We start from the raw sequence: 72,089 nt of genomic DNA, 5'->3' as shown, positions 1-72,089 counted from the left end.
TCATGTGTATATCCTCTTCATAATCATATGAGGGATCAGATGCCATTTCTGCTAGTGGATGAACTATCTTAGTGTTGCCTTGATGAGAAGTAAGTGGTTGTGATGTTTTTTGACTTTTTCTACCAAGGGAAAAAGTGATATGAGGGACTGTGGGGGGAGAAAACAATGAGGGATTTAGGGACTGTTGGGATAGGGCTTAGTTAAGGGAATAGGGAATTAGGGAATGTTTTGGGAGTTTTTGGTATAGGACTAGGGTTTAGGAATTTTTATTTGGGATTTTGGGGAAATGGGAATTGGGGTAGGAATAGATGATGTTTTAGGAATGTGGAATTTAGGGAATAGGGAAATCAAGGGAAAAATGGAGTAAGGGAGTGGTGAGGGAATAGAAAGATGGACTTGGTAGCCAAAACAACAGTTTCAAACCCTAGGCAGCATTTTCCTTTGAGAGATTTCAAGAGATAACTTTTGATTTATTTTTAAACAATCACCATAAATTGCATTAAAAATTGTTCCACTAGCCATGATGAAGGCTCAACTTACTTGCACAAATGACGATCCACAAGTTTTGGGCGATTTGGAATGATTTTCTGAAGGTTTCGGGCTTGCTAGTTGTATGCGCCGCGCATCAAACCCAACGTGCCGTGCCAGTTATGTGCATTGCACCCGTGTAAATTTGCATTGGAAATCGCAGCCCAATGTGCCGCGCTAGTTATGTGTGCCGCACCAGTTGCCCAATGTGTCGCGCCTTTGTTTTTTGGAAAATTTCTTGCACTTTCTCTTACTCGCCTTCAAACACGACTTTGCTTTACCCAAGTTTGTTTTGAAATGCAAATGAGCTTTTCAAATTGGAGATATGACTTATATACAAGGAGTCTTTTAATTTTTTGGTTAGCAAAACCCACTTTTACAATGTTTTGAAAATGACTTTATTTTGAACTTTGTTTTGAACTTTTTCACCTTATTAGAGCTTGTGATGAACTGAATGACTTATGTTTTGCTTGTTTTGCAGGGGGTTGGAGATACTAAGGCTAGGAAAAGTGACCAGGGTTGTAGGTGAAGTAATTTACATATGAAGGGACAAAATTACATGAATTTGAACAATAAAATCTAAAGATACCCTGTTTTTCCTCAAAACGGAGTTTTGAGGAAGAACACATCTCAGAACACTTGATTTTGAAATTTATTGATGCTGGAACCTCCTCATGTGCCTGCTGGTTGTTATTGGACCTTTTGAAACCCTTTTTGACAAAACCCTAATGAAACCCTATACCTAAATGACAATGAAACCCTAGAAAAGTCTTTTGCAATCTTTAAGACAAAAAGGTGATATACACTTTTTGATGAAGAAACATGAGCCAACAGGTAAATGACATGAGGGAAACTATAGGAGAAGCCACTACTATTAGATGATCCATGCGCCTAATGGAATGCAGCTGACTGAGCGGGAGACCTAATATGCAATGCAACAAGAGGATTTGATCTCTGACGGAGGGATGAAGATACCGACATTAACAGAACTTGTAAAAGAAGTATTACCATAATCCCAAAAAGCCTAGTCGATTTGATTAGTGCTCAAGGAGACGTAGCCCAAGATATCAGGGTGAACTCCATATTATATTGTTGCCTCATGTGTTTGCTTATTTGCTGCATTGTATTTACTGTTATGTGTGTTTTACATCAGCATAAGCAAATGTACATAAGCACTTGAACAGTGTAAAAACAAATATAAGCATACACCTCTTTCAAGCACTTTTAATTCCACAATTATCAATCATAAGCATAGATCTGGGAATATATAAGCTTTGGAGTGGGAGAAGTTCTTGTAAGAATGACAAGAAGCCTTTAGTGCCCCATTTCATATCATCTTCGGAGCCTGTTTCTTGTTAGCATACAAACATGCAATTCAAATCTAAAAAGACCTGCTCTGATACCACTTGATCCAAGATCTTTTGCTTATAGATGTATTAAAGAATTACATGCATAAATTGTAGTTTGAACATAGAAATTTAATGTGCACATGAGAGAAGAGGAGAAACACATAAAGCATGAAAGAAGACAACAAAACTTGATAATGGAGTTCGTCCGACTTGGACTACGTCTTTGGGCCCTGCTCAATCAATGGGGAGACCTTCATTCATTAAGTGGTATGAGAAAGAAGAGTACAAGGATTAGTTACAAAAAGGAGTTTTATACCTCCATATTGAAAAATTACCAAAAAATTTAGAACCCCGTTGGATAAACTGACAGCTCCATTGCATTCATGGCGTCGAGAAATGCTGAAACCATATAAAATTTGTTAAAATCTAACAAAGTGAAAATCTGGCCCTCCTGCAAAAATTTGCCTCGAACTACGTGCGCTCCCTCCTCTGCCTAGGCACACTGGTGAACTAAGTTTAAATAATAAAAAGTTGGGGGACTTCACAAGAAATCCGTTGTGGCACAATTTCTTTGAGATACATTTGTTACGGAGGAGGTCGGGCGGTCAAACCTCGCCTTCTCCTTTTTTTACATAACGAATTTCTTTAAATAAAATAAAAGGTTGGGCTAGGCCCACCTTGGGCGGTCTACTCACCTTACCTACCTCCTCTCTAATTACACTATGTCTTCATTGGTGGTTGGAGGGTTAATGTTGGGTCTTCACCCCAAGGGTCAACCCACGTTTAATGCACTTTGTTTGCTTTTTAACGAGGTTGAGTCCTGCCCCAAGCGTCGGCCCACCCAAAACCTCCATGCTTTATTATGGTGGTTCCATGGGATGGGGAGAGGGGCCGAGGGTCATGGCCCACCCTCCATACATATATGTTGAAGTTTTAGGGTGGCGGGTTTGGTGGCTCGCCACCTTTTTTTTTATAATTGTTTTTTGTTAAATAAAACAACCTAGCCATTTTTTAAAATTCGGATTTTGATCGAAGGAGTTGTTTTAACCAGGCGACAATTTCATTCAGAATCTGGCCAGAGTTTTCTGGATTCCTTCCATTGGAAAAATTCCAAATTGTGTCTTCATTAATCCTGCCCAGTCAACAAAAGTCAACCCAACTTTGACTGCCTCTATCTTCCTCATCTGGACTCAGATTGGAGTGCCATTCACACCATTGTAATTAGGGTGATGAGCACTTCGATCTGATGTCACGTTAATCATCTTTCCTCCACTTTTATTTTTGAGCCTTTTCCATGCCACTAGTGTCTAAAGATCCACCTGGATCAATGCCTCAAGTTTTGGAAACCTTATGGTTGTTGGCCGGGCACTATCTCCACTAATGCATCTTTTGTATAAAAAATATGGATACCCATTAAATTGCTCATGGTATTGCTGCTCCTGCAAATACCAATTAATGATGATACATTTTAGCTTGCACTTCTTCACTACTGCTCCTGCTTCTGAGACTGTGCTCACATTATTTAAGCATCTCCACTTCTCCCGTTGAGATCATACTCATGCAATAGGGACTACTTTTCAACTAATACCAATTTCTCCAAAGAAAATTATACAAATGGAACAATGTACCAGGAAAAATATAATATTTATTTTCTCAAAAAGAAATGTTTATTTGCACACATTGTTACTCAACATATACCCAACACAACTAATTGACATAGTGATACCAATTGAGGGTTAAGGGACATGGAAGGCTTGCACCAATAGTGTTTCATGAACACAAGACTGATATGCATAATCAAACTTACAACTTTAATGAAATAAGGGTATTTCACCAAATATGAAAAAATTTCATTTGCTCAGCAATCTCCCTTTCTAAGGCCGCCCATTGTTGCCTGATACTACTTATCAAAGCAGCTCCCCCTGAACCAATGCTCCTTAATCTCCTACAACAACTTTCTTGTCTCTTGCGTGGGGAATGATCCTATGGACGTGACTTGACTGTGAGCTTCCTGTCATTCCACTACACCCCATCTTCTTCCCACAACATAAGATTATTTGGGTACTCCTCATGTCGACTACAGTCCTCCTTTTCAATGCCAATACATTCAAAATAAATAAATTTATTCTTGTAATAAACAAGAAAACACAACCATACCTTCATAATTAGATGCACCTTTCTGTTTATTCCTTTTGGATTCCTGCATCTAACTTATTCGACCTCCCTTGAGGCCATTATCTTCCTCCACTGAAGAGAAACAAAGGACCTACTCTCACTGAGCAGATCATCCTCCTTCTTCCTCTAGACCTTCAATGGTTGAGTCGTGACAGAATCTTTTCTCTCCAACTTCTTCTTTGCCCCTATTTGGGCTTCTTCTTGGCTGCACATGGGTAGAGGAAACTTTTATTTCACCTCCTCTTTATTCACCCAAACCCTTTTGATGCCTTTCTACCTTATAGAGAGGTCCATCACACAAGTAAGAGGATCATTCTTCTTATTTCTTCGTCCTCTTTTCATCTTGCCATTTTGACACAGAGCACTGAAGACAAGTTTTTATTTTTCAATTCCATTGTTTGTGCTTGTATTCAAAACTTGAGCTGCTACATTCACATGCATACGCTAAGGAACATGCCATTCCTTCTTATTTCTGTAGCCAACTCTCTTGTGCCCAAGATTGCCACAATTGTAGCATTCAACATGGCTCAAGAATGGGGCAGAGGACTTACTCTTTTTTATAACTCTTTTGTCAAAACTCTTCTTGTGGCCAACATGCCTTCTTGACCTATTATTGAATGTGATTTTTGTTGTGCTAATTTTAACTTTAGATTTAAAAAAAAACGCTTGTCAATTTCTTCATGTACATAGGTTTCCTGATGGTGTTTTTGAATGTAAACAAGTAAATTTTAACAAGTTTTATGTTAGAATCATGAGAAAAATAGCATGAATGACAAGTGATGAACAAAAGCAAGTAAATGTACATCAAACCATCAAGAAGAACACTTAACACAATGTTTTGATAATGGAGTTCACCCCTCCTAGGCTACATCTCCTTGGTCTAGCTTCCATGGATTGGGCCTCTATATTCTATAAAAATGGAAAAAAATATAGTTTACAATGCTCTACAACTCCTGAAACATGCTTCAATGGACTCAGATCAACCAAAAACCCCAAATATGACTCTGCAAGCTCTGCAATTGGACTACAGATGATCTAGGCTTAACCTCCTCTCCTCGTGGCCCTAAGCTTCCTTAAACTTCAACATGGAAAAATGATGTACAGAAGTGCCTCTATACCTCTACAACCTATTCCATTATGTTCAGAATGTCAAAATTAGATAGGAACACACTTTCCTTCTCCTCATTTGGTCGAATTTTGCTCCAGTTATGGTCAAAACTGTTTTCTCCTAGAAAACCTCCACTAAAACTGGAGAAATCTCCAGTTAACTCCACTAAACTAGAGTTCACGCCAAATTTGGAGTGTCCGCTAAATATTCCTTCGAATTAAACTAGAGATTAATGAGTGTTAAGTGGATTTTAATTAACTTTTAAACCTAGATTAGTGCAAATATGCATTCTGCTAGCCGTTAACCCCAACAGTCTTGGTGGAGGCAAACACATGCGACATTAATTGTCATGGTTAGCCGACAGTTAGCACAATACCTATGTGGTTTCCTTGACCGTTATCTTGTGGTTAACAAAATTGGTCACATATGATGGTTTCGAGCTTCACATTTATCGTTTATATAGTCACCAGATAGATAGTCGTAATTGTTACATGTTGGGTGGTGTTCACATGGTAGCGTTGGCCCTCCTAACCGCCAACTCCAAAATAGTTAAACAATAAATATACGCGGTGACTCATTATGGTTAATAACTTGTGGTGTGGTGTAGCAGTATGGCACTTGGACTATGCATAGGAGGTCACGGGGTTGAACCCCAACACCTCCATAAAAATTTTACCACTGCCCATAATTGGTCCTTTGGGAGGGATAGGGGGAGGCCTCTGGGCTTGCCACTTGTACCCTCCTCATTGGTCCAATTTCAACCAATGAAAAATTGCCACATCACCATACTTGAAAACCAATAAAACATGCCACTTGGAAAATCTTGATAGGCCATTGACCAAGCTTTACTTTATGCAGTCACCTACCACGTTAGCAATCCGTACTATTGACTATGCAGTGACTATACATTTTTTTAAAAATTTCTTCTGTTTGGCAAAGCAGTCAGCGGGCTCTATCTTCCTCATACGAACTTCATTTTCAATGAGATGAGTTGCGTTAGGATCATTTTGTTGAGATAGATGCAGTCGTTTAGGTTTCGAATGATTCCGAGCACTTTGATTTTTGAGCTAATTTTTGCCCCTAATCCAGATTCCGATCACTTCTCCTAGTATTTTTGTGCATTCTTGGGTTGCTGATACCCAAAACATCTTGTTTCCTTGCATGAAATATACAGTCTATGGATTTATATCCAAACTTATTGCAAGAAAACAAATATCCATGAAAATGATTTTGATGAAAGAGGTTACCTTTTCTTTGTAGGCTTTGTCTTTGAGTAGGAAGGACCTTTGCTAGATCTTCATGTGCCTTCTATGAAAAATTGCATTGCTATCAAGCACTCTTCCTTGCAACTACCTTGCCCTCTTTTGTTGCACTTCCTGCTGCTACTTCTTAGCCTTCTGTTGCATTACTGTCTGTTGCTTCGTAGCCTTCTACTACACTACCAACTGCTGCTTCATAGCCTTCTACTTCTACCTTTTCTTCTCTCGTTGTTGCTGCTTTCCATGCTGCTGCCTTTTCTTCTCTCGTTGCTACTACTTTCCATGCTGCTACTGATGTCCAAAAACCTTTCTTTCTTTGTTGTTGTTGGAATCTTGAACTCCCATTACATGGGAAGTTGAGCCTTAAACATTCACAATCTTGGAGCTTGGTTTTTCCTTGAAACCCACACCAATCTCGATGAGAGGGGATATTTTCTTACCAAGCATATCATCTAAGACTTTCTTTCTCCCTTCAAGCTTTTGATATTGAAACAACTCTATTTTTGAATTTTCTAAGTCATGTCTCAATGAGAATGCCCTAGTTTGTAGTCTCTCACAGTAAGCTTCCTTCTCACTCAGCTGATTGGTTAATATCCTAGTTAGTTTGCTAGCCTCTTCTTGTTGAGCATTTAGTTAAACCATTGTTTTTAGCAACTTCTCATTCTCAAGCCCATATATTTTTAGTTGCTCCTCTTGCTTTATATTTTCCTCTGATAGGTCCTTGATCTCTTTTAGAGCTGAGATCATCTTATTTCTAGAAAATATCTTTTCATCTAGTTCCTTTTCCTCACTACCATAGGTGCTAGCTTTTGAGCAGCATGGTCTCTCTTCTGAGACTTATTCCTCATCAACAAGAGTGTGATGAGAAACAACTTCTCCATGTTCTGGTTTGTTGCTAGAGTAGCAAGGATCCTCAACCTTTTCTTGAGTTACATGGATATCTCCACCATACGGATATTGCAGTCTGTCCAACACTTCCTTTGCTGACTCACAATGCCTTACTTTATCAACATGCAAATTGGATAGCCCCTTCATGATAATCTTTTGGGATTCTTCATTCTTCTCACTCTTTTCTCCATTCAGTAGAGAGAGCCACATATCAACATCCAAGGCCATTAAATAGGTTACCATTCTAACCTTCTAGATTTCATACCAAAGCTTATTGCCTGATCTATATAAAAATGGAACTTATTTTGTTGTTAGCTAAGTTCGATTATCCATTGTTTCCCTTTGATTTACCTTCTAGCGATTAAGTTATTCCCTGAAGGAACATGGATTTGATACCAATTGTTGGAAATAATGATAATGCTGGGGGGGGTGAATCTGTATTAAGGCTAATTTTAATTTTTTATCCAATTTAATTTTCTGATTCAAACTTGGAAACCATGCATATAATGAGCAGCAATATGAAATCAATAATCAAGCACACACCATGAGCATCATACATATGAGATAAAAGGTTTTACATGGAAACCATTTCGGGAAAAAACCACTAAATCTTGTTGTTGTTATTGATGTAAATAAGAGCAACTACTCTATTACATCAATCTGGAGCACCCACTCACAGGAAGCACCAACTCCCTTTGATTGTTTGCTAGCACTGACTAGCAGGAAGCACCAACTCCCTCTTTTTGTAGAAACTTGTCTAGCTTACCAGAAGCACCATGTGAGGCACCGACCTCACAGATTTTTTGCAAGCAGAAACTTGCAGCTCATTGGATTTTTGCAAGCCAACTTGCAGGAGGCACCAACCTCCAAGCCTGCTCAAGCACCCACTAGAGATGGAAGCACCAACTTTCTGTATGCAGGCACCAAACGACACTCAAGTAGGAGTCGTATGTTCACTGTAAATGGTAGCCACTCTGCTTGATATCAACTTTGTTCTTTTCTCACTCTGCTCACTCTACAACAAAACCCTGATATGCTCAATAGACGTCACTTATCGCAATCCATGCAACTTTTTTCTCTGCTCTCCATCAACATGCTCTCAACTCTCGACCTTTTTCTCTCCTCAACGCAAGCTCAACTCTCGACCTTCTTTCTTTGCATAGGTACCTTCAGCATTTCTTGTACCACAAGAACTTTCAACCTTTCTCACACAACATAGGAGACTTCAGCCTTACTCACACAACACATGTGACTTTGGCCTTGCTCACACAACAATGCACAAACAACTTTCACCTTACTCATAGAGCGCACAGGCAACTTCTGCCTTTACTCACAAAGACACAACTCTCAGGGTATCTTAACTCTCCATAAGAATTCTCGACCTTTCTATGCAGAACTAGCTCTCTCTCAGCCTTACACAACAGTGCACTCACTCAGAGCTTTTCCACTTAGCTCAATTGCAACTATGCTGCTTTCCCCCCAACTGCTCATCTGAGCTCTTAGGTTTTGTTTTTCTGCCACCCCTCGAGCGATGCTACCACCCTGTCCCATGTTCATACTGCATGAGTGTACCATGGCATGGCTCTTCCATTTTGCAGTTGTGTCTGACTTGGTCTCTGCCATTTCATTAACCATGAGAATGGGCACCTGATAGTTTCTCCATATTGAGAATGAATTCTCAGTCCACCTGCACACTCCAATTAGGCATAATCCTATCTATGAACAACATTGTTGTCGCTGAGGCTCTCCATTCTTATTCATGGTTTCACACGGCTTTGTTGTCCTTTGTCATGACTTCTCAACTATACTCAGGCATGGCCTTCCTTATCATTGTTGCTTCTCTTGTCAGTTTCTTGTCATAGTACGAAAACAGTGATCAACCTTTCAGTCCTTCATCGTCTGACTACATGGAGCTCCATGATGAAAAACTAATTCTCAAATGACCTCAAGGTAGACCTAATGCTCCTTTCCAAAGATCGTGGTCCTTGCTAACTTGACCCAATGATCTCTGACAGTTTCCATTACTCCTGAGACAAACTCGTCTACCTCTACATTCAATATCGCATCTGCTGACCCATACACCTTTACCTCTCTGTACTACGCTATCAGATAAATTTCACATCACAACTTCACAGTAGTGTAATGTTCCTATGGGGGTCAATATTCCTTTGCTACCCTCTACGTGCTTGGCTCTATGGATTTACATGACCAAGAGCCTACCCAATATCAGAAGCTCCCTCTATCAGAACTTTTTCAATAACCAACTATTCTGAAGTTCTGATATCCTAATCCTCCGATTGCTGAGCTCCTTTTGCTTAGTCCTTACAGTGCACTTCTCACGATAGGACCACTGCTTGTGACATGCCGCTTAGCATTAAGGTGTTAAGCCTTTAGACTCCTGCCAGTGGCCATTCTTGAAAGCCCTTCTATATCGAAACTTTTCAATACTCTAATTGTTATAGAGTTCCAATTTCTTCAACCTGCGATCGCCGACTTTTGATCTGATGATTCTCTACATGAAGCCTACAACTATCATGAGATTCCTCTTGGGCCAAGACTTCCAACATCTGTTACACCAAGCATCCAAGCTAGTCTGGTTGACATCAATGCTAACACTCCTGCCAAAAGTTAGGAAATTCTCCTAGCAATAGTCAGGCACTGCTCATGCCAACAATTAGGAAATTCCAACTGCCCAACACATCTTCCCAGCATGACTGTTGAAAGCAATTCCAACGCACTTGTAGATGCCTTGACTAGGCCACTGGCCATCCAGATAATTCCAACTATCCAACATATAACATCTCTCAATGTTTGGGCCATGCATGTGAATGAAATCTCCTAGGGATAATTTTGTCGGGTTATTTATCTTGATAATCCATCTCTCTTTCCAAGTGAAGTATAAATTATTTGAGGTCTCTTCCTCTTTCCCTAAAGGATAAGCAAAGTATTCCTTAAGGCCTCCTTGACCGAAATACAAGTTCCTTTTTCATTATTCTCCTAGACTCCATTCTCCCCAAGGGATTAAGGCATTGGTCCTCCAATAGGTGATCTCTCAAAGAATACTTTTCTTCACCTTTCTCTCTCTCTCTTTTAGGTCTAGCCAAGTTGGGTCACCTAGGGCATCATTTTACCAACAAAATAGCCCGAAAAAAAGTTTGATCTCCTATTCTCGACTGCGTTGGTGTGTCCTCAAGGCCTCCAATTTTGAAGCCATTTCGATGGTGGCAGCAAGTGTAGCTGATTTCTCTTGCTTGATAATTTATTTTTATGTATTTATACTTTACTTAATTAACTTCTTCTTTTTCCTTGTTATTATTAGTGTTCTATATCATCAATCAACTATCAAATCATAAAAAACAATGAGACAAAGGACACAAGATATAGGCAACTAGCTAGGGAAAAAACCTCTCCAATCTTAGAGGAAAACCCGCACAAATTATTCTTCTTATAAAATCTTCAATTGACAAATTACAAGACCTAGAACTTTGAACAATAACTCCTCAAAGACCAAGTTAAATTTACCTCTTTTACCAAGTCAAATAAGGATACTTCTTAATTATCTTCAATTTTTGCCCTAAAATACCTTGACTACAAATTCAACCTTCCTTAGTGAAATTTTGGCTTCTTCTAAACTCTTTGACCTCTATTACAGGTCTATAATTTTTGGTTTACAAGAATAATTCTATAATTCTGCACTTGTGGACATATGAGGACATATCAACAAGCCTTCTCTTCCTTGCTCAGGATTTCTCTTATTCCTTGTCACTTTGGAATACCAAAACTAACTCTTAACAACTTGTTTCAACCTTCTTAGAATGACTGTAATTTTTATCTTTGTTGCAGTAGAGAGTAGCCTTGAAAATCTCACACATATGGAATGTATATCCTAGAAGAAGTCCTTCTAACCTTCAATTTCCTTCTCCTTAGATATTTTATTCTCTGTTGAATATACCTGAGCTTCTTTCTTCGAGATCAAGATTGATTGATGTCTCCAAAAATGAGGTAGATCTATTACATATATGGGCTTCTAGACATAGATTATGGGACGACTTGTCACTGTCCCTAGGCCGACTTGTCATTTTATGAGGGTGACTTGAATTTTGCACACTTTACATGGTCTTGGAGGGTCTTTAACTCTATTTGACTCAGATAAAATTTTCCTTTACAATATGTAACATGCCCAAGAGGGGTCTTTCATGCACGACAATGACTCATAATCCCTAGAAGCTCTCAATGGGAGCTAAACTTATAAAATAAATTCCTCTTGAGCATGAAACCCATGCCTCAAGAACAACGATAATAAATTTTTTTTTTCTCATTACATTAAATACATAAAATCATAATTACATGTGTCATTATGAAGAACAAACCTAATTACATATTTCAACACTTCTTGCCCCATATAAGTGTTTTCCCATCAATTGTTTTGATACGAAATTGATGTTGGAAGATAATATCATTAAGTTGTTCAATGCATTTCTCCTCACCATGTGATCCTAGAATAAGCCTTCACATGTCAATAGTTTCTTCCAACACGTGAAAAATAGGGTTTGATGTGTATGATTTCTTAATACATTCAATTAATAATGGCTAGCTCCCAACATCATTCCTCCTTGATGTTATTGAAAAGAAACTTAACATCCGATCAATATGGTCACGAGTGTTCCCAACAAGAAGGAACCAACCTTTACCTTTTGAAAATTTCCCAATTCAACTATCATGTTTAGATTTCCAAAAACAATATGATTTTTGTTTTCACAATTAATGTTATCTAATTGTAGATACAAAACATTAGGAACATTACCAGACCAATGAGAAATCTTATCATGGATTATGGTTATGGTCAGATTTTCATCATTATGAATATTGGGAGTTGTGAAGTAAATCATTGGCCACACTTTCCCATTAAAGACCATATAACCAACCAAGTGAAGCTGAATAGAATTTTCCTCTTGTAAATTTTTTGGTTTGCAGATAAAATGTGGTAGAAGCGTTTTCTTTTGGTCCATATCATCAAATATCAAATCCAAATATCTAGTTGGATTATCATAACATTTCTTTTGATGCTTATACAACTTTTTCCTTTCACTTTTTTTTTCTGATTGTGATGCTCTTGAAGTTCTTTGACAATGGAATTTGCACATAACATAAAAGAAACCTATTAATAAATGAATTTTCATAGTTGATAACTATCCAATTTTTAAAAATAATGTTATGAATGCATACCTCTTTCTGTCCCTTAACATTTACCCATTTTTATTTAAGAGAAGCACACATACTGCAAACTCCCATCCTTGTCTTCTTAGGAATACAAATGTTGTTGAATTATTTCCTCCATATCCTCGTCAAATATGAATATGTAATAAAATTACCATGTCCTTCAACACCTTTTGCATATTCTTTGTATAAGTTGTATATTTCATATCTTGAGAAATTATGTGGAATATGTATTTTGTCTTTATTTAGCATACACTCTCCATGACTTGAAAATATGTATGGCATCCATGACATTGTAGTGTTTTCTAATGGCCTAATCTCTCGTCTATGTCATACGTTTTAATAAAATGTGGGATATTTTTCCAATCTTTCTTGGATTATTGACAGACAAAAAATACCAATAGAATGAAACATTTTGAAAACCTTTCTATAGAGAAATAAATTCACAATATGATAATCATAACTTGCCAATGTAGATTGCAACAACACCCCACTAAATATGAATTTGGCATGCTTTTATTCATTGGAAATTATATCTTCATTTTCTCAATGCAAACTTGAAATCCATATGTTTCAAGAAATCCTTTTGACAACATTCACTTGAAATCATATTACTGATAGAACTTTTCTCGTGATATATTCTGTCCTATACCTTGTATAACTAAAATATCTTGGATTGATATGAAAATGTCTAGTCCTACTCCTAGATACAATATTTGCTTGCAAAATCTCCATCATTTAATTATCCTCTCTATAAGAATTTTCATCATCATTAGGAGGAATATTATCCTCACTATGATCATTCTGAACTTAGTTAGGAAATTCATCACCATCATTGCTTGAAAACTATTCATTACCATGCCCACTTGCAAGAAATTCTTTACTATCATCATCTGTGCTTTTGAAATCCTCGCTTGGAGGAGATTCTTCACCATCTTTATCTGTGCTTTTGAAATCCTTGCTTAGAGGATGTTCTTCACCATCCTCATCTCTTCCATTGAAATCCTTACTCAGAGTGAATCCTTCACCATCATCGTTTGTGTTTTTTTAATCCTCACTAGGAGGAAATCCATCATCGTCATCGGTGCTTTTGAAATCTTCGCATGGAGGAAATTCTTCACCATCGTCATTTATTCCATTGAAATCCTCACTTGGAGGAAATCCTTCACCATCATCATTTGTGCTTTTGTAATCCTTGCTTAGAGGAAATCCATCATCATCATCATCCTCATCTGTGCTTTTTTAAATCCTGGCTCAGGGGAAATTCTTCACCATCCTCATTTCTTCCATTGAAATCCTCACTTAAAAGAAATCCTTCACCATCATCGTCTGTGCTTTTGAAATACTTGCTTGGAAGAAATTCTTCATCATCATCATCATCAATGATTTTGAAATCCTCACTCGGGGGAAATTCTTCACCATCTTCATTTATTTCATTGAAGTCCTTGCTCAAAGGTAATCCTTCACCATCATCAGCCGTGATTTTTAAATACTCCCTTGTAATAAATTCATCATCATCATTTTTGTCTTTGAAATCCTTATTTGGAGGAAATCCTTCACCATCCTCATTTGTGCCTTTGAAATCCTCGCTTGGAGGAAATCCATCATCATCATCGGTGCTTTTGAAATATTTTTTCGGAGGAAATTCTTCACCATCACCATCTATGCTTCCATAATCCTCGTTCAGAGGAAATACATCATCATCATAACTTCTTTTGAGATACTCACTTGGAGGAAATTCATCATCATTGTTTATGACTTTCAAATCGTTTCTTGGAGGAAATCATTTACCATCATCATCTGTGCTTCTAAAATCCTTGCTTGGATGAAATTAATCATTATCGCCTGTGCCGTTTAAATCATTGCTTGGAGGAAATCCTTTACCATCATCATCTGTGCTTTTGAAATCCTCGCTTGGAGGAAATTCATCATCATAGTTTGTGCCTTTCAAATCATTGCTTGGAGGAAATCCTTCACCATCCTCATCTGTGCTTTTGAAATCCTTGCTTGGAGGAAATTCATTATCACCATGAGCGCCTTTGAAATCTTGACTCGAAGAAAATGCGATATCCTCATTTGTGCCTCTAAAATGATCATGTGGAGGAAATTATTCATCCTCCCCTTTGTCGGTGGTGCTCTCATAATTCTTAGGATTAGGAATAAGTGGAAAACTTGACTCACTATTCATAGTGAAAGAATTCACGTTATATTCATCAATATTAATAGAGTTGTTACGTGAAGAAGATGATGCTACAAAAAGAGAAATGTCACTATCAGAAGAGTCCATGACCTTTCACATAAGATGTTGAATGATACAAATGCACTCTCTCCCAATGACAATTTATAACACAGGGAATGAAAATTTCCCTTCAAATCCCCCCACCCCAAAATTTCACTCGAAAAAATCACTACAAAGTTCTTCCCCAAAAATTTTGGTCGAATAATTTCCTTCCAAAATTTCTTTTGAAATATTTCCCTCCAAAATTTATTTGAAAACATTTTACTAAAATTTTGTCTTGAAAATTTTGACCCTCCTTTCTATTCAAATTTTCCACATTTTCCTTTAATGCTTTCTTTAAAAAATAAAATAAATCTTTTACTTAAATTATTGACCATTAACTAGGTAATTAAATTAATTTTTCTAATTCATATTTTATTTTCTATCTCACATTTAACAAAAGTTAATCTAAATCTATAATATTAGCTATATATTATTTTTTCTTAATTTTAATTTTAATTCCACATTCAAGAAACATTAAAGTAATCCCACAATCTTCACTATATAATAACTTTCATTGTTTCTATTTCTCTCATTACGTCAAATATTTTGGAGCATTCTTTAAAAAGCTTGGAGCGATATTGTGAAGGAGCTATATTGTAATCAGGAAGACATTCAATGAGATATTTTCATATTTCAAAGGTTAGTTTTCCTTCTATTTTGACCATTTAAAGAGAAATTTGGGGAAAATATGTTGTTTTATTGTTTTTATGCTGAAAATATATATATATATATATATATATATATATATATATATATTTTTTTTTTTTTTTCTTTCTTTTCGAAGATTTTTTTTTAATGTCTATTTTAGGAGAAAAACTACATTAATATGTCACATTTTTTATATTTTTTTTGGGAAAAATACCAAAAAAAACTCATATTTCTATGATTTTTAGGAGAAAGAAAAGAAAATTCATATTTTTTTAGGGTTTTGAAATGGAAAAACCAATTTTCAAATTCTTTTTTCTTATTATTTTTATATTCGTCTTGGGGGAAGTCCATTTTTTTAATTCAAAATTTCTAAAATCCTTGAAACATTATATTAAAATATTAAAAAAATAAGAAAAACCTCCAACTTGCGCCAACAAATCACCCCTCTATTGGCCACCCACGACCTTGGCACTGATTGGCATTTGGGGTTTCTTATTTATTTTTTATTTTTGTTATTTCAATTAAATTATAATTGAAATATTGAGAAAATCCAGAAGTGTTTTATAACGTATAACCTCAAAATTAAAAGAAACACACCCTATCCTATTCTCCTTATAGAAGTGGGTCTTTCCCCTGTCGAGAGCCTAGCTATGACTGGGCTTCTATTGTACAAGCACAAACTCAATAACATAGGAGACCATAGACTTCCTAAGCTAGCTTTAAATTACAACCAAAACCACCTAAGGCTCAAACAAGGTTGGTATAAAGACACCAAGGCCTGGTTAAACCATTGGGAGATCGAAGAGAATGTTGCATTGCAAAACATTAATAACATTAAAAATATTGTTACTTCTAAGTTCAAAGAAAAAATGTGGTGTGAGAAAGATTTAGCAGCTAAAAGAAAATTAATATATTATAAGGAGGTCATCAACCCCACCCTAAAAGATCAAAAGTATCTCTCTGTTTTAACTAGCTCAAAGAAGAAAATTAATATAGCCAAGATTAGAACGAACTCTCATGAGCTCCATAGTGAAACGGGTCGTTGGGAAGTTCCTAAAACACCACGGATGGAAAGGTTTTGCTATATCCGTGAGAATACGAACATCAAGGATGAAAATCACTTCCTCTTAGAGTGCCCCGCGTACAACCACATTAGATCTCAGTATCAAAATCTTTGTTGCAATACTGACCTTCCTAACCTTTTACGTTGTCAAAATTACAGTGAGCTTGGAAGGCTTCTCTCCAATCTTTTTGAGCATAGGAATAAAATCTTAAATCAAACTAAATAATTCATTTCTTTAGGTCCGATAGACCAAAGTTTGGTCTCAGTGGACGTTAACCATCATCATCATCATCATCAATATATTAATTTTTTTATTTTTTATTGTTTTGTTTAATATATATATATAGTTTTATAATTTTGTTATTTTAAATTTTATTTGTTAGTTTAAAAGTTTAATAACATTTTAATATTTGTATTTTTAATTTTGTTTATTTAATTTTTTAATTGTTTAAATTTATTTTTGTTAGTTTCTAATTTTTATTTACATTGAAGTTTGTTTTTTTATTTTTATTTTTATCATAGTTTTATGTTCTTGTATTATTATTATTATTCATGTTTTCTCGGATGTTATAATGTTTTCTTGTTAACTTTATTTAAAAAAATTACTAACATAATTAACTTTTTTTAAATTCATGGTGTAAAGAATTTTTGTTTATTTTTTAATATAACAATAGTAGAATTTCCTATGATAATAAAATATAAACTTATATATATTTATTTTTTTAATTAGGAAAATGGCATCAAAGAAGGTATTTGTGAATGTTTCTGGATCAAGGGTAGCAATTACAACATCTAAAGTTACAGTTCGACCCTCTATGAATATTGTTGAATGAAACCAAACCGAGACACATGACCTCTCAAATCCAATGAAGATTATTTCAAAATGGAAGATGACACGAGAAATACATAAAACAAAATTTACATAGTATGTTAAAGATAGAAAAAGCAACGAAGGTGTACAAATCTATCTATATTGTGGTCAAATTGAATATGGTGAAAATTATGAGGTGACAGGAAAAGTACGAGACATGTTTGGTGCCGAATATAAATATTGTTTATGTTCTTGTAAAACTTCCCAAGACACGTGAGAAGGTTAGATATCGTTTCTAAAATATCAAATATGACATGTCATAATATTCTACAGAGATGCGTGATGTAATCACAATCGACATTAGAAATAACATTGTAAGTTTTCTTATTTATATTTATGTGTTATGCATTATTATATGTATCATTATTTCTTTTATAAATTTTTTATCATTGACATATTATAATTTGTTTGATAGGATTTTTCTAAGAATCTTTCAATTATTTTGGAGAAAATTTATTATACAGAGCCAAATATTATGAATGTGATTAATAGTTTCCACAAAAATACAACATAAGAACGTAGGAAAGAAGCAAATAAAAATAGTTTCTGAAACTACAAGAGTACATCTAGGGGATCAGGAAAGGATGACTAAAATGCATCAATCTATTAAAGTTAGACATGTTACTTTTGAAGATGTGGAAGCTGAGGCTAAAGAATATGTTGCCATTAGTGAAAATGAGATCCAAGCTCCCATTGAAAAGGATAAAAGCTATAAAAGACAAAAAATAAAAATGCCTACATATGTCACTATTCTAGTTGATGATAAGAAAATTACTTTTTTGGAAGAAAATTTGTTCGTTGATAGGAGGAAGAAATCAAAAGTTGGACATTTAAAAAAAATAATGGGTACTAGTGAAGGTCATAGTAAAGCCCTAAAGGAATTAGGGAAATCATAACACTAGGGGCTGATTTAGAGAATGGAATTATTAAAACAAAACAAAATTCCATTCAAAATGAGTTGACAAAGAGAAACTTGGTTGATGGTAGCCATACATTTCAGCTTAATGTTAGCCAATTATATAAGCTAAATGAAGGACAATCTAAATATCAAATTAGAAAACCACACCACCTTCATGTTCATAACTTGAAAATATTTATTAGGTACAATCCATATGCACATGTGGTTGATTATGTCGTTCTTTTTTATCCAACTGAAGTTCCCAACAAAGAGACATTTGATAGGTCAAAATGTATTGAATACAAATATTATGTAATTGGGGGGAACTGTTGTAAGGGTCTTTATACCTATGTTGTCACCATACATTATGTATCATGTAATTTTTAGTAACCTTTGGTAAATGTGTAAGGTAATGTACATATGTGGTTGAGAGTGGGTAGAACCTCTCCAACCACATATCTCATGTACAAATATACTCAAAGACTAATACAAACTTGGATTGGAATTCCTTCCCAATAATGTGTTCTTGTTTTTGTATATATGTGTATGTTCTTGCTGTTATAATGTAGTATGTTATCTTGTTGTAAGTTATGGATTACAATAGTCAGTGTCATTGCATCTCTATTCAAATGGGTGACAACAATAGTGAATGGAGGTAGAATGAACCTACAGAGAAAAAGTGAAGATGATGAAATCAAATGAGAACTCTACAAGTATGGAAATGCTTCCAATTTGATTTTTTCCATAAATCTAAGAAAATATTTGTTGTTTTTCGTAAAAAAAAATTGATGCTGCTACAATTGGAATTGAAGATGTGTAATATTGAAGTCCAATATTTGCAAAAGAAGATTGAGATCAAGAAAATTTAAACCTGCGAAAAGGAAAACATTGACAAGGATTAAAATTTAAATAAAGTTGTTTGACAAGTGTTACTTGAGAAAATTCTCATGGAACGTCGATGTTGTGCAAGCCCATTTCAACTTTGACTCTGGACATTGGTAACTTGTAAAAATAGAAAGGACCTACTTGAAGAAAGTATGCACTAGATGACTTTCACTTTATGGATTTTTGCACTGCGAAAGGTGTGAGAAATGAGATGATTACATTTGTGGATGTTTGTCTGTAAACTTGCTCGACATAATATGCATCACTAAAACAAGAAGTCGCTAGCCAATTTAAAGATCATTGATATACCAATTGATCGTTTTTGAAATTTAGAAAAAACATATTTATTGACTAAGGATCGACTTCATGGCTTTTCTTCTTGATGTTCGACCTGACCAATGGATCTAATGAAGCCAATGCGAATGGGTCAATGAGTCTGTTTTTCCTATGGCTGACATTGTTCTCTTCAAAATTCTATTATTTGTCCAACCTTCAATAATCGACTTCTTAAAGACAACTATAATTGGAAATACTGTTTATATGGTATAACAGATGGTCAACTCTTTATCAGAGGAAAAGAAAGTGATCATTTGATCCATCACTGAAACTCTCCACACCCATTTTGTCTAAAATCTATTAAAAATTATTGGAGAAATGAGGGCTCCTGTAAGTCGACCAAGTCAACATTTTATGGTCCAATCAACTTGTTGGACAACCTGCTCCTCTTCTCTCTTTCGCCACGTATGGAGATGTCCCATTCCAATCTCTCAACTCAAATAAGATTAGACCACTTGGTTTGTCGTGAGTAACGAATACATGTCCTCGAGTCTTATTTATCACGGTGGTGCCAAGACCTGTCATCACAACCCAACCATTGATATGCATTTTTTTAGAACTTTTGGGTCATAATAATGGCGACAACCATCTCTTTGACAACACAGTGTTGGTTGTATTACAAGTTGTGAGAGATCAATAAGTATATTTTATTTTGACTTAAACGTACTTCACTTAATTAATCAACCAATATTTTTGAATATTAATATTATAAGAGAATTGTCTAGTTTCCATCGATGAAGGAATTCAATGAAGATATAATGTGATTGGTTGATATGAATCTTAATTTGTCGGACAACGAGTTGGGTTGACATGACTAGGGAAAAATAAAGTTTATTTTGGCTTAGTCGGTTGTTTTACTTTCATCCATTTAGTCGAGTATAAATATGTGAGTCAAAATTCCAATCGTATTTTTAACTCAAGTGAAGATAACTTTGATTTGGCCAACAATTATTATGATCAGAATGAATGATTGTTGGCGCTGACAAGTCATACAAGGGATTTTAAAGAAATTTTGGTATATTATTATTATCTAATTTTAAGGTCACGACCAAGTTAGACACCAAATTGGTGTATGAGACCCTCCCCAATCTAGACACCAAATTGGTGTATAAGACTCCCTTGTTTGTAGGACAAGGGACCCACCTTTGTGCAATGATTTGATTGCTAAGTCTACGGAGGCATACATACTCTAACCCCCTCTAGTTTTGAACCTATGACCTCTTAGGAGGAAACACATGCTCTTAACCATTAGGCCCACTTAAGTTGTATGGTTTCATCAATTTGTCTGCATATTAATAGAAGATCCAATAAAAAAATGCAACAAAATCTTGGATAATTAATATTATGGCTGCATCGACTTGTCCAATATTAATCTCTACCCCACTTGATCATTGAGTGGAACATTTAACTTCGACATCAATGAAAACTTTCTACAAATATCACATTAGAACTGCAACTAACTTGATCAAGCCGACTTTAAAGAACTAAATGAATTCATTGCTATGTGTTATCATTAATGGAGCTATCAAAACTTATATGACAAGTGATTTTTTCAGGAAAGAATCATTATAGGAGTTAGATGAAGAATATAATCAAATATGATTTCATTTCATGAAATGAAGTTAGTCTAGTGTTTGTCATCATCTAGTCATCCATATTTGTGTTAGAAAAATTCAGTGAGTCCAAGTTATATCCTTCATGTAATTTCTTAAATACAATCTCCATATATCATTAACAAACAACAATAACAAAATATGGCAACACCATAATATAACACAACATTATGCCATCCCCCGAGTATGAAGATTGCAGACTGGTTTTTGGATTGTGATAGAAGAAAAATAAAATGGTTCTTATGCAGCTAACTTGCTTATTTTATGATTGATGGAGGAATCCCAAGAATGACATTCACGCACTAGAATCATTTGTAGAGAGAGTGAAGAGGATGCCCTTGGACTGGAGAGGATCTAACTGATGGTTCCTGGTTGGAGTAATAGTCCATATGGATGAGAAGACTGCATTAAGAATGTGAACAATAGAGACCAGCAAGAAGCAACCATCAAACATGATGAAGTCACAATAAACCTTGTACACATGAATCTTCTTATCCAGCTGGTGACTAAATTACCTATGCAGACCAGTGCGCATGGTGGATGTATAGTAAGGATTCTTCTACACCAGGTAAAGATCCAATATTTTGTTACATCCTTGCTCAGGACAAGCAAGACAATGAAGGTAGGGGATATGTTGTAGGGGTTTTTAGACCTATGTTGTCGCCATACATTATGTATCATGTAATTTTTAGGTAACCTCATTAAATATGTAAGGTAAAGTAAATAGGTGGATGAGAGCAGGTACAACTGGGCCAACCACATATCTCATGTATAAATATACATTAAAGACTAATACAAAATCAGATTGGAATTCCTTCCTGACAATCTATTATTCTTTGTGTATACATGTGTGTGTTCTTGTTTTTATAACATAGTCTAGATTCTCTTGTTAAATTTATGGATTACAATAGGAACCATTCTGTAGAGGCTAGAAGACAATTGATGGAATAATATCCGAATAACTCTATTTTTGAAACAATGATATGTATCATTTATGTTGGTTTAACAAATATAGAGGAAAATTTATTGGCATGGTATCATAATATAGATAATGAGTATAGGATGTCTATGACTTTTATCCAAAGGGTCAGAGTTATTCATAGTGAATTGTGGGGATAAGGCAAATTCTATTATAAGATTTTGGTAGCAATGTTGTATGTAAATAAGTTATTAAATTGAGGAAAAAATCAATGCAAAAGGTGACAAAGTATGTTATGAGGCATTCAAAGGTATGGATAACACTTTCCAGTTAACCTTTATAATTGGGGAGATATGGGATTTGATTGATGATATTTTCAACATGTGGGAGAATATTGACATAAAAAAGTAGAAGGTGAAAAAGTCTAAACCCTTAATATATACTAGCAATAATACAAGTCCCGAAATCAAGAATCTTCCAGATGATATGACTATCACACCTTAGAGTGCAATGCAAAGAGTGAAGGATAACAAACTTATCAAATCCATATTATCTCGTATGAAGTCAGGTGAATTATCATTGGATGAAATATGTGAGGAATTTCAAAAGTTAGTTTGTTGAATTATTTTTTCTTATTTTTGGATTATAATTTTATTTTAAATATAACATATTGTTGTTGGTAGTATTTTTTATACATATCGCTATATTAACAATTTTTACTTTATTTATTCAATCATAAGGTTTATATGAAAATATAAGAACATATGGTTAAAATGTTGAATGAATAGAGTTGGGATGATGTTGTACACAACTACCCAAATTTAGGTTCTACAAAAACATTAAAATATTTTTACCTTGAATTCAAGAAGGTATGTTGATTTATGCATTCATTTTATTCACATGTAAGCTATTTTTATATTATTACTTATACATATATTTTTTTATTTCATTTAAGATGTCGAAGAAGGATGAAGATGCAATACCAAATAGTTTCAAAACCTTTATTGAAAAAATTAAGTTGGAAATACAGAGAAAGCAACATATTCAAAATGTTGAACTTTATTCTCATCTTAATCATTACATTTAGAATGGGCTTAACATTGTCCAATATCAAATAATACTATCTAATTGTGAATACAATGAAAATCTCATATGTAAAAGGGAATATTCTTTAGTTATTGCAAATATTCCTCATGGTTTCAATTTCCCAAACATTGGATATGATAGCAAGCCTTATAGTTATCAAATTTTTAATAAAGTAGTTACGGGTTTCAAGAAGTCACAACATCACCACTTTGGATATTTGTGACATTTCATTTAGACACACAATTTGGAATGATATTATCAAGCTTCAAGGGAAAAGAAAACTCAAGGATGCAACTTACATGATAAGACATTGAAATTGTATGTTTGATTAATGTTAAACTAATGTGGATCCATCTTAAGCCAGATCTATCAAACGGCGAGATGGATCAAATCTCTTGAGGTGCAAACCTTTGCTCAAGTTTTACACTTAAAAAAAAGGTTTGCACCTCGAGAGATTGGATCCCTCTCGATGCTTGATAGATCTAAGGTAATTATGGATCTAGGCTGGTATTATATAAATTTCACGTCTTTATATATAAAAGTATTCTCATTTTCAACTTTATTAAAACCTTAATTTAATCTATATGGGAACATTTTTAGCATTCGTGAGGATACAAGGTTTAGATAAATCTCAAAAGTAATTATTTTCCCTTTTAAATTCAATTAAAAAAATGTTATAAAATTAAATCAACATAAAATATTTTTTTTGTGAAATAAGTTATGGTTTTTGGGCACCTGATAAGCCATGGTATTGTAACAAAAAATATTTACACGTCAATAATATCCATGGTTAAGAATCTTGTCATATTCTTATAAAATATTTTGATTGTGAAATAAGTTATGAGTTTTGGGCATGTGGTATTGATAACTCATGGTATTGGCCCATGATATTATAACAAAGCCTATTCATAAGTATTAGTGGCAAAAGTGGGGTCAATATCTATGGTTAATAATCTTGTCATATTGTTGTAAAACAAAGGGGGTCAATATCTATGGTTAAGAATTTTGTCATATTGTTATAAAATATTTTGATTGTAAAATAAGTTATGTTTTTTGGGCATGTGGTATTGATAAGCCATGGTATTGTAACAAAGCCTATTTACAAGCTAATAATATCTCTGTTAAAGTGGGAGTGAAACTCCATCATTAAGAATATTTTCATACTGTTATAAAATATTTTGATTGTGAAATAGGTTATTTTTTTTGGGCATGTGGTGTTGATAAGCCATGGTATTAGCCCATGGTATTGTAACAAAGCATATTTGCCGGTAAATAATATCCATGATAAAGTGGAAGTGAATATCCATGGTTAAGAATATTTCATAGTGACATAAATAAAATATTTTGATTATGAAATAAGTGTTTTGTTTTGGGCATGTGGTATTGATAAGCCATGGTATTGACCCATGCTATTGTAAGATAGCCTATTTTTTACAAGTTAATAATATCCATGGTAAAGTGGGGATGAATATCCATAGTTAAGAATATTGTATTGCTATAAACTATTTTGGTTGTGAAATAAGTTATGGTTTTTGGGCATGTGGTATTGATAATCCATGGTATTGACCCATGGTATTGTAACAAAGTCTATTCAAAAGTTAAATAACAAAATCAAAATATAACAAATTGAATTTTATTATTTTTATTACTTTAATTTTTTATTATTAATTGAGCCAACATTTAAACACTGATAGTGATTGTAGATATCACTTTTAACTTCTTCTTTTTTTAATTTTTGGATTGGACCACATTTAAAATTGTTTACATACTTACATTACGCCTATACTTCTAACGTATACTGGGTTGTAGAGTGCCTCTCGATGCAAAAAAGTTATTTATGTACAAATTAATTGAATGTTTACTATTTCATGTTATAGGAAAATGTCAAATCTTATTGATTGCAGTGATTAACCAATTATAAGTGATTGTGAGTTCATTCATGTTGAATCTTAGACAAAATATGATAACTATAATCCTATTCTTTTGAATCTAGTAGATGGAAAGAGTTATAGCCAAGTATTGGTTCATTATGTTGTTGTAAGAAAACTAACATATGTGGATAGATATGCAAAAGGAGAAATAGTTAATATTTATCAAAAACCACAGACATTGATTAACTATATAATAGATTTATGTTCAAATGAAGGATATTGGGTTTTGGATTTGTTATAAGGTTCAGGTAAGTTTTATTATATAAAATTGAATTTCAATATTTTATTTTTTAATTTATGTGTTTATACTAATTTACTTAATTATTTCTTTTGTACTTGATGATTAGGTACAACACTATCATGTTGCCTACAAAAATGAAGAAATTGCATAACGATTGAAAAAGACTCGCTACAATGTAGTTTTATTCAGCAAAGAATTAATGTTATTTAATTTCTTTCAGATGCAATGCAAGAAGTTGGTTTGGGGAAAAAGAATTTTAATGAATCACGTGTGGTAGAAAAAAACAAAGGAACCTCAAACACCGTTAGATGGAATGATTGGAAAGGGATACTTTGGGAGATTTGTAGATATCGAAGATCTATTAGAAGAGGAAAATATCCAAATTGAAGCACAAAATAATATGGAAGAAAACAATAAGGACTTCCTAGAAGATGGTGAACATGGATTATATGATATTCTTTATTAAATTTAAGTTATGCTTGCAAATCAAGCCCAATTTTGAGAACTATTCATTAGTTACACTTGTAATGTTTTGACTTTGAGAAAGGGATACTTTGGGACATTTGTAGATATTGAAGATCTATTAGAAGAGGAAAATATCCAAATTGAAGCACAAAATAATATGGAAGGAAACCATAAGGACTTCCTAGAAGATGATGAACATGGATTATATGATATTCTTGATTAAATTTAAGTTATGCTTGCAAATCAAGCCCCATTTTGAGAACTATTCATTAGTTACACTTGTAATTTTTTGACTATGAGATTTTATAATAAGAATAAGTATTTCATTGTTGTTTTTATATATTTAACATTTGCATTATGTGATTTTCACTTTCAATTTTTATGTGAATCATTATTTTTTTGAAAAAAACTGTGAATATTATTATTTTTTGACATAAGATTAATAAAAATGTTATTTTTAATTATTATTTTTTTGTTATTTTTTTCCATAAAATCAATTTATTTGACATATCATTTTTAGGAAAAAATTTCAAAATGTGTTTTTTTTTAATCAAATGTTTAAAATTATTTCATTTTTAGTGAAAATTCTTTGATGTACATTGAAATATCAATTAACGATACACACACATACACACATATAGATATAGATATCCTAACTTTAAAATATTGGCTTTTTTTTTTAACTATGCAAAAAAAATCATTACAAAAAAAACTGAAAAGAAAAACAAAAAAACACAAACTTGAAATAAATCAAGCATCTCAGGGAAGAAGAAGAAGAAGATGATGATTACTTCAAAAATTGTTAAATTAAAAATAATTGTGCATACTTAATACATTAGAAAATTTAAGTGTAAAAAATAAGCCCCCGAAAAAAGGGGTTGATGTTGCATCAACACTTTTTGAAATCAACATGAAAAGCAGTAACATTTAAAAAAAATGTTCATTAAGAAAATTAAATTGTCAAAAATATGCTCCAAAAAAATGTGTATTATGAATCAACACTTTTCAAAATCGGATGATTTTTTGCTACCTCTAAAAAAGTGAGAACTCTGTCAAGTTCCCATTTGATTTCTTAATTGTGTCAGCTTCCTCCAAATTAGAAAACTTGGCCCTTAAACATTGCCGTAAATGGTCAATGTTGACGGAAATACACAAAGAACCAAACTCTAATAATTTAAACAATTTGGCCTTCTTGCTAGTGGCGAAATTTGGCCCAAAAATAAATTGTATTTGCTGAAGGATATGGAGGGATTTGACCGTATCTTGAAAGATAAATTCATCACCCTCTACACTGGAAATCTTAGCCACAATGTTCAACAAAATTGTGAAGAATTTGACCTTTCCACTTGGCTTACAAATTTATGTGAAAGAACAAGATAGTGTAGTATCCCAACTAAGCGAATGGTACAAGAGTCTTCAACTCGACCTCTTAGAAAATTATTGCATTCATTTTGTACAAAATTAGCTCCTTGATTGCTGATAAATTCAACCTTGCTAAGAGTTAGTTGAAGCTTTAGAAACTTGGTTTGTAGAATAGAAACTCAATCCTTTGGAGGAATTAGATCGACCACTTGGAGAAATGAGGGATCCTGGAACAATTTAGCCTTAGATCTAGAGAGGAATTCAATTCTCTTCAAGTGCACACAACCTCTATGTAAGAAATATAATTTTTTCCCTCCTGCAAATAACATGTTGAATAGTGTTTTAATTGATGTCAATGTCAGTTCTTGAACACTCTTAACATATTTCATGATTACGTTAGTGGAAACCTTCAATGGACAAGTAGCCCTAGAAGGATGGATGGAAACCCTATTAGCCCCTTATTTGTTGAGGTCTTTGAGGATTACGATCAATGAATTTGATCTCAATCTCATCGTCAATGTATGATCCTTGTCATTCCGATTCTAGTGTTATGTGGCACATCACGAAAGTCCTCATGGTTTGAGAGAGATGCTCAATAAAAGATAACAACCCCATATTGTGTAAATTTATAAAGGAAAGTGATGTGGAAACATTCTATTTGTCAAATTATGGAAGGAGTTAAAATTTATTTTTATGGTTCAATGGTCCAATCTTGGAAGGCAAATTAAATTTGTTTCCTTGGTCCAAAATTGTGGAGGGTATATTAAATTTCGTCCAAAATTCTCCTTAGTCCAAAATTGTGGAGGGAATATTAAATTTCATCCAAAATTCTCCTTGGTCCAAAACCATTTGGTAAAATCAAAACTTTTTGGCCATTGGTCCAAAATTAAATAAAAATTTGAAATATTATCTTTGGACCAGCTTGTGCTCAAATTTTAAGGACAATTCCAAAAAGGTTGTGATTTAATTTAATTTAAATATCTTGATGTCAGGTAGGGTCTATCCCATGTTTGACTAGGTATTCTTCTCATGATGTATGGTAGATTGACCTCAAACGTTTCTCTCCAAAACTATATAATGGTATATGTGAGCTCACTGTGAATATGTAATTTTGAACAAACATTTCTTCAGCAACAAATATCTCGACCTTTTGCAAAACACTCTATCTTGGGAGGTAAAAGTTTTAGTTTGTGGGGTTATGATCTAAACATCCAAGAAAAAGATTCTTTGAAACAAATTCGGGCCTATGGAGAAAGGTATTATCTCAAGATTGGTTTGAGATATATATGTTTATTTGTGATTTCTGTTGTGTATTTTTTTGGATCACAGTTCATTCGTTTAAGGTTAATTTGAAGCTCTATCTAGCTACATTTTATTTGGTTACACCGGGGTATTGTGGCCATTTGGTTAGCTTATGGTGTTATGGTTTAGCATTCTGATAGGGAAGGTTCCAACAGGTCTTTTGAAAAATATCTATCAGATGCTCATGGATACCTTAGTCTCATTACATGCAGATCTTAGAGGATTATTTTCAAACAAACCTGAAGGGTATCAAAGTTCCTCATTTGATTACATTTATGTCTCTTTTTATGATCACATCTGCGAAGAAGATTTGAAATTTGCGTATAGGTTTTGGTACATTTGTTTTGGGATATTCCCTGGGCCTTTTTGTGACTATTTTACTGCCCTTGAATTATGTTTGGATGAGGATAAAACCCCGTGACAGACTAGAGGATTCCTAAAAGTCATAATTGAACTAAAATAATTGAAAGGAGTACAAAAATTTGAAGTGATTGTGATCGAGTCTAAAGATTTACGTACAACCTGTTTTGGCTATTTGGTCCTTGTGTATATTTTCAATGAAAGAGACATGAGGAATCATAAATGACTCACTCGTACCAAAGTAATTGAAGGGAACACACCAATTATGAAATGATATAGATCATATACTTTGTTCAACAATCATGACTCGTGCATCACACCTTTACGTTTTTGGATAAGTTATTATGGTTGTGTTGTTTGATCGTTTAAGAAAATAAGATATCATTTCTACTGACGACTTTTTTCCAATATGAATAAACAACAAAAGCCAATAAAAATTTGATTTTATTTATTTTTATTGAAGCACAGGGGGATCCAGTTTGAAAATTGTGAAATGTGGTCCACTGGTGTGAGTTGAAGGTTGGAGAATTCAGGGCAAGTGGAATCTCTCTGATCAAGGTGGCATGGTTGTGTAAGGAAAGTGATTGGAGTCTCCTTTAGGTCAGATCCTAAGAAAATTTCAAGGCAACAAGGTGGTGCTAGGGCAAGACAGAGCTTGCATAAAGTGTTGGATCATACCTGAGGTTGGCGCCTGTAAACCAGGGTGTTGGAATGTCCTTCCTGTTGAAGCGGGTAAACTAGGGCATTGAAGCATCCTTTCAGTTATAGCTAATAAATTATGGGGTTGGAGCCTAATTCTAGTTGTAGCTGGAAAATATTGAAAGTTGGAGCTTTCCATTGATATAATCTTGAAAAGACATATATTAAGAAGCATTTGGTGGTTTTTCTCTCGAAAGGGTTTCCACCTAAAAAATTGTTGTCTATTGTTTTGATATTTTACATTGTTCAATGGTGTTCATTTATGTATTGTTGTGATGCTAATAATAATTAATACTCTGAAAAGTAAATTAGCTAATTGAAGAGAAACATTGATTCACCCCCTTCTTAGTATTTCCAACAATTAGGATCAAAGAAGGTTCCTTCATTTGTGGGTTAACAATTGGAAGGCAGATCTTAGGTGAATTAGGATGGGAAATTCAAGAAAGAAAGCCACCATGCATTTAAAGGAATCAAATGAAGTATCTGATATTGAAGTAGTTTTAGAACATATTACAGACGATGAAGAAAAATAGGTTGGTCCAACTCCTCTATTCAATGAATTGAGTTTTGTATTTTGGAAAGATAAAATGCAAGACTACTTGCAATATCAAGGATGTTATGTATGCCACTCTATTGTCTATGGGGACATGTCTAAGAATGAATCTAAAAGGCACAATAAGAAAGCCATGGATGTTATTCTTAGTGTTTAACTAAATTTAGTAAAAGCCAAAGTTGATCAATGCTCATCAACCAAAATTATTTGGAAGAAGCTTCATGAACTCTACTCAGAGAAGCATGCAAGTCAAGATGATGATGAAGACCATTCTTAGGTCAAAGATTTTGATAATGAAGAAGATGAAGGAGTGGAATATTTGGAAGAAAAATTGCTCAACACCTTATGTGACCTCAACATAGCAAGAAAGCAAAATAAGGCATTTGAAGAAGTTTCTCTTCTAAAAATCCAACTACATGAATCAGGAAAAAAGAAGAGAAAGACCTGGCAAGAAAATCAGAGGAATCTGATTAGAGGTACATAATTGAAGTTAATTAAAATCAAAAGGAATTTGATGCAGTTGTTGTAGAAATAGATAGGCTCATAAAATAAACTTAAAGGTATAAGGAACAAGTAGAAGATCTTAACCGTAGTAATACAAAAGGTCACTCTTCTAAACCTACAAGTAGAGGAGGTAGAAGAAATAAGAAAAGTATTTAAAAGTCGGTTTCAAGAAGATATTGATCAAAAGCAAAAAGAAATTCGCGCTTCCCTAACTGCAATATACAAGCTAAGGAAGGAGAAATTGTTGGATGAAAAAAGGAAGAATAATGATATAGCTAAATTGAAGATAAAAGAAATGGAATAGGTGAAGCTCCATGCAATGAAGGCATAAGATCCAAGTTCACAGAGAACAATATTCATAATAGGATCTCTTAGAAGGCAATTCAATATGAAGGACCAAAAAATATTAAAAATGTTGCAGCTCCAAGAAAAAATGTTGAATAAATTAAGGACAACGATCAACAAAAATTTGTACCTCCTCCAAGAAAGAATGAATAAAGAATATCGTCCACACAAGATACCTCATCTAGATATACTAGTTTTTTTCATGGTTATGTTGGAAATACTAAGAGGGGGTTGAATCAATATTTCCCTTATTTTTCACAATTGGTTAGTTTATCCTTTAAAACATTTGGAGCATTAAAAAACATCACATCAAATGATAATTTCATAATAATTACGTCTCAAAAAGTGCTCTTTTTATGTATGGTTTACATACATATTTACTAGATAAACTGGAAGGAAGTACAAGACTCCCCAAGGGGTTTTACAAACAACTATGGAAGGAAACAAATGCCCCATGAATGAGTTTGGGCTCCCATAATAGGGACAATGACCCAACAACAACAAGATACTACCTCTGCTGCTACACTTGACCGCCACTCTTATTGTTGTTGTACTACCATTGTCCACCACTTTTGTCCACTGCTACTACTACTGCCACTACTCCAATTGTCCACTATTGTTGTTGTTGTTATCCATTGTTGCCATTGGTGCCAATGCTATCACTTATGTTGATACCAAACCTAACTCTACCAAGTAGCATCATCACAGAAACTTCAATGTTTGCTTCCATCTCTGTCATCTCAATACTAAGGTTACTGCCATGCCAAGATCACTGTCATACATCAGTGGTTGTTGTCATCAAGAATTTTCTTTACTGTCATCAATATTATTGTTGTCATCAAAGTCACTACTGTCTAATAAGGTCACTGTCATGTAACAAGGTCATTTTCACTATTAATCATGTTAATCATTGTCAAGAACTTGCTGCTCCACTTCACTATGAATTATGTGCCTCGCTATTATGAAACTTGCTGCTCACTTCTTCAAATTACTTCTTGCCCACCTCAGCCACAATCTATGCACATCTAAAATGGTCCAATACGTTCATGGTATTCAAAACACTATCACATAGCTCAAAGTCTCGCTCACTATCATATGGATGTTTTCTAGTGACTTCCAGATTGAAGATCTCTATTATGTCAAGGAAATTGTGATATGCCTCACCATTATATAGATCCCTGCTATAGAACAGGGTTACTATCATATCATATTCAATCCATGCCATACATCAATTTTACATCATAGTCACTTCCATACAAATGGTTACTGCCATACAAGGTTTCTACCATATCAAGGATTACAAACATATCAATATTCTTTGTCCTATGCATACAAGATCATTATTTAATCAAGGTCACTGTCATATATCAGGTCTTTGTTATATATATATAAATATAGGATAAAATGACATGCACCTTGGTATCATTATCACTATATACATATCACAACCACTCATTATGCAAACATTACTGACATTTAACACTACTGTAAGCATAGGTCTTTTTGTCATTATCACTATATACATATCACAACCACTCATTATGCAAACATTACTGACATTTAACACTACTGTAAGCATAGGTATTTTTGTCTTAATTAAGAGTTATATATTTATTGTAGGAGAGAACCAATTTGTAGAATGATCAAAATAAAAAAATGGTAATACATCGTAGTCTCTAGTGCTTGACCCTAATTCACTACTCAAAGTCTCAAAGTAACTATCATGTACTAAGACCATGTCAAGGGCATTGTCATATATTCAGAGAATTGTCATGTGGGCAAGGAATCAAAACCATCATACACAAGTGTGTTACTATCATACACTGAGGGTCACTACAATATTGAGGACATAAATTGCTATTTAAGTTACTGTTAACATGATTATTGTCTTTCATCAAGGTTATTGTCATAGTCAAATTCATTTCCATATCAAATTCATTGCCCCTGTCATTCTAAACATCGTAGAAATAATTTAAAAGGTCAATGTAATCCACTAAAATACGATTTCCATAGATAACTAGTGTGATTAATTAAGAAAACTAAAAAGCGTCCATTAGTATATAATGCAAGCCACCATATAAATATTATAGAGGTACTATGTGTGAGTTGTTTAAGATATTTTTAGCCTCGATTGGTGTGATCCCGCAAAGTAACGAGGCACAATAATTTTATAATGAACCATAAGGAACTTTGAGCCACTAATGCGAGTATCAATTCTCAAGAATTAATACAAACCATGTGAATAGTCAAAATAATATTCAGATAAATATTTCAAGCCAAAGAGAAGGATCAATGCAGACTTTGACATGTATTACAAGCCATCGAGTATAAGTATGAATCACAGAACAAGAGTGTGATCTATAGAACATTTCAAGTGATTCCAAATGCATACAAAAGAGATTGCAAGACCACTAAATTCCTTCAACACTTCAATGCAATGTAATTTTACCTGTGATACACACATGGAAATATTTAGTGAATTTCTCAAGGTTTGTAAAATGAATTCCAACGAAATTCTCAGCCCAAGAAAATGAAGAAATTTGAGAGTCCACGAAGGATGGTCAAAAATATAATAAGGTTGTAGATATTTTATGAAGAAGGGCAATAGGAACTACAACAAATCTGAAGACTTATGTTCATAACAATATTGTAGGCCAATATTTATTCCCTCATTAATGCCATAGGTGCCCTACTGAATTTTTAAGATAGTTGTCATGCCCACCATCTCATCATCAACGTGCCATAGGTCTGAGAATTTTTTCATGAATCTACGAATTAGGATTCCTACACCAGATCAGAGAATACCACATACAACTACATAAGCACTAGGAAAGAATTATTTAATTCAATGCAAATTTCTTGAATCTTTGCAAAGGGACAACAAGATTAGGAAGCTTAAAACACAAGGTTGATATGCATAGTTTAAAGCTCAAGGTTCACCTGTAAACATTGAACAATATCCCAACCCATTTGATAGCCCACACTTGCTCAGAATAATATGTAATGTGACAAGTCTTTTCAGTGTAGATCATACCATAGACAAGGAGAGAGTTGACCATAAAGAAAAAAGATATCCTTTGCAATGAAGAACACCAACCTTACTTACTCCATCTCTGGTGCAAAAACCACACAGTTTTAAGTCAAGGAGATGAGAAGAATATCGAAACCCTTATCCAAATAGAGAACCAAAACCCTTCAACAATGTTCTAACTTTGGGTTTTCTTTTGACCAATTTGTTCTTCGCAGGGTCTTAACAAAATTTCAAAGGCTTTAACATTTGATTGACATTTTATTTACTCTCAAGGAGGGTCAATGAATTCCATTAAATAGTTTTTGGAGGGCCAACAAAGGTGCCTTCTAGAGAGATATGTTGTAGTAGCTACAACCACCCTCCAATATTTTGGCTCGCATGCAAATTTTGGAGCCTACTTTGGATCCTGTGATTGATCATCCTTGGTCATTTGTTGGTAAACTGATGATTTCAAGCTCCCCTCATTGATCCTAAAGAGTTATCCACATTCTCATCTTTTTGTAGCACATGTCATTTTCAGGCATAGCGGTTGTTGTCTGTCATGCAAAGGGAATGTTGTCTTGCTTCAAGGGAATTGTGTGCATATGAGTGGTTGTCATCACATAGACATGTTTCACACTCACCTCATGCACTCACATCATGAAGGTTTTTGCATCAAGAAAAGTATGTATTACGTATTCTGGATGGTCTACGTGTCCGTGTACGATCACAGTCGAGTCCTATTAATGTTTTCATATGTTTCACTGATCTCACACTTAGCCATTTTCCCAAGAAAGCTAGCCTCATCGAGCTTCTCAGAACTATGCACATTGTTTTTTCAACCATCAAGCTTCCTCCCTTACCTGTTGAAACCCCGCAGTGTGCAGAGGCCCCAGCTAACACTTCTCTCCGAAAATTCACAAAGCAGTCTAGTAGCACTGCACTCAGAAAGTGTGTAGAGGTGTCCTATCAGGACCCCTGTCCCACATCAGTGACTTGAGCCTCCAAACTACACAGTGTTTTCCAAGTTGTATTTTCAACCTTGCATGAAAAAATTACGTAGACGGACCTGCCAGGGCCTCATCCTGGAAGCAGCCAGTGTTCGCTGAAATTGTGCAGACCTACCTATCAATGGCTACACGAAAAGGTGGCATGCTGAAATCGCATCCAAGGAGTTGAGGAGAAGGACCAACGAATTTAGTAATGGAAAACATTAGGACAACATGCAAACTCAGTCGGATGCATGATCATCTTGAGGGTAAGTATGGTAAGTACAAAACATCTTTCGAAGTACACCTCTTAATTTATTTTGCAGGACTCTTGTCATTATCATATCATCCTATCCTCAGTAGCATGCATGTGCACAAACATAAAAAGTCACTTTATGTGTTGCTTCTACATGTCGTGCCTCTTTTTCACTTGTTCGACCAACTATCATCTTGTGCTTGTTGGTTGCTATGTCATGCTTGCGACCATGTTCTGGTCATGCACAAGGTCTTCGCTTCATGTGTACATGTTGTGTTTTCTATGAAAGCATTTGTTTCACTTACACACGAAGTTGTATGCACTATCCTTCAAGCATTGCCACGGTCGTCCAATGATCAATCACAAGTGTCACACTTGTCGACTCACACCATTGGTCAGTCATGTTGATCATGCATGTCTGGATGGTTTGAGTCATCTCGTCTTCAAGTCATGTAAGTGTGTATTTGAAAGTTCACGTATGCACATTTTCACTCGTTCACACACCTAGTCATTTTGCTGAAGTTCTGACGACTGGATTCCCTTTTGATAGCCAGACCTTCACCCCACCATCGACTTGATCAACTGTCACTAGAACAATGCAGAAGCACCAATAAATCCATTTCAATTTTCGTTGCTGGCAGACTGATCACTCAACCTTCCTGCTAGTCAACTAGAGAGTTTGACCCAACAATCACCCCAGGACTGACTCCCCTCAAAAATTACACAAAGGCTACAGACCTTGCCTACTCCGATGAATGAGAAAATTGTGTAGACAAGACAGACAGACATCGAGTGCCCATCCCTGCCTCCCTTAGAAAATTATGTAGTTTTTTCCATCCATCCCACCAGTCATCTGACTGGCTGCTCACTTGAAAAATTACGTAGATTTCATGAGCAAGCCCTCTACTGCCCAACAATATGCTCAACTTAGAAACTGCACAAAGGTGATCAGCAGGATAAGCTTCAAGCATCAACGTAGTTTTTCCTACCAATAGCTCCTAGTAGCCAACTGCCACTTCCCTCCAGGAATTGTGCAGTTTTTGCTACCAAGCTCCCAGCAGCCAATTGCCAGTTCCCTCCAGGAATTGCATAGTTTTTGCTGCCAAGGTCCCAACAGTTAACTACTGGTTCCCTCTAGGAATTGTGCAATTGGGATACCAGGCTCCCGCTGTCCGTTCCTTCCAAAAATTGCACAGATTTTGTTTGCCAAGCCTTCCCGTAGCCCAGACTTCTCCTCCCAAAAATTACATAGTTTTGTCCTTTAGCTGAGCCAGATACTGCGGATAGTCACTATCAATCCGGATTTCCTGTCACCATCTCCCAGTGACTTCTGCGTATTTTTCACTAATGTTGCCTCAAGCCTTCATCTAGGCTCGAAGCTCACAGCCTTGTCTTCTCTCCTGGTCACCTGCATCTGAAAAAATCATGCGTTGTGGTAGACTAGGAGTTTTATGGATTTGATGTCATCCCGTCATCAGTGATTGCAGATACAAGTACACAAACAAATATGGCGCGACGAGGTATGGGATGAACAAAGGGAGTACATGCAGAAGGACATGTGATTTTAGGGGCGAATGTTCTCCCTTTGGCGAAATTAAGGGGTTTTAAATTTTTAGTGGGCGAATATTTTGTATCATAGTACATTTTTACAAATCACCTCAAATAGCCCACCTTATTTTAAGGGAGAGGGTAAAAAAGGTAAATTTAGCCCTTGAAATTAGGAGTTACAACCTTCCATTCGCCCATTTTCAAGAATATGTTTTATTTAAGTGAATCCATTCGCCCATTTTCAAGAATAGGTTTTATTTAAGTGAATCCTATGGGCCAAAGGCCCAAATACCATATTTATAAAATAGGTATGGTAAATTAATAAAAATATAAATAAATGAGAGGTATGGTAAATAAATAAAGCATTTTTTATATTTACTCCATAAGTCACCTTATATACATGCAAGGGTGTAAACAAATAAAAATATAAGTAAAGTGGAGGTATGGTAAATAAATAAAATGTCTTTTTATACTTACTCAAAAGGTATGGTAAATAAATAAAAATATAAATAAACTAGACGCATGGTAAATAAATAAAACCTCTTTTTATATTTAGTCCATAACCCTCATTCTATTTATGAAGGCTCAAGAAAGAGGTTTTATTTAAGTGAATCCTATGGGCCAAATACCATATTTGTAAAAGAGATATGGTAAATTAATAAAAATATAAATAAGTGAGAGGTATGGTAAACAAATAAAACATTTTTTTATATTTACTCCATAAGTCACCTTATATTTATACTATGGGACAAATACCAAGGACTAGATTGTTATTAATACCATGAAAAAAACATTATTAACCCTAATATTAGTATTAATAAAAATAAAAATGGCACATGGTATTGACCAATGGTATTCACCAAAATGGCACATGGTATTGACCCATGGTATTCACCAAAATGGCACATGGTATTGACCCATGGTATTCACCAAAATGGCACATGGTATTGACCCATGGTATTCACTTGGAATGTAGCCTATTTAAATGGGGGAATTAAACCAGAATAGATCCATCTTTACTCTGGATCTACTAACCCCTGAGAGGTATCAAATATCGTGATATGCTACTAGCATAGAGTGAAAAAATATTTGATCCGGTCAAGAGTAAAAATGGATTTGCAGGGTGGTTACGAGGTCCCTAGAAGTGGAGTAAACAGATTGCAATTTGGGTAATTTTTCTAATTGCAAATAGGAACATACTTGTGTATTGGCAGGGTGGTTATGAGGTCCCTAGAAGTGATGAATTTGAATTTTTCTTGGTTTTATATATAGTATTAGGTGTTTTCTCATGCTTTCTGTGAATGGCACGGGTGAATTTTATCCTACACCCACTAGGTTATCGATATGTAATTTCGGTAATTTTGATTTCAAAAGATATTTTAAAGAAATGCAATGATTTCATTTGTGTATTCAATAAACACAAAATTTTATAATTGAGTAAAATATTTGCCATGCCTGGTGAGAGATTCGCCAAAAAATTATATATACATATCATATTATTGATAAAATCGCCTTCCATTTTTCCTATATACCATGGAGATTCGCCCATTTATTATACATGTAAATTTGGGGGGGTTCTTAAAATTTTCCCTGGAATAAACAATACATACAAATGATACAAATGATACAAACGATGTGATTACGAATAGATGATCATGCAAAGATGTGTTCGTGGACAGATAGACAAGCGAACATGTGAGGATGTGTTCGCACATAGACGAGCGGAAGGAAGAACATGAAATTTTCACAAACGGACAAACCTGTCAAGCATGCCAACATACAAGTAAGGAGCAATTAGTGAATGTAACATCAAGTGAACGCAACGACCATCGAAGATTCCATGCACTTTGCCATGCAAAGGTGAAGTTGTGACACACCATGAAGAAATCCATCACCCAACAACACTGCAACTCGACATGCATACCAGAAACAGCACAAATGTACAACCACTATCATGTCGAGTCTTGTCATGAGTCATGTCATCCACATCTCTACGGTGGGCCATATTCTCAATCAATTTAATGTAACGTGGAAGTCTAAGAGACCCACTTGTCATATGAAGAGTCATGTGAAGTTGAAAGTTCATGGAAGTCAAACAGCCATGAGGGAAGTTGAACAACCACAAGGGTCAGTTTCACCCTTGGCTATAAATACCCCCTCATTTGTACATGCAAAGGACTTTTCACCTTGACTCCTCCCACATAACTTTGAGAGTCTGTAATCTTTTATTTGAGGAGTAAGTAGTGGCTCCAACACCCCACCCATGGGGTTAGTGATGTATGGTGTAACGATGTGTCTTGGAACTTTCGCTTAATTCGGAAGCCTGCTAACAGGCTAGCACGTTTTCACACATGTGTCGTAATTTTTGTAAGGCTAATCTTGAACACTTGTAATGCATGTTGCTTTAACCTGTGTTTAACACTTGAACTCATTCAATTGTTGTAATACATATATATTAATGAAAATGTGTCGTATGAGATGTTAACCTTGTCTGCCTATGTTGGTTACCTCCCTAGACATCAAACATACCTTTCACATAAACTTGCTATAATGACCATTGCACTCGTGTAGACTCCTCTGATGTGTGTTGTACGTGTTATCTTTCCTTGTGTGTTGTGACTTTTGCATCCGTGTGAACTGCTCCTCTAGAAGTTGTGCACGTCATGTTGTGTTGTGTGTTCCTAGTAGAGTTGGGACTTCCTCCCATCAGACTTGGGACTGACTCCCACCCTCTCCCTCTATGGTGAAAGAACCATTGACACAAGTAACACTAGTAATCACCAGGCACATGAACCTCACTACTCGAAGACAAAGTAGACCACTCTCCTATGTTGACAAGCAAGAGTTGAGGAAAACATTTAAGATAATGGCAACTGAGACATCGTACCAGATGGGACTCATACACCAAACTATGTGAGGTCTAGTTCAGATTTCATACTAGGGAGATCCCCTGATGTTGGCAGGTCTAGAACCATCAACATTTTGGTGCTAGAAGGAGGGCCAGATGACAATCTGAGCCTGTACATGTGGGTTGAATCTCTTACCCAATGAATCATACACAATTTATTCTACCAGGGTGTTTCTCTCATTTCTCCCTTAATCAGCTATCAATTCCCGATGAGCTTCTCGATCACTTATCCTTGTTAAAGCTTGACAGTGAGGACAAAATGTCTGTAACCGAGCACATTTATGATTTTCTTCATTTCTGCAAATCTCATGAAATTGATAGTGATCAGCATGTTTGCGTAGTCTTCTTCCTCACTGTTGAAGGTCATGCTAATCACTGGTGTCATACCCTACGACCTGCTTCTTTCCATACCCTTCTCACTTTCCTCAAGGAGCTCCATCAAGCCTTCGATGAGTGTGACCACCAAGATGTTTATGAATGAATATATCGTTTAAGAATGAAGCTTGGTGAATCAGTTGACTTTGCTACCCACTTCCTTCACCTATGTCATGAAATTCTTGAATGGTTTGTGGACCTTGACTTCAAGAGCTAAGAGATGAAACACTTGGTTCATGTCTCTTGAAATGGTGAACCTCCCGATTTTCCTTCTTCCTCGAATCTTGCAGATCACGAGACACCTCATGTCTCGAAGAGGGTGCCCCATCACAATAGCCACAAATCTAATAAATCTACACAATGGGTACCCCCTCGCAATGGTTCCAAAGTTGAGAAATCTGTATAGCATGTTCCCAACCCATCTTCTCAGCTATCTCCCACCCCAATGGAAGAAATTCCAGAATGGTTCAGACAGCCTATGGCGAAAACTCATCCCTCCATTAAGCGAGAGGAAATCATTGTTCATAACCCAAGTCTTGAATCTAATTTTCATCTCTGCCATCCTCCATCATCTACAAGCCATGACTCCTTGCACCATGACTCACTTGAGCAATCTGCTTCACAAGCTAGTTGCACGCACTCTCTTGATTCTCAAGCTGTTGGCTCAAGTTACAGTCATATGCAAGGCAATCTCATCATACAAATGGAGGAGCAGGACGGTGAAGACATAATCAATTCCTCTCAAAGCATTGTGCTTCCATTCTTGATCGATTGTCGATTCGTGAATCTCGTTGAAACATCATGCACAATCAATTATTTTGATCAACCTCCAATCTTGGGCTGTCATCACTCCCACGCTTCCGTATGTTGTGATGAATGCCCAAGCATATCATATGATCTATTGTCATCTCATGTACACTCTAACTCAGATCTAGAATGCGCACTGGTCAAATCATACATCCATATCGAAGCTTCCTCTACACCTCACTTTCCCGTGCGTCCTATCATTCACAACGCATCAACATGCCTCAGAGATATTCCATGTTCTCTTGCTTCTTCATCTTATGATTTATCTCCTTGATTGACACAAGGAAATGAGGTTGTCCATGATGAAAATAGCCTCAACACACAGAACTCTTCCCACACGTCATCATCTTGTGTGTTGCATGAAGACAACTCGTCAAGTCATCTTGATAAAAAATTTGATGAAGCCTGTGATAGAGATGGTTATCATCCTAAAAGAAGTTTTGAAATCAGTAACAACAACCATCCTCAAGCCATGCATGATCTGGTTCATATCTCAAAATGCAATTTTTCAATTCTGGAAAGTTTCGGAACCTACGAGGGAGTTGAGGCACTTCAACGTCCATTTATGGTTATGTTAGGACCTCGCGACTCTGGTAAGCCCACCAAACTAAATCAGATCTCGTTTCTCATGCACAATCCATCTATCTGCATGGTTGCACTTGACGTGGATCCTCATGTAAAGAATATTTACTATTCTATGTGTGATATTTCAAAATTTCAAATTTTCACTAATGATCGAATCCACGAGTCTGTTACAGCATGTTCATCTTCATGCACCTCTCTTACATCCAATTCAGGTTGGGTGTGTCTGTCCCTCATTCAATCATGAGAAAACGAAGTTGATCATCTCAAAGACTATCTTTATCCAGAATCATACTTATCGGATGTTCTCTCTTGTAATTAGCTCCTTGGTATTTGTGCAAATTTCGCACGTCATATCTACCCACTCATCACATCATCAATCTCCCTATGTGATGACGAGTGCACAACCTACCGCGTGAATCAAGTTACTCTCATTTCACCACACCCCGAATAGTTTCACACATTCACAGTGCTGGCATCCTTTCTACATTTTTGTGATGACCATGATGCCTGCACACTTTTTCACTAGTTGTAGGTGGGTGTTTTATAATGTCTACTGGACAGAGAACTTCGTTACCTCATTCAAAGGGTTCGCACGATTGTTCAAAAATTTTCTTTGTTCATGTCAAACTGGGAATATGGCATCTCGACTGATTGGTCTGATTTTTATTCTACCTTGGGTGGTTGTCATGTAGTTTATCATTTTCCTAGCATCACATCCAATGACAGTCGCTTCGCACACTATGATCTTCATAGTGAAACATCTTTATTCTTAGACTTTTTTCAAGCAAGTGAGGCACTTTGGCCTACGCTGATGGCTATAGTAGGCCCTCACTGTCTTGACATGATCGACAAGAATGACTAGATCTATCCATCCGTATTAGATTCCCATCATGATCCCCTCTCTCAAATTAGGAATCCATATTCTCAAATATCACAAATCTTTCAAAACAACCATCATGAATTTCATGATCCAATCGTTGAATGGCTAGAACAATCTTACTTGGAAAGTCATTTTGTAGGTAACAAAATTCAGTCCTTCCTCGCAGTCACTAAGAAACTTGGTGCGGAACAACACACACTGGCAAGAGGTCTCTGAGGTTTGTTGAAAAATGGTGGTCAAGGAAGAGGTAAGAATGTGCGTTGGGTGGTTGTGATACATTCTTCCACCCACAGGCGAGACATTCTCTCTCATGTGAAAGTTTGTCAAGTTTTTGCATTTTTTGTTGCACACTACTTTTTATCTATTTTAATTGTTTGTATCTTTGTGATTTCAGGTCGAGTACACCTACGGTGGCTTCACTAGAAATTTCATTTCACGTAACCCTGACCATTTAGTGTAGGAGTAGGAGTATTTTTTTCTTTCTCACTTGTCTTTGCTTTCTAGTTTGTATGTTTGTTTGCTTGATGACTTGGTTTAGTTTGTTTGCTTGTTTGCTTTGCTTGCTTTTGTTGCGTTGGCTTTGCTTACTATTTTTGTTTTGTTTTGTTTTTTTTTTATTGATACCTTGTTATTTTTGTTTTCCAGAAATAAGTGCTACCATCTACTGAGTTTTGGCTTTTGAATGAGTATGTGGCTGAAATCTAAGAGATGTGTGACACTGCAACACTTGGCCAGTCTTGCATCCATCTTCTCTGTGCTTGGTTGTAACCTTTGACTGATGAAGTCTTGACGGAAAATACAAGCCATCTGCAAGGGGGACTTTGATCCAACCATGAACTTGTGTCTACACTGGGAAACCCCATCCCTGTACTCAGCCTTTTTTTTTTTGTGTTCAAGCTCATCTAGCTAGTAGAAATGAAGAAGGGGAAAATCTAAATGAGAAAACCTATGTCAAAGGTATTACATGCTTCTCTGAAGGAACAACCTCTTATGCTCTCAATAAGTCAGGATCCCTCTTCTGCCCTGAAAACAAATAAGTGCCAATGCACAGTCCTCTTAAAAAAATACAAAGGTGAAAGAAGAGAAAGGCTTCCTGTGCAGAGAGGTGAAGCATGCAAATCCACCGGGCTACTGACCAGGCTCATTGGCAGTGGAGAAATGCATGTGTTCCTACATGACTTCACTAGGAAACTGTCCAAACATGCTAACAACGGAGCAACACCAGAGATGAAAACTTATACTCTGAAAATTTTCAACTCGCGAGCTAAACTACCCTTCCCGATTTTGAAACACTGTGATCAAGCTGAACTTTTGTTGTGTTTGAATGAGTTGGAAAAAGGTGAACCATGTCTGTCAATGGGGTAAGTGGGAAAGCCAAAGTAACTCACACAATGATTCAATACTCCTTGAAAGACCAAGGCCATGTGCTATTAATGAACCAAAATAGAGAAGCTAGAGTTCTACCAGTGTGTCACTAAGTGTTGTAGCGGCTACAACCACCCTCCAAAATTTTGGCTCGCGTGCAAATTTCAAAGCCTACTTTGGATCCTGCGATTGATTATCCATGGTCGTTTGTTGGTAAGTTGATGATTTTAAGCTCCCCTCCTTGATCCTAATGAGTTGTCAGCGTTGCCATCTTTTTGTAGGACATGTCATTTTTGGGCATAACGGTTGTTGTCTGTCATGCAAATGGAATGTTGTCTTGCTTCAAGGGAATTTCGTGCATATGAGTGGTTGTCATCACATAGACATGTTTCACACTCACCTTGTGCACTCACATCACGAAGGTTGTTGCATTAAGCAAAGTATGTATTATGTATTTTGGATGGTCTACGTGTCCGTGTGTGATCACAGTTGAGTCCTATCAATGTTTGCATATGTTTCATAGACCTCACACTTAGCCATTTTACCAAGAAACCTAGCCTCATCCAGCTTCTCGGAACTATGCGCTTTTTTTTTGCAACCGTCAAGCTTCCTCCCTTACTTGCTGAAAGCCTGAAGTGTGATGAGGCTCATCATTGGGTAAATATATTGACCTTAGTACACCTCCAAGCTTACTAAATTCAACTCTTCTCATAATTCCTTACATGTTTTAATTATATTTTGTTTAATGAGATGAATAAAAGTAAGATGTTATATCTAGTGGTTTAATGTGCATTGATTGCAGGTTTTTGGGAGAAAATTATGGAAATTATGGCTAATTAAGGTGCAGGAACTCGAATGAGACAAGAAGGAGAGATTATAGGAGATGGATCTTCCTCATTAAATCCTCACTCATTCAAATATCCTCCAATCAAATCACACTAGCTCGGAGTTGTAGGCAGCCGAGTCATGAAGATCATGGGCAGCTGAGCCAGTAATAGTTAAAGGACCAGTTCATATTGAGATTGGGAACAAAGCCTCCCTAGATTTAAGGAAGTTGTTGGAAACTTCAGTTGTATAAATAAGGAGGCATAGAGCCTCATTAGGATTCATATTTTTTCTGCAAGACAACTAAGCACTTTTGAGTTGAAGGATTGTGGCAAAACACTGTTATGTATTATTTTTTGATATGCTAATGAAATTGAGCCTTTCCTTGATCCAGCACTGAGTTGGCTCAGAGGGCTGAAGCTCTTGGGTTACGGCCCAAACCTAGCAGCAGAGGTTCCTCTTACTATACTTGTATGCTTAAGTTATTTCATAGATTACTTGTTGAAACAATTTTGGCATTGTTTCATTGCAAGTATTAGTGAATTTGATTAGTTTGCTTCCATTTGTGCATAGATTTAGTAGTAGATTTAAAGAGATAAAGGAATACCAAAAATGATGATAACAGGTGGTTCTTGCCTCACTCCTCCCTTCAGGGACCATGGTTTGAAGGAAAAACTCTCATTCAGCCCCAAAAAGACAGAATTCTGATTTCTTATGAAACTTAGGGTTTTCTGCTAATTAGGCTAGCATCTTTAGTTTTCAAGGATAGTTTGTAGTTGTTATTTCTGTTATCCCTAGCTTTGTATTAGATTTCATGATGTTTCACAATAGGCTGCAAAGCATTTCCATACATGAAGTAGGCAAATGTATAATGAAATTCTATTTTCTTATGTTGTTGGAGATCTTTCTTGTTTTGACATGATTTATGGGTAAATGCCAGTGATGTGTGTATTGTAGGAGTTTCAAGAGTGCAGGAAGATCTCATTTCAGAAACCTTATCCTAGCCTTATCCATCCATACTCACCAAAATCCACTAAGTCCATAAACTGAGTTATCATTTCAAAAGACCAACTTGCCATGCTTGTTGAGCAAATCCAACCATCCTAGAAACTTTGGTTTGAGTTCTAAGGAAGTCCTAGCCACTTCCTTGCCTTATTCCTTCCATCACTCACCTTCCCTAAGCCCTATACCACTACCTAAATCACTCCTTATGCTTTTGGCCTGATCCTGTAGGAATACAGGGGATCCTATAGGTGCATTAGGACATCCTATAGACATCATGTAGGACGACCTGTAGTGGCATGTTTTGAGGCCGATTTGTGAAAAATGCATCAAGAAAGATAGGAGAAGACCCCTGCTTGCCTCTCAAGCCTTCTGACCCTTCACAACCACCTCTCTCCACACCTAACCCACCTGCCATACAATCAAGAAGAATTAGCATTCATGTTTTCACAAAAAGGAAAAAATAAAAAGGTTTTTGTGTTTGTTCATATGCACAACAGTAAAGTGTTTTTATTAGATCAAATTGCATACTTAGGATAGTTAGGGTTCCACATGTGTTAGTTTATAATTCTTCTAAGGCAAGATATCTTAACAGATAGCTAGATGAGTGGTGTGTTTTAAGCATTTCTTTCAATCTTTCATTACTGCAGTAGATAACACTTCAATTCTCTCAATTAGGGAAAGATTCCCCTTTCTCCATTGGTAATCAAACTTATTCTAAATCAATAGAAGGTTGGTTTGAGAAACCCTATTGGTCTATTGCCAACTCGGTAGTGAAAAAGAGTGGATCCATTGCATCTATTTGTGTATACAACACTGTCACCTCCAATTTTGTATGAACCCTGGGTTGATAAAGTAAAGTTGGTAGCCCTAGGAGTTGCAACATTCTTGCTGCAATACTAGTTCTCATCACTTTTTGGCGCCATTGCTGGGGAGGTGTCTGAGTAGATGGGATTTCTACTTTCTTTCTTCCATTTCTTATCGCTTTCTTTCCGCTATTAGCTTCATTTTTGCAAAAGTAGTTGTAAGTTGGTTTGCTTCCCTTTCCATTCTACAAGTGAGTTCATTCAACAGTTAGCTTCAATTCAGTTTGTCATTTCAATTCTGCAATTAGTCTTAAATCTTGAAAAAAAAAAACACTTCTTTCATGCCTCATAGGAATAGGTATAACTTAGGAAAATTTATACCAAATACCCCCACCACTTCAAACATCGCACCTTCCCTCTTCTTCAGTGGCTATGGATTGGAGGACTCAAGCGAACAACCAGAGATTTTTGAAGAGCCTATAAGGGAAGAAGAAGAAGAAACCATTCCAACTAACCTAATGGCTACAAATAGAAATGATAGAGGAGATAGAGAAATAATTGAGGGTATTTTTACCATCATAGAAAGCAATGGGAATGCCAAGATGAAAAACATAAGTCCCTTTGCTCTTCCTCACTTCCATGGCCTGACCTCAGAAGATACAGATACTTTCCTTTTTGAGTTCGTTGTCATATGCAGAACTTATGATTACACCATTGATGATCAAAAGTTGAAAATATTCCCATCCACTCTCAAGGATGCAACTCTACACTGGTTCATGGGTTTACCTGGGGATAGTATCACCACCTGGGCTCAGATGTAGCAAGCTTTCAACAAAAAGTATAGGGACTACTGCATGTGCAAAGAGTATAAAGAGGAAATTTTTAGAATGACCTTGGGGCATGATGAGTCCTTAGAGGATTATGAGGAAAGATTCCAACTTAGCTACAAAAGGGCCAGGTGCACACTTGATCCTGAGTCATTTAAGCTAGTCCTACTCAAGGGGGTCAGGGAAGATCTTCTGGATACCCTAAACCTGCTATCAGGAGGGGACATCTACCAGCTACCCTATGAGGATATCAAGACCATCTTTAAGAACCATTCTAGGGTCACTAGGAAAAAGGGTAGGGGTATTCAAACAGTGGCTAACTCATCCTCATCCAACAGATCTATAAAAGGTGAAATTGGGAACATGTTGGAAGATTTTAAGAGTGAAATGTTGCAAACCCTTGCCCTACAGATGGACACTATGCACATCAAGAGGAAGCAGGAGGAAGCAGAGAGAGCATTAGCCATCTTTTGCCCTAGATGCACAAGGAGGCACCCTAGGAATGAATGTCCATTAAACTTGATAGAAATTTTATCGGTCTGTGAAGAAAACCACTCCACAAACAAGTTCCCTTCTCTACCTGGACTAAAATTTGTGTATCAGGGAACTAAAGGGGTGACTAAACAACTCTGCTACATAAATCAAAGAAGGCCTCATGGGTCTCGACTGTACTAGCAGGGCATGCAAGGGCCATCCTATGCATATTACAACCCTAAACAAAACACATCCATTCCCTCTTGGCCTCCCCCTACTCATCCCTCATGGTCTACATCTTCTCCTTGGTCTTTTTCACCTCAGTACCATTCCCAGGCAACCAACCCTCCATTTTAGCCATATACTCATCCACAGCCTTAGCGGAATGCACCACCCTACGGGTGGAGGCCCCCATACAACAATGCTCCAACTTTATTTCCTTCACTCCCTACTCAACCACAAATTTTACACCCTGGTCCACATAAACAACCTCAGATTCCCAACCAAATCTGAACCCGAATAACAGATATTCACAACAGGTCTATAGTTGAGAGACATCTTACCCTGCTTATGCCGTGGAAATTTAGGAAATCAACCTGAGGTCTGAGAGAGTAATCCCGGATAAACAACCTCCATCTCCACCTGGGGAGAGTGAGGAGGAAAGAGAGGAAAGTATGCCTAGATTGAATCCACCACCCTTTACTGAAAGGTTAACCCATCCAGTCTAGCCTACCCCAGAAGAGAATGAACTTCTGGGTGAATTGAAAAATCTATGTGTCAAAATTCCACTTCTCCAAGCCATTAAGGATGTACCTATTTACAAAAAACTGATTAAAGAGAAGTGTTTCAAACATCCAAGGAGGTGAAAAAGAGACACCCCTACCATTAATGTCATTGGAAAACTGTCTAACTTAATGTTGGGGCAGGGAATTTGCCCAAAGTATTTAGACCTTGGAAGCTCTGTAGTAGATGTGCACATCAATGACACCATTCTCCCACATACCTTGATTTATATTAGGGTTTCCATTAATGTAATGAATAAGGACACCATGCTTAAGCTGAATCTCTAGGGTTCATTAAGAAAGCCCACGATAGCCTTGTAGCTTGCGGACCGATCCACAGTAGCTCTAAGGGGATTGTTGAGGATGTGATGATCTCCATTGACTCCTAGGAGTATCTTGTAGACTTCTTATTTCTCCAACCTAAAGCTAATTTTAATGGTTATCCTCTCATACTTGGGAGGCCTTGGTTAGCCACTACCAATGCCTACGTCAACTACAAGACTAGAAACATGACTATAAAAAATGGGTATCTATCCAAGTAGTTTCTCTTGTACCCTCCTACTCAGCCATTTTTAGAACATGATTTACATTTATGGCCAGAATAGGAGGAAGAAGATGAATTCTACTCCGCCAAATTATATACCCTAGAAACTACCATGGGAGGAGGACAACCAGATGAAGGTGATTTGATTGAACACATCCTCCAAAATCCAACTCCCAACACCTTGTCTCTAGAGGAAGTAGTGAAGGAAACGAGGAGAAACCATCAGATTGACCTATGCTTAGTTGAGTCAAACCCTACTTGTGTTAAGACAATAGAATTCAGCCCTGAAAGAACTCTGAAAATCAACCCCTCTTTATGTACACCAAGAAGAAGAGTTATGTAACATGCTAAGGGAGAATTCAGATGCCTCTTCTTGGAATTACAAATAGATGAAGGGAGTGCACCCCTCGGTGTGTAGTCACCACATTTATATCAAAGAAGGTTCCAAACAAATCTGAAAACCCCAAAGGAGAATGAATCTGGATCTCAAGGATATAGTCAAAGAAGAACTGCAAAAGCTGCTGGATGCAGGATTCATTTACCCTATCTCGGACAGCGAGTGGGTGTCTCCTTTGGTGCTGGTCCCAAAGAAAAATGGGAAGTGGAGGATTTGTATTGATTACATAAAGTTAAACAAAGCGATGAAGAAGGACCATTTCCCTCTACCTTTCATTGACCAAGTGTTAGATGGCCTGACAGGGAAAAAGTTTTTCTCTTTCTTAGATTGGTTCAGCGGGTACAATCAAATCCAGATTAGCCTAGAGGACCAAGATAAAACCACCTTCACCTGTCCTTGGGGTATTTTCTCTTATAGGGTCCTTCCTGTTGGTCTATGCAATTCCCCTGCCAGTTTCCAAAGGGCAGTCCTGAGTATCTTCGCCGAGCTAGTCCAGGATGTAGTAGAAATTTATATGGATGACTTTACACCCTATGGTTGTGATTTCCAAGAGACTCTCTCTAACTTGGGTAAGGTTTTGAAAAAATGCATTGAAATTAACTTATCCCTTAGTCCTGAAAAATATGAGTTCTCAATTACTACAGGGACCATTCTAGGTCACTTAATATCTTAGGAAGGACTGCAAGTAGACCCAAATAAGATAGCCATCATCAAAAGGGTCCCGAATCCACAAAAACAGAGGAATTCCAGAAGTTTTTTTTAGTATTATCTGGATATTATAGGAGATTTATAAAATATTTCAGCAAATTAGCTTCTCATTTATTTGGGTTATTGGCCAAATACTTCAAATTTTTATGGTCAGAAAGTTGTCAAGAAGCCTTGGACACCCTAAAGGACAAGTTGACTACTGCACCTCTTCTCCGAGGCCCAAATTGGGCTCTTCCTTTCCACATACATGTCGATACCTCTCACAAATCCAAAGGAGCAGCTCTAGGCTAGATAGATGACAAGCTACATTATGCCATTTACTTCATCAGTAAGAATCTATCAAAAGCTGAGGAGAACTACATAGTGATTGAAAAAGAGCTCCTGGTTACTATGCATTCATTGAATTAATTTAGGCATTACATTACTGGTTACCAAACATTTGTACATATTAACCATCCTACAATTAAGTACTTGATTAATAAACCTGATGCAAATTCCCATATTATTAGATGGTTACTTTTATTGCAACAGTTTGATTTAACTATTATTGATAAGCCTAGAAAGGAGAATGTTGTTGCATATTTTTTATCCATATTTACTTTGCCTGTAGGGGAGGAAGGAATGGTTGATGATCAGTTACTAGATGAACACTTATTCGCCATTTTAGTTCTCTCTCCATGGTTTGTTGACATAGAAAATTACTTGGTGTCTGCACAGTTTCCACCAAATTTGTCCTCCAAGGAAAATAGAAAGATCGTAAGGAAGAGCACCCCATTCACTTGGATTGGGGGAAATCTATTTAGGCTAGGCCCGGATCAAATTTTGAGAATATGTGTCAGGGAGGAGGAAGTCTTTGACATCCTTCTGACCTGTCATGATGGGCCTTGTGGAGGTCACTTTGCAGCCAAAAGAACAACATTCAAGGTACTACAAGATGGTTATTACTGGCCCACTATTCACCAATATGTGAGGAGGTATATCAGTCAGTGTGATCGGTGCCAAAGGATGGAGAAACCTACCCCAAGGGATGAAATGCCTCTGCAACCTCATGTGACATTCGAGCCATTTGACAAGTGGGGCATGGATTTCATTGGGCCCATTGACCCTCCATCCAGATAGAAGCAATACATCATTGTGTGCATTGACTATTTAACAAAGTGGGCTGAAGCCAAGGCCATCAAAGCAATGACAAAAGAAAAGGTGGTTGAATTATTAAGGGAAAATGTGTTTTATAAGTTTGGGTAGCCTAGAGAATTGTTCACTGATCAAGGTAATCAATTTACATCTCACATGATTGAGTATTTGTTAAGCCAACACAAGATCAAGCACAAAACATCCACTCCTTACCTCCCACAGGATAATGGGAAAGTGGAGGTAACCAAAAGAGCATTGGAAGGCATTCTGACCAATGTGATTAGCAGCAGTAGAAAGGATTGGGTAGCTAGATTAGTTGAGGCCACTTGGGCCTACAATACCACCTAGAAGACCACCATTTGGTTCACTCCTTATGAGTTGGTCTATGGGAAGAAATATTTCTCCAGATGAATGAGTTAGATGAGTTTAAGATGTAGGCTCTCCTACACATAGAGGTGACACAAGTTCAAATGAAAATTTGGCATGACAAGAATATAAGGGACAAACAGTTTCAAGAAGGTGATTGGGATTTGTTGTATGATTCCCGGTACAAGGATTTTAAAGGTAAGTTAAAGACTAGATGGTTAGGGCCTTATGTCAAAGAAAAATGTCATGATAATGGTGTTGTATAGATAAGAACCATTGATGCAGAGGCTATCCCTTTACTTGTCAATGGGTATACATTAAAGATCGACAAGAAGCCCTTGTCAAAGTAAGAATTCATCAATAGCATCAGTAAGACATTGATGGTGGTGGACCAAGTCTCAGCTTCTACCCCACCAAGTCCTTGAAAAAAAATAACTTTGGGTGAAAACCTCTTTTGAGGCGCCCAGGGCAGGCAACTAGGATGAAAACCTCCTTGGATGTAGACTAGTTGTTTTACAAAAGAAAAAAACAATATATCTATACATATATATATATATATATATATATATATATATATACATACATACATACAAAAAATTGGAAATTTTGTTTTGTAGGTCAGAAAGAGGAGGATAAGCACAACATGAGAAGGACAAAAGAACCCACAAGAGCCATGTTTCAATCCACCCATCTCATATCTTTCTTTTTTCATCTATTGTTCCACTTATGAACCCCTCCAACTCATCTTACACAAGCTCTGGGTTTTCTACAGGATTCCCTGTAAACCTATAGGAGTTTCGTGTAGGAATTAGAGTGGCCTCTAAAATCCCAAGAAATGTAGTCTGAGAGCAAGGGGATGACAAGCATGTGTTTGGTAAAAAAAACATTTCACTCCACAATATCATTGCCATTCCATTCATCACCATGTCACCCCTGCATCCATCAATGAAATCAATTAAAAAAATGCAGATTACAAAAATAAAAAAATACAAACAAAAGAGAGAGAGAGAGGAGGGAAAGAGGAACAATACCTAGAGACAACATCTCTCACCTACCATTCCCTACCACCCTTCTCCACTCATTTCAACATCCCTCATGCTTCAAAGTTGAGAAAAAGTATGAAATTTTAGGGGAGAGGCAGCTACAGGACATCCTGTAGGTTTCCTATAGGAAATCCTGTAGCAACCTATCCCATAAAGGAAACCTCACAATTTGCAGCCATCTTCAGCATCAGGATTCCAAGGATGAGGAAGCTCCTCCAGAGCTCAGCAGCAACAACAAGATCACCAGCATCACTCTCCAGCACCTGCACATAAAAATAAACAAGCATCAAAGGAGGAAAATACACATAAGAATATGCATCAAAAACATAGCAAAGAAGCATCATTCTCTAGCATGCATCATCATCAAAGCATATTACCCACATGTATGTCATCTCACTCATGCTCTCTCACTCGTATGATATGATCAAAACTGTAGGATTATGTGAGAGTTGATTTTATAAGTAAAGGTGGCCAGTTAAGTTGGCAACCTTCAGCCAGTCAACAAGAAGAAAACAGTTAGACCACTCAACACGTGGAAAAAAGTCAAATCAGAAGAAAAAGGGAATAAAGCCAAAAATTGTTAAGTTGCGGAGGAAAGGAGTGGGAGATGATTATGAGGTGAGGTGGAATGATGGACTGATAGTGGGACCAACGTTTAAAAGGAGGTTCTCGTACTTAGACAGCCAACGCACCACCCCACACGATCAGCCATATATGGAAATAAAACACTGATTCCCATACAAAGAGAGCATTAGCAATTTTGAGAATTCATCGAACAAAGAGGTTGCTCTCGACCTTCCTAAAGTAGCACCTATAGGAGACAATCAACATCTACAATGTAGGAGACCTACAGGAAACCTAAAGGATACACAAAAATCAATTTACAAGACTACTAGTAATCACTAAGGGAGGTGAAATCAAAGTTTATCCTCACCTGAATGTAACAAAGCGAGGTAGGAGTTATACCTTCCATGTTTTCCATTTGAAAGAAAAAAAAATCCTCAATTTTATTAAGTAAATTGTAGTATAGGAGATTTGTATTGCATGTCACTAAAAATTAACACTCATACCTCCCTCACCTACCATAATTCTTAAATTTTATCCACACAAGCATCCACAATTACTAGGGAAATATGACAGGAGGTTTCAACAAGAGAGAATCCACAAAAACAACAAGGATCCACTAGCATCCTCATGTAGTGGAAATTTTCACAAGGCACCAATGGATGGGGTTCTTTGAGCGGATGAGAGGATACTATGATGATGTGGCCATAGAATTTTCCCTCTCACTCATACCCCTCAATAGGACCAATGCCACTACTATGGTGAAAAACTTATTAGTAGTAATTACCCCTGACGTTATGAGCAGAATCACTACACTCCCTTTAGGGTTACCATGGAGAAAATAAGACAAGGGTAACAACACCCTTGCAAAGAAAATATTCTTTTTGGAAGGAGAAGAGCCAATGGAGGACAAAAATGGGGTTAGAACGGAAAGAATTCCATACCCTTGGAATGAAGTTAGTTACCACCTCATTAAATACATATCATGTGAAGGGAGATACAGTGTGGTGTATGGATACCACTTCAGACTCCTCCAAGAACTGAGATTTGGAGAGAACACACCTCCTCAAAACAAATTGAGTACACCCTATTTCCTTCTATAATCAATGATAGACATGAGCATCAAATTGTGGGAGGGAAAACATCAACAACTAGCCCATCATGGGTTGATCAAACTCATCCTTGAATATGCTCTACAAAACCTAAGACTCCCTATTACATGGACAACCTTCAGAGACATGTAGGCAGGAGGAGAAATTCAAGCTCTTGATTATGAAAAAATCCCCAATACTAGTGAAAATGAAGAAGAAATTGTGGAGGAAAAAGAAGAATAAATAGAGGAGGAGAATGAAGAAGAGATATAAGAAGAAACAAAATAAGAGACAAATGGGAAAAGTGAGGAAATAGAGGAAGAAGAAGATTCAAGAGGAAGGTGAAGAAAAGAAAAGAATGAGAAGGAAATTGGAAAAGAGGAAACATGAAAAAAGGATGAAAAAATGTCTACAACTCAAGGCAAAGAAGGGGAAGAATCACCAAGGGTATCTCCAAAACCCATAGAGAAAGATGCAACAACTACTCTTACTTCCCTAAGTACACATATGAAATCAAAAGGGAAGAGGCAAAGAAAAATCCCACTGTAATTCAGGACAAGAAAGAGCACAAGGATTAGACAAGGGAGACCTCAAACCCCCACAAAAACTCCAATTGTCATTGAGGATTCACCAAAGAAGCAAGAAAAGGCAGCCCCTCTAGAGAAAAATCAAGGAGAAGGATCATCAGAACAAGCCTCTCCCAAATCTCCCATCACTTATGTTAGGAGGCTTGTCACAAGGTCAACCTCATCAAAGGGAAAAGGTCTCCTACAAGAGACACAGATAGACCTATAGGAAGTAGAGGCCATCCTACAGGAAACTCTGTTAAACCTACAGGAAACACAGAAAAGGGACCAAGAAGGTATCACTCAACAAGAAACAAAGAAAGAAGATCAAGAACTGAGAGAACCTAGTCCACATCCCAACCTCAGCTCCTAATATAGGTTCATTGAAGGAGGTAGGGTAATCCCACAAAATTTTTCCATTCCCCTATTCTTTGAACTTGAAAAAGAGAGGGAAAGGACACACAGGTGGATGAAAATTTCCAAATCAAAAGTGGTGGAGGATGTAGGCCACATGGAGGATAAATTGAAGGATATGGGTAGATAACTGAGCAGCATAAGGGACAGAAAAGCAATGATGAAATCTCAGTTAGAAGTATAGAATGCATGGCTAAGGGGACAAATATAAGAAATGGAAAGCCAATTGGAAACTATGGCCAGTTTATCCTTGGAGGCAATCCAGTACAGGATGTCAGCAAAGTCTTATGCCCTATATCTCAAGGAACAATGGCTAAAATTCCAAATCAAGACTCTAGCACAAAGAGGAACTATGGCAAGTTTATCCTTGGAGGCAATCTAGTGCAGGATGTTAGCAAAGTCTTATGCCCTATATCTCAAGGAACAAAGGCTAAAATTCCAAATCAAGACTCTAGCACAAAAAGGAACTATGCCCTTCCAGGACTATAGACAATTCATTATTCTCTGCTATCAAAGCACCTTGAAAGATAGAGCAAAAATATCTTGCTTTTACCTACACAACTTGGCCTTAACAAATTTGAATGTGTGAGACCCAAATTCAAAACTTGGAGACTTTCAATTGATGGCCTTAGCATCATGGATGAATCATGAGGAGGCAAGAGCTACATAGATAAAAAAGGTAATGGCAAAAGAAGAGACAAAACCCCTTATGATCAAATCTGAGAAATCTAATCCAATGGCTATCATCAACACCCACAACCTCATTGCAAATGATCGCAAGCTTGCATGTAGGTACCTTGCTGCACAAGAATAAATAGTCACACACTTTGAAGACATGTTCAGATTGCTAGGAGATGACAACATGAAAGTTTCCAAAGGAGATGGAACACCTTACCTTACATTCTAAAAATTAGATAATACCATTCTCTTGACAGAATGAGAGAGGCACTAAATAGAACCCCCATGTATAAGAAGGCTTTACAAAGACTCAAAGTCAATTGGATTGGCTTGAGGCTCAGTCCATCATTTCTTTTAGGAATGTTGGATGGAAGGAAAGAAGAAGAAGAAAGAAAGCAGTGGGAAGAGATAGAGAGGAAAGGAAGATTTTATTCACAGGAAGAGGATACTACAATGGAAGCATGGGATGTCAAGAAAGCCACCAGAGCAATGAAGGAAATGGACATAGATTAAGTTGCTCAGAGGATGAAAAACACTTTCAGTAGGGGGCGATGATGAGGCTCAACATTAGGTAAATATATGGACCTTAATACACCTCCAAGCTTACTAAAGTCAACTCTTCTCATAATTCCTTACATGTTTTAATTATATTTTTCTTAATGAGATGAGTAAAAGCAAGATGTTATGTCTAGTGGTATAATGTGCATTGATTCCAGGTTTTTGGGAGAAAACTATGGCAATTATGGCTAATTAAGGTGCAGAACTTGAATGAGACAAGAAGGAGAGATTATGGGAGATGGATCTTCCTCATTAAATCCTCACTCATTCGAATATCCTCCAATCAAATCACACTAGCTCAGAGTTGCAGGCAACCGAGTCATGAAGATCATGGGAAACCGAGCTAGTGATAGTTAAAGGACTAGTTCATCTTGAGATTGGGATCCAAGCCACCCTATATTTAAGGAAGTTGTTGGAAACTCCAGTTGTATAAATAAGGAGACCTAGAACCTCATTAGGATTCATATTTTTTATGCAAGATAACTAAGCACTTTCGAGTTGAAGGATTGTGGCAAAACATTGTTATGTATTATTTTTTGATATGTTAATGAAAATGAGACTTTCCTTCATCCGCAACTGATTTGAATCAGAGGGTTGAAGCTCTTGGGTTAGGGCCCAACCATAGTAGTAGAGGTTCCTCTTATTGTACTTGTATGCTTAGGTTATTTCATAGATTACTTGTTGAATTAATTTTGGAATTGTTTCATTGCAAGTATTGGTGAATTTGATTAGTTTGCTTCCATTTGTGCAGAGCTTTAGATAGATAAAAGAATACCAAAAAGGTGGATAATAGGTGGTTCTTGCCTCACTCCTCCCTTCACGGACCATGGTTTGAAGGAAAACCTCCCATTCAGCCCCAAAAAGACAAAATTTACATTTCTTATGAAACTTAGGGTTTTTTTCTAATTAGGGCAATATATTTAGTTTTCAAGGATAATTTGTAGTTGTTATTTATGTTATCTCCAGCTTTGTATTAGATTTCATGATGTTTCACAATAGGCTGCAAAGTATTTCCATGCATGAACTAGGCAAATGAATGATGAAATTTTGTTTTCTTATGTTGTTGGAGATCTTTCTTGTTTTGACATGATTTATGGGTAAATTCCAGTGATGTGTGTATTGCAGGAGTTTCAAGAGTGCAAGAAGATCTCATGTCAGCAGCCCCAACCTAACCTCATCCATCCATAATCGCCAAAATCCACTAAGTCCATAAACCGAGTTATCATTTCATAAGACCAACTTGCCATGCTTGTTGAGAAAATCCAACCATCCTAGAAACTTTGGTTTGAGTTCTGAGGAAGTCCTAGCCACTTCCTTGCCTTATTCCTTCCATCACTCACCTTCCCTAAGCCCTATACCACTGCCTAAATCACTCATGCTTTCGGCCTGATCTTGTAGGAATACAGGGGATCCTATAGGTGCATTAGGATATCCTGTAGAACGACCTGTAGTGGCCTGTTTTGAGGCCGATTTGTGAAAAATGCATCAAGAAAGATAGGAGAAGACCCCTGCTTGCCTATCAAGCCTTATGAACCTTCAAAACCACCTTTCTCCACACCTAACCCACCTGCCATATAATAAAAAAGAATTAGCATTCATGTTTTCACAAAAAGGACAAAAAGAAAAATGTTGTTGTGTTCATTCATATGCACAACAGTAAAGTGTTTTGATTAGATCAGATTGCATACTTAGGATAGTTAGACTGCCACATGTGTTAGTTTATCATTATTCTGAAACAAGATCTCTTAAAAGATAGCTATATGAGTGGCGTGTTTTAAGCATTTCTTTTAGTCTTTCATTATTGTAGTAGATAATATTTCAATTCACTCAATTAGGGTAAGATTCCCCTTTTTCCATTGGTAATAAAACTTCTTCTAAATCAATATAAGGCTGGTTTGAGAAACCATAGTGGTCTATCGCCAGCTCAATGGTGATAAAGAGTGGATCCATTGCCTCTATTTGTGTATACAACACTGTCACCTCCAATTTTGTATGAACCCCAGGTTGATAAAGTAAAGTATGTTGTGTTTTGAGATCCCTTTTATGCCATGTTGGTGGGATGATCATCATGCATGAGTTTTGTGTCATACTGATAGGAGTCTTTTGACTGAGAGTTCCTGTAGTGGAACATCTCTTGGCGCCACTTCTGTGTGAGGGAATTTTCCTTGTATGACAACAATATCATCTCTATGTACATCATCACTATTGAAAATACTTAATGTAGTGGCCTACACCATCTTGACATCGGGGCCCAGAAACGTAGTCCCTCCTGGACCAACTCCATTATCAACGACTTATTTTTTATGTTGTTGATGATTGACATGTTCCTCTTATTTACAACATGCACATGTATTCATTTATGTTCTTTTAGAAATGCAATTTAACACATCACGAAAGTAAAAGGTCTTGGAAGGGTCCTTCATTACACCCAGACCTGCATCAAGTGGTATTAGAGTGGTCTTTGCATGGATGTGGATTGTAGTGTGAACAATGGAACATGCAGTGACACAGGATGAAAAAATGATGTACAAAACCATGCTCAAAATTTCCCAAAGGGTAGAAATAATGTATGAAACTCTACAGAAAGAGACAGAGGAAAAGGAGCGATTGCAGCTTCAGTTGCAAGCCATGGAAGAGGTCCTGGAAGAACTGAAGCACAACAAACAAAATCTTCAAACAGAGAACGTTGAATTAAAGATCCATCTACATGAATAGAAAGAGGAAAAACAAAGTTTGCTACAACAACTGCAAGCTAAGGACAAGGCCTTGCAAAAGTTGCAGCGTGACCCATGTGAGGTAAATGTAATTATCTGAATTCATGTATGTGTCCTGATGATGATTTCATTGTTTTTGAAAATCAAACCACAGGAATTGGCTCCAAACTCTTGAAGAGAATGGGGTATGAAGGAAAAGGCTTGGGTGTTAATGGCCAAGGCATTGTCAACCCCATCGGAGTAGAAGAATTACCCCGTCAGGCAGGACTTGGGTATGTCAGAAAGGAAGTTGAGGAATGTGCCGAGACAACTATTGAACCACCAACAACAGATGATGATAAGCCCTCGTTAGTTCTTTCCAAATTGACAGAGGAGGTAAAATATGAGATTTCCTTTCAGTTTCATCGTCACATAGTATGATTTTTGTTGGAGATGTGGAGATCCCAATTACAGGGAAAAACATGAGGCTCCCTACTAGGATGAGGCACAAGGAGGAAAAAGAACTTGGTGTTAGTAACCAAGGCATAACTCAACCATTGGAGGTTGTCTAGAGACCTCAATTTGTAGGCTTGAGATACACAGAGGGAGAATGCTCAAAGGCATCAGATTCTTCCGAGACATCATCAAAATCATCAAGGAAAGAGAATAATGGGAACACATCCCCATCACCCCATGGTAGTGCCCATTGCAAGGAAAGAGTTGTGGCAAGCTCTCATCGCCATACTTACACCAGAGATAGCTAGGAAAGGTATAAATAGTTTCGATATTTGAATGTTCATTTCGATTATAATCATGTTGTTAATGATGAGCATAAAACATGGCATGGAAAAACATGTACCTTTTGTCGATTACATAACCATACATTTTATAAGTGTTGGAAAAGAGTGGCAGCACACAAAAGGATGAGGCATGAAAGACCCTCTCGACAACAGGGAAAGAAACATGTTAATCAAATCTGGAGGAAGAAGATGTATTGCAGTCACTGCGACAGAAATGGCCATCAAAGAGCCACTTGTTGGAGGCTCCATCCAGAGCAACACCTTAAAGACAAAGTTTCGGTGCATGAACCTGATGAAGTAGTTGTTTAACAAGAAAAACCACCACAAGGAGGTGACCCATTCACCTTGATAAGTGAAAAATGGTTTCTAGACATGTTAGAATTTCATGGTCGTTCTTTTGTAAATCATTTGTTGCATTTTAAAATGTAAAAGTGATGATGTGTTTTCCATCACTTGTTCAGAAACAATGATGTCTAGTCTTATTTTGAGTTGCATGATAAACTATGAAAGTGATGTCATGTTTCCATCACTTGTCAAGGGAATAATAGTATTTGGACTTATCTTTGTAAATAATGTGTTGCAATGATGAAGTGTTTTCCATCGCTTGTTGAAGCAACAATGATATGTTGGCATTGTTTTGTAGCTGAGGTATTGTGTCCATATTGATGTAAACTTGACCACCGAGTATGTGTGATAAACTTGTGGCAAGTGTGGGGCGTTTGGGTCATTCGTTGGTCATGTAAATTCAACATGTAATTTGCAAAACAGTGTACTATAGGTTGTAGGTGTCATCTCATCACTTAAGGCTCCGAAGAAAGGTGAAGGAGATGGAAGTGAGGCCTTTCAGGACACTTGTGATGCAGACAAGGTACAGAAAAGTTGCAGATTATTTTTCATGCTTTTGTAGGACCAAAAGCTCCTAAATGGGGAGGATTGACCCAGGTGGCTCGAGAGACACACACAGGACAAAGAGGGCTTATGAATTCTCAAAAATCAAAGTGTTTGGATTATGCTCAAACAGGTTCATGTTAAGGATCTCGTCGTCGTGATCATGGTGGTGCAAACGGTTCGTCAATCCGAGTCTGGGTGAGGAAGATAGAGGCAGTCAAAGTTGGTTTGACTTTTGCTGACTAGGTAGGATTATCAAAGGCACAATTTGAACTTTTTCGGCAGATGGAATCTGGCCAACTTTAGCCAAATTCCGAGCGAAATTGTTGCCTTGTTAAAAATACTCCTTCACCCTATGTTCAAGAAATTTCAAAATTACATATTATATATAAAAAAATAGGGGGGGTGGTGGGCCACCACCCCCACCACCCCACGCCTCTCCCAAAATCTCTTAACATAACCATATGACATTTATGTGAAGCTGGTGGGGATCAAACCCGCCCGGCCCATGTGGGTCGGCCCCCACCGGGCGGCCCATGATACGTACAACCATACACCCAAACAAGCCAAAGTTTTAATATGCCAGTTGAAAAATGGTTACGGAGGTTATGGGGGCGGGCCGCCCAATGTGGACCCGACCCCCAAAAATAATTTTTTCAATTATTTAAAATAGTAAAACTATAATGTAATAAAAATAGGGAGGGTGGGATTTGATCCCCCGACCCCTCCTCAACCATTTACCTCATTTACCACTATGCCAAACTACTTTCTTGTAAACACCACCAACAAACTTACATAAACACTCATTTTCACCAGTGCGCCCAGGAGATGGAGGAACCAGGAGTGGGCACGGATTTCGAGACAGAGGAGGCAAAACCCTAAAACACATTTTGAGGTAAAATATTCTTTGATGCCTGAAGATTCTCCAGGGAGGTAAAAATTATTTTTGTCAAAATATAACCAAGTTTATAGTCAATTTTCTCAGATTTTCGTAGGGAACACTATGGCGAGGTTGGAGTCACCTTTTGAGCAATTGTTTTGCAGATTCCCAGCGAAGGAAAATCATTGAGGAATCTTGAGGGAATCTTCCAGATTCCTTGGAGGCCGAAATTCGCCAGAGTTAGAATGCAACCAACTTCATACTCATTTTTCTCAGAATTCCGCAAGGAACTCGATGGTACAGTCAATTTCTTGATTTGAGCAGAAGATTTGCAAAGGACCCAGAGGATGGAATCTTTGAGGAATCTAGGGGGAATCTAAAAGATTCCTTGAGCCCTAGATTCGCACTTTCTCAGAATTCAGAAATTCGACAGTCGATTTTGCACTATTCGACACCACAAATCTGATGGTGTGTTTAGATCTTTCATTTTATCATTCTATTCTTCGACCACTTCTCTAAGTGGAGTGTAGGTGTTAGCATTTATGTGTCATGCTCCCCCTAAGTGCATGCTGAATTCTTTGATATGCTGAAGTGTTGATTGAGCTCCCATGATTGAGTCCATGCTCCCCCTGAGCATTAGCAAAGTCTGCAAAAAGATGTTCTAAAGAAGAACATAACTCTATACATACATCACAAATGACCTTCCTATCACCAATGAATCATACTTGCATCCATCCCAACCAAGTGGGGATATACCAAATTTGACTCATCCACCCAATCGAGTGGGGATATATCAATTGTTTATGAAAAACAAGAAACATTACATCATTCATCCCATGCATAGTGGGGTTACAAATTAGGTCTTTTCATGACCGTTACATTAAAAGATATACATGACATATATAACAGAGACCAAATGTCTTAAACAAGACCATGATAGTCATCAACAACTATCATTAGCATCATTTTTCAATAACATCCAGGCCAACAACCTGTATATGTCCATTAATAGTTCCCAACATATCATAAACCATGTTCTCCCCTTGAACCTGTGTCACCTGTTCACTGTCAGATCTTATCATTGCATATGTTAGTAAGAGATATCAAAGCATCATCATCAATCAGATATACACTAAGTGATTAACAACACTATGAGGACCAATATATCAACAAATTGAAATCATAGAGGAGATAATTGATAGAACCATAGTAGACCCCCTTTTTCCTGAGTCTGGTCCATTGTTTTTCTTCAAACCAACATATGTGCGACTGTGTCCACAGAAACTCGCGTATGTACACGACTATATTTCATGAAACTCGCATATAACCACCTTTCTCTGAAAAATAGGATTTAACAGCAGGATGATGCAGAAACTACTCCCAACTTTTGTTTGAGATATTCAAATGTCTCTCTGGGCAGTGGTTTAGTTAATATATCAGCGACCTGTTCTTTGGAGGGAACATACTCCACTTTGACTTTTTGTTCAAGCACTTGTTCACGTAGGAAATGATATTTGATGGGTATGTGCTTGGTCTTGGAGTGCATGACTAGATTCTTTGAAATACTGATGGCACTTTTATTATCACATAGAATGGAGATGGGTGGAGTACATGTGATCTGAATATCTTGCAAGGTTTGCATCGTCCAAAGTAATTGTGTGTAGCAAGATGCAACAACCACGTATTTTGCTTCACTTGTAGATAATGCAATTCAACTTTGTTTCTTGCTAAACAAAGACACTAACTTGGAACCCATATATAATGCACCACCACTAGTGCTTTTTCTGTCATCAACACTTCCTTCCCAATCTGCATCTGTATATGTATGACGTGTAAGATCTGTATCTGTAGGATACCATAAGCCAAAGTTCTATGTTCCTTAAATATATTTGAAAATTCTTTTGACTACCTGAAGATGTGATTCCTTTGGATTTTCTTGGAATCTTCCAACTATTCCCACTGCATGCATGATGTCCAGTCGGGTACCTATTAGATAAATTAGACTACCAATCATGGATTTGTAAGTTGGTTGATGTACCACTGCTGATTCATCATTTGAGCTGAGACTACATCCTATTACCATTGGAGTACATACTGGTTTGGAATCTTCCATGCTGTACTTTTTCAGGATTTGTTTGAGATATTTGGTTTGTGAGAGAAAAATACCATCTTTATTTTGATGTACTTGTAGACCAAGAAAGTAGGTAAGCTCACCAAGCAGGGACATTTCAAATTCTTACTGCATTACTGAAGCAAAATTCTGACTCATGGATTCTTCATTTCTACCAAAAATGATATCATCAACATACACAACAATTATTAGCAATTTATCAATGTCCATGTTTGTATATAGATTGCTATCTGCTGACCCCTTTGAAAAACCTTGTTGGTGGAGATATTTGTCAAGACGGTAATACCATGACCTTGGAGCCTGTCTTAGACCATAGAGAGCTTTTTTGAATTTTCATACAAGATTTTCATCATTTCTAAGATTGAATCCTTCTGGTTGTTCAATATAGACTTCTTCTTCTAAGTCTCCATTAAGAAAGGAAGATTTAACATCCATTTGGTATACTTTGAATTTCTAAAAACTAGATAGAGAAAGAAACATTCTGATGGCTTCAAGTCTAGAAACAGGTGCAAAATTTTCTTCAAAATCTATAACTTCTTGTTGAGCATATCCTTTACAAACAAGTCTGGCCTTGTTTCTAATAACTTCTCCATTTTCGTTCAGCTTGTTTTGAATATCCATTTAATTCCTATGATATTCTTATCATGAGGTCTAGGAACTAATTCCCAAGTATTATTCTTTTCAATTTGCTCAAGTTCTTCATTCATGGCCTTGGCCCAAGATTATCTCTGCATGCTTCATTTATATTTTGAGGTTCAGTGGAAGATAGTAATGCTAGATAGCTTGAAGCTTCGGAATGGTTCTTCTAGTCTACACACCTGCTCCTTTTTCTCCTAAAATTTGAGCTTCTGGATGATTTTTATGAACATACCTGGACAGAGTCTTTTCATCAATCGTTATCTCTTCTTCTGGTGCTTCATTGGTTTCTTCTTCAGAATCAGTGTGATTTGATGAAGGAAAATGATCCTCATCTTCCTCATTGTCATAATCCTTGGTTTTTATCTATTTTGGATTTTTGCATGCTTCATCAACCACAACATCAATACCTTCAATAATTTTCCCAAGTCTTTTATTGTAACATTTATATCCTTTACTTCAGGAAGAGTAGCCAAGTAGAATACCTTCATCTGCTCTAGGTTCAAAATTACCAAGTTTTTCATCAGTCCTTTTGATGTAACATTTTCTTCCAAATAATTTCAAGTATTTTACAGTAGGAGTCTTACCATACCAAAGTTCATGTGGAGTTTGAGTGTTGTTTACCTGAACATTTGCTTGGTTGAGAATAGTGACGGCAGTGAATGCAGCTTCACCCCAGAAGGTTGCAGGAGTTCCAGATTCATCTAGCATAGCACGAGCCATATATTGAACAGTTATGTTCATCCTTTCTACCACTCCATTTTTTTGAGGAGTTCTTGCGGTGGAGAACTACCTTTTTATTCCATGCTTTTCACAAAAGTCAAAGAATGTCTGAGGTAAATTCCCCTCCTCGATCAGATCTGAGGCATTTGATTTTGCGATTTGATTCATTTTCAACCAAAGCTTTGAAGGCTTTGAACTTTTCAAATGCTTCATCTTTATGCTTTAGAAGACCTATCCAACACATTATGGAAAATTCATCAATGAACAATATAAGTATTCTTCTCCACGAGGTGACCTTTTCCTTGATGGACCACTTAAATCAGTATGAACAAGTTCAAGAGGCTTACTAGCTGACCCTTCCTTTTCGATGAATTGAGATCTGGTTTGCTTACCGAATTGACATGATTTGCATATAGTATTTTCAGGAATGTTGATATTTGGAAGATCACGAACACACTAGAATCTTCATGCTTTTCTTATTTGAGAAAAGCTTAAATGTCCCAATCTTTTGTGCCATAGCCAGTTTTCATTATTTTTGTGTAGATAATACTGTTGTTTTCCTCCCTTGAGTATGTATAGCTTTTTTGGAGTTCTTGTCCCCTTGGTCACAGTTTCTCCTGTATCAAGCTCACAAATAACACATCCATTTGATCTAAATACTACTTCATTTCCTTGATCACACATTTGACTCACACTCAACAGATTATGCTTTAAGCCATCAACATACATAACATTCCCAGTTTTAACTTTTTCTTTCAAGAAAACAGATCCTTTACCTTTTATGACAGCAGGAGTGTCGTTTCCAAATGAGAGACTCTTTTCCTTTTCTAAGGCGTTATATGAGTGTAGTTTTTCTCTGTCACCTATCATGTGTTTTGAGCATCCACTGTTGATGTACCACTGGTTTTCTTGTCCTTCTGCATACAAGGCTATACCACATCTTTCTATTTGTGGTTCTTTCTTTCTCCATATTTTGGGATTTAATGGAGTTTTCTTCTTTTGAGCCATTTGACAAAATTTACTCCTGCATTCAGATTCTTCATGGCCAAAGTTGTTACAGATTGAGCATTCTATTTCATTTTCAAGAAGAGAAAAGTTACTATAGGAAATTTTCTTGATCCTTGTCACATTCCTTTGATTTCGTGCTTCTCTAGTCATGATAGTTTTGTAAGCAACACATTGAGTAGCTTTGTGTCCAAAATTATGACATGAGAAACATTGACCATTAAATAAGTTCCTGCAATTATCAAATCTACTGACCTGTTGATTGTAGATTCTATTGATATTATTTGAAGCAAATTGAGTACGATTTACCTGAGGTTGATTGTGGCTTTTGTTCATCATTGAAGTAAATTGAGCCTGATTCACCTTGTCATCTGCTTTATGCCTTTGCTAACGATTGTCGAACTGTTTGCTGCTCTTTGCTACATCAAGATAGCTTTTAGTGGAGGTTGACGACTTCTGTGATTGAGATGTTCCTTCAGTATATCCAAGACCTGTCTTGTTGTGGGGAAAAATGCCTATGCAGGATGATCCTATCCACCTAAGGTGTGACAGCGCCTTAGCAACAAATGAATATAGCTATTATGATTTCTTCCTTTATGAAATGGGAAAGAGGAGAGATCGGTAGACTTACCATTGTCTTCCGGTTGTCCCTCGAACTAGATCCTCTTCTCTTTGTGTGTCCACAGCTACTTGTCTCCTCGCTTGCTCAAGAGAACAGCTACTTGAATCCCACGAGATCACAAGAGAACAGCTACCTGTGACAAGAGAACAGCTACTTGCGACAAGAGAAGAACACAACACAAAGGCAAATATACATATTCATAAATGATTCAGGATTAGAAGTAAATCAAATACACTAATGCAATCATACAAAATACACCAGCATATAGGAAAGAATCAAGATAGCTTTATTAATTGATAACAGGGTTCAGGAAGAGATACAACCCATAGGGCTCCAATCCAGCATCTCCTTCCCAGCAGAATGGAATTCCTTCTTCAGCTCCCTTCAAAGCATTAAGCACCCAATGTCTCCAGCCACAAACCAACAGCAATTCTTTGCAATAACAAAATTCCAGCCTCTAGATCCCATGGAGGAGAGATCCATATATAGATGTTTGGAGAGAGGATGAGTCAGCTTGAGATCTGACTAGTGTCCTCTCCCTCTCTCAGTTCTTTAGTCCACTTGGAGGTTCTTGCTTCCACTTGGAGATTTAGAACCTCTTACTCATCACCAGTCGAATTCCTTGATGCAAGTGTCATTTTGGAAGCTTCATGGGCATTGACACCTTGAGGAATGAGCTTGCCACTTGTCCAATTACGCTCAGCACAGGTAGCCTTTGTTGGAGTTGACATTCAATGCAGGTAGACAATGGAGCAGTTGACATTCAGCGCAGATGCTCAGTGGAGCAGTTGACATGATCCAGAATTGGCTTGTTTTTGAGTGTTTTCAGGTGGAGAACTTCTGTGAATTGTTGTGGTTGGTTTGCCTTGTTCCTCTAGGGGTAGGAACAACATGTTTAGGGACTTTGGATCCCTTAGATTATGGACATTTCATGCTCCATGCTGTAAGGCACAAAAATGTCTATAACAGTTGCCCCCTAAAGTATGAGGTTGTTTATCGGGTGAAATGCTTTATCCAGGAGGGTCCGAAGTTCATCCATCTGCTGGGAGGAGACCTGTAATAAAATACAATACAATACATTATGATTCATACTTCTTTCATGATCTAGCTGAGGCGGGCATTCCCATGCTCAGCTTTATAAATTCATTTTTGTACATAGAACAGATGATCGTCTGATGGTAGACTGATAATTTTGGCGAAATTATCATCCTTTGAGTAGGATGATCATCTGCTGCAATGATGTACATGTCAAATGTCTTTATTTTTCCTGAATATATATCGCAGCCCGGATGGATGAAACTAGATCCGGGGTCTTCAAACTCGTTTGATCTTCACTCTAAGTACAAGTCGATCCATGTGAGAATTGCGCTGAAGTCGAACATGGAAAGACATCGCTTGATTACCGGTCAATGATGTAAACCGTTAACAAGCGCGAGAGGAATCACCGATAATGATAATGACCCTCAAGTTACTGCAGTACAATTCACGTGGTGTGAATAAAGGAATTGGCGTCGAAAACCATGCAAAATCTTCTAGTCGAAGGTCATTGATGTATACCTGTCGCTGGAAGTGAGAAACTTGCCATTGAGGCATGCAAGCTTCAAAGTACTGAAGGGGTTGTTCCTAGATCAACTTCTTGGATAATGAGCTGATGTCGAAAAGAAGCGATCCGTCACAGGAGGGCCTTAATGAATCCCACATCAGTGACACAGAACGGAGCTAATGATTTTAATGGAGGTGAAAACGATCTGTGACATATGATTCAGGGCAGCGGTCATGAATGGATGAAGGATAATGTATGGTAGTGGATGGGACCCGGTTGACTCTTTCTAAATGACTTCTCTTGAACATATGGCGACACTGATGCAATGGATCGGTAGCATTACCCCAAATATGGATGGTATGGCGAGACCATGGTGATGTGACCGGTGAATGAAACAACCCAACCCGATTGTGATACGGAGGAAAAGTGTCATGTTCAAGAGCAACCTGCTACCATCAAAGTTTTCTTGATTTTCTCCTAATTTTTCCCCAGTCATTGCTGACCAGTACCTCTTTATTTTTGTCAAGCTTGAGGAGGATAACATATTCTTGTTCTATAACCTGCCCTTCGGGCAAGCCCATCGCTATGTTTTAACGAGCTTAGCGATAGTGAAACTCGTTCTCGTCTAAAGACAAGTTTGTCGCTATTTAATAATTTTAACGAGTCTAACGACAAGGATAACTCGGTCCTGTTCATTTTTAGAGAGTCTGAAAAGGTACATAAAGTTAACTCCAAAATTCCTTTTTCGTCATCTAATCCCTTAAGTCTGAAAAAGTATAAAACAATACAGAAGGGATGAGTTTTCGATAATTTTAACGAGCCGAATAAAACAAGCGCTCGACCTTTTTGTGCAATAATCCCTCAGGTCCAAAAAGATTAAAATCTAGAGGAGGGATAGCTCTTCCTGTCCTTTAACGAGCTGGAAGGCCAAAACTCGGCAATCTTTTCATATTTTACGAGTCAATTGAAAAGAGCTTAAAGAAGACTCGTCTTTTGAGGAACGAGTGATGAATAGGGATAGCAACTGATTCCAGGTACAGGTTGGAATTTTCCAATCATGGCAGTGTCACAAGGATGGCTAGGTGAAATCACTCTTCGCAGCTGTTCCTCAAAATGGGTAAACAATCATATGGGGGTGAACGATCGGCCAAATGAAAAGTGGAGGTGGCAGGTGCAAACACGACCAAGGCTTTAACGGCTGATAAAATTACATTCACAGTGGTTATTTACCGGGATAGGTTCATTTTTTAGTTAAAAATGAGCTTAAACACTCGAGGAAACTTTGCTCACTGCTTATATTTATTTTTTAACGAGCATGAATACCGCGTTAAAACTGCTCGGATCTTGCGTTTATTTTTTAACGAGCATGAACTTTATGCTAAAACTGCTCGATTACCCAGTCATTTGATAAGAGTGTCTCATCAAGATTCTATTTTTTATGGAGCTTCATCTCACTAAGCTTTGCTCCCCATCCTTTCTTTATGCAAGTTCAGAAACGGCTAATCCTACGAGTTTAAAGGGTTAGACCTACAAGTTTAAAGGGAGGACCTAAAAATTTAAAAAATAAATAGTCGCCCCTTGCTTGCACTCCAAAAGGTTCGCATGCCCCCAGGTATAAAACAGAGTTTCAAGGTTACCTCTACTTTTCTGCCATCGAAACTTTCGTTTCACCAGGAGAGGTACCTCTTTCTGGTTACCCAAAGATTGTCTCGTTAATCTTTCAAACAAAACACTTCCTCGGCAATGTCTACCGAAATAGACAGAGGTGAGTGACGACCCCTGCCTCCTCACATAAATTTGACAAAAGAATCTTATTCCAGAACAACCCCTCTTCCAAATAACGGACGGGGTACGGACTAGTCATATTCTCCCGCGAAAACCTACTCTATACCCAAAGTTTTCCTGCCGAAGCAGGCCAGGACGCATGCCCCCTAGGTTCCAGTCATATCCTCCCGGATTACTCGCGCTCATCAGGAGGACGGACTGTGGGTTGAGACACTTCTTGCATGAATATACCATTTAGGGATGGTACATGACTATTTGCGATGTGTGATCCGGGAAACGAAAGTTGGTCCACGAGCTTGACCATTCTTCCTTCATGCGGAAAACACATTACTCTAAAGAGTGAGGAGACTACAGCTCCCATGCAATATATATAGTCTCGTCCAAGGAGTAGGGTATAATCCAAGGGTCCTTGAACGACCATCACGTTCATTTGAACGGTCTTCCCTTTCAATGTTATAGGCACATTGGGGAGGATCCCTAAAGGTCGACTGGTTCCTTTATCAAAACCTGATAGATTTCTCATCTCAGGTAAAAGCGCTAGCGAACCAAGCGCTTTCCAAGCAATAGAGGAAAGGATACTCACAGATGCCCCCTCATCAATGATAGTGCCAGCCATTACCATTCTGTATATTTGACAAATAATTCTGAATGGTATACTGGCTGGCAACCGGGGCCTGCCTAGTTGGTTCCAATCAAAGGACACAACCAGGTTGCTTGGTTATCGGATATCACTCCGATGAACTTCCTTCCTGCGATAAAAGAATGGTGGCATTGCCCCCTTGATCATCAGAGTCAGTGCTGATGAAGAGAATCTGGACGGTGTCGTCTTTATTCTCCTCTGTGATGGTGTCATTCGAAGATGGAGCCTCTGAAGGCGAAACCGGGTCAACTGCCGTATCAAACTTTTGACTTTCGTCAGGCATGGATCCAGACGGTTCTTCTTCAATGACAGGTGCTTCGGCTGACCACCTAGGTGGCTCAGCCGGATTCTCAACTAGTGAGGGACTTGGCAGGAGTCTTTGATATCCAGGAGGGAGATGCGCTTGTAAAATCGGGCAATCTTCCAGAAATATTTTTGCCTCGTCTAAGAAGGGACAATGGTGGATGGCGTGATCGCCTTCACACAGTCTGCAGGGAAATTTAGCTCTCCCGCTCTATCCTGGAGCTTCACTCCCACTAGTTGACGGTGAGCAGTCGACATGGCTATCAGAGGTCGATGCTACCGAATTGTGCAAATGGGGGGACCAGTCTCTTAGTATCCGCGGGATACAGGGACAATCTCTATGGAAGTGGTCTCCCTTGCATATGACGCATGGCGATTTAGGCCTTACGAGTGCGGTGTGTGGATTTTTGTTAGATGACACTTGTTTGCCCCCAGTCGCCTTAGGCTCCTTCTTCTTCTTCTCTTTCTTCTTCTTCTCCTTCTTCTCCTTAGGAACCTGGTTTTTAATTCGACCAGTTCCGTCAAGCGAAGAGGAAGGAGGGGAGGAAGATGAAGTTGAAGGCTGGGAGGCAACTCTTGTCTGATCTAACTGTTGACTCGACTGTTCAGGAATGGTGTTATTCTGAACGACATTGGTTGAAAATAGCCAAACTGGTAGGCCAATTGTCAGTCCTGGAAGCGACAATGTGGCCATGTGGGGCGCACCAACATCTCCCCAAGAGGAGAAGGGACTAGGATTTCCACCAAGAGGAATTCCTTGGTTGGTGTGCTCCATCTTTTCAACCTAAAGATCAACGCAGGATTAAAGGGTGATTGTTCCGTTTAAAATAAATTGTTAACGACGCTTTTAGACACAACTTGCTTTTTCAGTTTTAAAGAGTCGAGAAAAAGCTAAAGATGACTCTAGTCTCCTTCGATGTTTTAACGAGCCCGAAGTGACAAATGCTCGGATGGACTTTTTCTATTATAGATTCTAAAAAAGGCCAAAAGAAACTGCTCTGGAGTTCTAGGCAGAGGGTGTGCCAAACTTTTCGCAAAACCGCAGAATACTT

This window comes from Pinus tabuliformis, chromosome 6, assembly GCF_031772625.1.
Source record: "Pinus tabuliformis cultivar Carrire ecotype Pingquan chromosome 6, CPIR1, whole genome shotgun sequence".
NCBI lineage: Eukaryota > Viridiplantae > Streptophyta > Pinopsida > Pinales > Pinaceae > Pinus > Pinus tabuliformis.
This window is presented reverse-complemented; position numbering follows the sequence as displayed.